The sequence below is a fragment of the Anoplopoma fimbria genome, chromosome 2, assembly GCF_027596085.1.
Source record: "Anoplopoma fimbria isolate UVic2021 breed Golden Eagle Sablefish chromosome 2, Afim_UVic_2022, whole genome shotgun sequence".
NCBI lineage: Eukaryota > Metazoa > Chordata > Actinopteri > Perciformes > Anoplopomatidae > Anoplopoma > Anoplopoma fimbria.
The window spans coordinates 21,097,039-21,159,866 of NC_072450.1; the positions used below are offsets into that span (position 1 = coordinate 21,097,039).

At 38.2% G+C, this 62,828-nt stretch overlaps 5 protein-coding genes across 7 annotated transcripts in view; 2 read left to right on the forward strand and 3 right to left on the reverse strand.

The window, feature by feature from the left end:
• Nucleotides 1-88, reverse strand: part of LOC129109104 (beta-2 adrenergic receptor-like) — a 1,652-nt gene extending 1,564 nt beyond the window's left edge. The window contains exon 1 of the mRNA XM_054621061.1: nt 1-88. This exon is cut by the window's left edge and continues 195 nt beyond it. Coding sequence (XP_054477036.1) covers nt 1-88 — 88 coding nt within the window.
• An 11,700-nt stretch (nt 89-11,788) lies between these two features.
• Nucleotides 11,789-17,379, forward strand: hp (haptoglobin). The gene is made up of 4 exons (XM_054611846.1): nt 11,789-11,890; nt 12,282-12,361; nt 14,883-15,166; nt 16,737-17,379. The coding sequence occupies exons 1-4, from the start codon at nt 11,871-11,873 to the stop codon at nt 17,298-17,300; spliced, it is 948 nt and encodes a 315-aa protein (XP_054467821.1). The 5' UTR covers nt 11,789-11,870; the 3' UTR covers nt 17,301-17,379.
• Nucleotides 17,380-27,253: 9,874 nt separating this feature from the next.
• sult5a1 (sulfotransferase family 5A, member 1) lies at nt 27,254-31,406 on the reverse strand. 3 transcript variants are annotated; one of them, XM_054618122.1, is made up of 6 exons: nt 31,326-31,406; nt 30,215-30,426; nt 29,759-29,885; nt 29,570-29,667; nt 29,051-29,231; nt 27,254-28,240 (listed from the first exon to the last, which is right to left on the reverse strand). In XM_054618122.1, the coding sequence occupies exons 1-6, from the start codon at nt 31,339-31,341 to the stop codon at nt 28,092-28,094; spliced, it is 783 nt and encodes a 260-aa protein (XP_054474097.1). In that variant the 5' UTR covers nt 31,342-31,406; the 3' UTR covers nt 27,254-28,091. The 3 variants fall into 3 exon arrangements, with proteins under 3 accessions (XP_054474097.1, XP_054474089.1, XP_054474080.1); XM_054618114.1 differs by having other exon boundaries at nt 31,280-31,335; XM_054618105.1 differs by lacking the exon at nt 31,326-31,406 and adding an exon at nt 30,611-30,888.
• Nucleotides 31,407-35,662: 4,256 nt separating this feature from the next.
• Nucleotides 35,663-44,953, forward strand: dpep1 (dipeptidase 1). Its single transcript, XM_054609522.1, has 10 exons — nt 35,663-36,029; nt 36,245-36,371; nt 39,581-39,713; nt 39,818-39,968; nt 41,446-41,515; nt 42,060-42,236; nt 43,060-43,144; nt 43,270-43,345; nt 43,480-43,615; nt 44,664-44,953. Exons 1-10 carry the CDS (start codon nt 35,902-35,904, stop codon nt 44,841-44,843), a joined length of 1,263 nt encoding a protein of 420 aa, XP_054465497.1. The 5' UTR covers nt 35,663-35,901; the 3' UTR covers nt 44,844-44,953.
• A 1,866-nt stretch (nt 44,954-46,819) lies between these two features.
• On the reverse strand, nt 46,820-59,567 carry slc22a31 (solute carrier family 22 member 31). Its single transcript, XM_054609511.1, has 9 exons — nt 59,178-59,567; nt 55,705-55,808; nt 54,667-54,821; nt 51,825-51,993; nt 51,141-51,286; nt 48,770-48,878; nt 48,409-48,623; nt 47,675-47,786; nt 46,820-47,254 (listed from the first exon to the last, which is right to left on the reverse strand). The coding sequence occupies exons 1-9, from the start codon at nt 59,565-59,567 to the stop codon at nt 46,822-46,824; spliced, it is 1,833 nt and encodes a 610-aa protein (XP_054465486.1). The 3' UTR covers nt 46,820-46,821.
• Nucleotides 59,568-62,828: the final 3,261 nt, after the last annotated feature.

Below are 62,828 nucleotides of genomic sequence, written 5' to 3' on the forward strand. Positions count from 1 at the left end.
CTGCGGTGACGTTAAACGGACAGTCTGACATCGGCAGCAGAACTGCTGTACTCCCAGGAACACTTACGTTGGGAAGCAGAGCAGTCATGGCCCGGGATAGACTGGATTTACCCCTTGTGATTTGTAGGCAGAAAGGTCGCTCAGGAAACCATGTCCTGGACTGGGACACTACACTGATGAGAAATGAAAAATATATGAAGGCAGTTAAATGGTCTGTCCAAATAATGAACCAGTATTATAAGAAGCAGTATAAAGTTCTGTATGTCATTAATCTCCAAGTCAAGTTTTATGGCACAACTCTCTCTCCCTCTCTCACTTTAAAACAAATCAACACTCTCCCATCAACCATGCAGGTAAAACATCAGTATCTACTATTGGAACTAAAAGTCACTCCCTTTTTGACTCTTTTGTGAAAAACAAAACTTATCAACATATCAATGGCAGGTAGTTTTTCTTCCAAGATTTCAAAAAATAAAAAGTATGGGCAGTGGTTTTGTGGTTACATGCTGTTCTTGTGCCCTAACAGTGTTGGAGGAACCTCAAAGCTGTCAGTACCTATGCAGAGACTCAGTACCAACATTTTTATCCTCAGCTGACAACCAAATACACGGGTCCTTCAATCATTTTTGCTGTTCACTGGACTGGAGAACAGGAAGGTACACACATCCAAGAAAAAAAAAGGGTAACAGGAATGGACATATTCAGACCAGAACACAAAACCAAACCAAATCCCATGTTCTCCCTCTGGCGTTTGGTACAGGAAGCACCAACAAAACATCCCAGCTGTGAGACTTGAAATCCTTTAACGGTTATCAGCAGTGATTTAGCATCAGAATAATGAGAGGTTCTTGAGAAACTCTCATGAAACTGTGTAGTCTGTGACCAGCATATTGTTGAGGATTTAGTGAAAACTCAGACAATCTCAGTATGAAAGAAACGCAAGGCTCATCGGCCCCACAACTTGTTCACATATCCTTGATTACTTTAAATTTTAATATCAGTCTTCCTTCCACAAATTAGATTTAAAGAGTGATTGTGAAAACACATCGGAATTGTCATTATAGTGAGCCAAATAAATATACCGTAATCTAATAAAACATATCTGTTTGTAAAAGGGTAAGAGATAATAAAACTTTCTTGTTCTTCTTTTGTACTATTATTCTTGGAAATTGTTGATCAGACATTATTATACAGTGCCCATAACAAGTATTCACCCCAAGAAACTACAAATGTCCTTTTCAGACATGGAATATATATATAACATTGTGGGATTCATCTGTCTGTTCAAGTGGAGGCTTTTTGTCAATCAGACATCGGTGACTTTTATCTTGATGTTCTATTCAGAAATGAAAGCAGAATTCATTCATGTGATTAAATCAGATGTATTTGTGCCTCAGTTTAGTCGAACGACTACCTGATTGCATGATTGATAACATAGTTTATAGGCTCTATATTGTTATATAGTATTGGCCTGGTATTTACTTAGACATCATACAAGCATTCAGAGAGGACAGCATGGAGTGATGAATCTTTCTCAAAGACTCTGTGCGTTGTTATGCAATCGACAGTCACATCCGTGTAAAGTGTCTTTAATAAGCATGCTGCTTTTAAAGAATGGCTTTACTTCTTCATTTTTTGGGGTCCCATAGACTCCACAGCTGTTTGTGTAAAAATAATATCCCTAAATGTATCCCTTTGCTACAAGCTGTGCCTGGTGATGAAGGTGATGTTACCTCTTAATCACATATCAGGAAGGTCTATCTCCTCTTCTAATCCCAATAGACTAATTTAGGATCTAGAACGGAAATGCTGCATAATTAACGCTGTCAACACCAATCACATGTAGAGAACATGGAAATACACTGTATTTAACCATTATTTAAAGCTTGGGTCTCTGAAACAGACAAATGTAGTGGTCTTCTGCCACATGTCATCAGTTTAAAAATCATGTTTATAAGCAAATTTCAATGAATAATGAAACGTTATAAAGTATCAAGCTGATAAAACAATGTTAACAACCTCCCTGAAACAGACATGCACAGATTAATTTCCCATTTCAATATTCAGATATACGCTGTAACCGTATATGTAATCCTGGGTTTAACAGAAGCCTCCTCTATTGTTCTGTTTGGTGAAAGTCAGACTGGGAGAATATCCATCTACCTTTACGCTTTTTATATTCACTTCACACATTTAAAGTAATACTACAGCAGCAACAATTTATAACTTCAAGGACATAAGTTACAAGAGGCCAAGATATACAAGAGAGTTTTTTGAATGTTAACATTATACGAATCTTGAGAATATTGAAAAACTGAAGTGATAGTCTTTCCCTTTAAAATACTAAGAGGCTTGGGGAGGAGAGAGAAGATATTCTTGCACAAATCAGTGTTTCCTTTCCTCTACTTGAGCTTTTTATTGTATAATATGAGTCCATCAAATACATACATTATTAAATCAATTATTTAATGCAGTGTAAATTGAGATATTAAAAAGTAACTAATGACAAGATTGGCTGGTTTGTAAAATCGACAGCATTTTGAACAGCTTTGGGTAATTGTTTTCATGTCATAACAGAGCAATTCCTTTACTTTTACTTAAACTGGTGGTAAAACAAAGAAAACAATATTTTGGGGAGAATAGAGGATAAACCTCAATAAGGGGCTTTTTGCCTTTACCTTGAGTGAAGATGACAGGCGGAAGTCTTCCCTGTGGCAAGACCTCAGGCGTGGTGAGACAAGCAGCTGAGAGCAAAGACAGCACACACACATTCACACAAACACACGCAGCACGAATGTTTAGAGATATACAACCCCAACATCTTCATAATCAGTTCAGATTGAGAAATGTAGGCCTACCTGTGTTTGAGTAAGGGGGAAATTAAATACAAACACAGGAAAACATAGCCTAAAATGAGCCTTAATTTTTTGTGTCTTTTTGTAAAATAATAAATAAATAAAAACTCTTTCTCCAGCTAAAAAACTGACATTATTCGCCCCCACCCCCTCAGACAAAACAGAGACCAGTGCGTGACCCCAACACCACATGCTTTTGGAGATATAAACAGTACAAAGTTGCCATGTAACGAAGTCGTTCAACTGTCTGTCAGGCTTAAAGACCCTCTCAATGGTTTACATAATACATAATAATCTGATCGGTTCAGTCTTATTATCAAACCAGTGGTGGGTGATAATGGAAATGTTTGAATGCAAACCGCCTTTAAAACAACCGAAGAAGAAGAGGAAGTTTGTTGTCCGCCCGCAAGTTTATCCCCGTATTTTAGCCTTTTACCCGATATGTATTAACAGGTATGCAAATGATCACCATTTAAAGTGTGCCGAAATAGCTATTGAGTTATTAATTGCAATGCACGTATGAATGTACGGAAAACTATCACTGGATTATATTAATACTGAAGACAATTTAAAAACGTGATGATTCTCAGGCAAGTTGTGGAGACATGAAGGAGCGTCTTTTCCCTTATGATTATAAAAGTAGTTTTATGGACATTCATTTACCATGGACATCGAGGAGAACGATATCCTCGGAAAACGTAGGTTACATTTTATCTATATAATGTGTATTACCGTGAGCTAACAAACACTCACGCAAGGTGCCGTTAATTAGTAATTATTTGTGTGCAGTCCTCCTATATTCCCAGGAGCCACTGTCCTCGGTACGTTTTGTAGATTTTACAAATAAATGGGATTGGGAATAGCAGGTGTTCATTACTTCACGTAAATCTGACACAAACCTTTTTTCCAAACTAATTCCTAGGCTACCAAAATGAGCATTGACACCAATGTACTGATTGATTTTTGTATCCAAAGGCTGATAGTTTATTCTGTTGTCCAGACCCATCAAAAACTGATCAGTGACCCTCAACATCGCACTGTCGATGGATCTGCCCATGAAAATATAGGCCCAAACAAATGCACTACTTCTGTTTGAGTAAGGTGTGCAAAAAAAGCTACAGCCCATTTGCTGTAAGTAATACGCCTTTTATAATAATGAAAGTGTATTTGTGACTTGTTTACTAAGATTTGCATCTTTGGTAGGAACACATGTTTTGGGGCTGAGAGCCACAAACAGTGTAGGGTATTTACAAAGTATCACGACACAAACTGTTGGTCTTGGTCTGTCCATGAGCTTCTTCTTTTTGACAAAAAACATTGCAAGAATGCCAGCCTTATTGTTTACAACCGATCACGTCCTGTTTAGTCTTGCATTAATGCCCCTTTGTCGTTCATACTTTTTCTCATTCAGCATGAAAAATCCTAAAAAATGACAAATGGTCTAAAGAAATCTCAGTAGACTAAGACCAATTAAACCGATTAGTCAACCAATTGACTAAAAGGGGGCAGCCCTACCAAATTCCATGGTCATCCATCCAGTAGTCAAGATACTTCAGTAACATACACAAATGTCAATTGCATGGTGGCTCAAGTGGAAAGGTCAGTAAGGATCACTGAAGTCATTAGAATACTTTTCTGGGTGGGAACCATGAATGTTTGCACAAAAGTTTGTGCATTTGTGCAAATCCATCGACTAGATGTTGAGATATTTCCCTAAATTATTGGAAACATTTGAATATCTGAATTCATGGCAATCCACCCAATAGTTCTCAAGATATTTCAGTCTTAACCACAAATGTCATTCTCACGGGGGTGCTAGAGAAGATGTCGGGGATCTACAAAGTTGCTGGGATTCTATCCCTTAGGACCAGGTGTGTCTTTATAAAAATGTAATGGCAAAACATCCTATAGTTAACGAGATATTTCAGTCTGAAGTGTTGCATCGACTGTCAACTGACCAGCCGACTGACTTAACTAATCATTGACATCCCTACGTAAGTGTTTTTTAGCTATGGCTGGACAAAATCAGTTGTCAGCTCTAACTGATAACTGATTTTTCTGAAGCTAGCATTCATTAAACACATTTGATCACATGTGCACAAATAAAACTCAGATTGAACTGGACCCCTTTAATGATGTCACAGTTGTCATCCTCTGGGGACCATTGTGCTGCTATAGCTGCGTTGAGGTGTAGGTTGTTCATGCATGCAGTGAATTTCCTTTGACAGGGCTGTGTCCCTGAGTGACAGGTCAGGCATATGTAGGAACACTGTGGGGGCTTGATCGGGGCTCTCAGGCCGGGTCGCCCAATGCACAGAAGGGTCATTTGCAGGAATGATGGACAGGCTGGCTTAAAGCCGCCTCAGGCCGTCTGCCATAGCACATGAGCAGAAAGACGACTTTCTCTTCACATCTTGGTCTGTGTTTGTTTCCCTTGTGTTGGTCAGAGAAGTGACCAAACAACACATTCATACACACAAACAAATAACAAGTGCTACTTTATTGTTATTTTTGTATCTTTCCTGTGTGAGTCTCATTTACATATTTGGTAATAAGTTTTTCTCTGGCGACATTTATTCTTGTTATGTGTCTGTTTCCCAACAGTAGTTTTACTTTTCTCTGTATTAAAAAAAAAATACAAACATCACCTATTAATTAAACCATAACGTATTTTATAGTAAAAGCTAAAAAGCCACCCCTCTCTTCCCAGGCTAAGCTTAATATATTGTAAAACAAAAAAGTGAGATCATTACTAACAATTAATAAGAATTATGATATATTTACAAAACATTAAAACTATATTTATTATCATTAATATAGTTTTAATGTTTTGTAAATATATCATAATTCTAAATTCACTGACAACTTAAATTAGGGGTGTATGAAAAAATGTTAACACTTGAATGTCGCAATGTTATGTTTTTTGATAATGGAAGGATTCTCAAAAAGATTTTTAGTTAAAAGTTAAGCAAAGATTCATGGCCAGTGGTTCATTTGTGATGTGTTTAAACCCCCGAAGACAAGATGGCAGCGTTTTAATCTGGCAAATTAAAGTGCTTTGATGTTGGATGTTACAGAACTGTGAAATGCAAATGCAAGTCCCCCTAATGCATCAAAAATTGTATAAATCTGGCTGTGTGCTTTTTGTACTATGACTTTCCTACAATTGGATTTGAAAAATCGCCTTGCTTACAGTGTAGCAATATATTGGACCGTTACCTCTGTATCATGATAGCTTATCGTATCGCCCGTTCCTTGGCAATACACAGCCCTGATATAAATTATTTCATTTTAATATCAAGACTGTAAGACCATTGTTTGTTGTTCTTTCCCAAATGATATTACTATTGAACACAGACATGATAACATAACTGCTGAGTAAAAAAAATCTTGCAGTCCCTCTTAAACACTAAACTGTTAACCCATAATAACATTTTGTCTTCTTCTCTTGTTGATATCCAATAAGTACTTATTAATTCCCTGTATGTACTAAATAATTACACCGTCACTTGCAGGTTGTAATTTACCAAATTGAATAGATTACTGTTGTTTTGATTGCTGAAACTTCTCTTTCCATCCTGTCAATGAGTCCCATTCTAAATTAGATTCTGCTAATGAGAGTCACGCCCACCTCTATTTACTCCATCAACTGCTGCTGCAGTCCTGAACAAAGACAGAAATAAGTGTATGCATCTGTGAGCCAATTAATGCATGAGCACATCATAATACAACAATGGTGGCGTTTCCAATTATTTACATTGTGTCATCGTGAATAACATTTTCCTGTTACACCTGGAAGACAATAGTCAATAAACTTCAAGACATAATATAGAAACTTTTTACTCTATAAATATACAGTACTTGTCAGTTTTTAAAATGTAGCACATTGCTAATTAATATAATTCAAGAGCACTACAGTAAAGTAATCTAAGCAAATTAATTATTCATATGCAAACGCATATGTGAGTGCAGCGTGACACATCCCATTGTCAATCGATGCTCAAACAGAAGTTTCTTTAAAAAAACAAACAAATGTAGAAATGTTTTATTTACTTGTGTGGAAATAAATAAATAAAAAATCAGATGGGATAATCTTACCAGCATTTCCATTATTGTGGACCATAGAGCAGTTGTGCAGACAGAGGTTGATAAAAAGAAAACAATCCAGTATGAAAGCGCTGACTTAGTGGTGGTAAAATCCAGAGAAGAAGAAAGTGGAGATGTAGTCCTCTTATCATTCATTCTCCTGAGATGCACACATTCAGCACAAAGCCCCTCACACACTCCAGCTCTCTGTCCCTGTGATTCAGCCTCTCCTTCTCCGCCTCTCTCGCTCTGTGGACCGCTCAACCTATAGTCCCCCACTCTCTGGCTTCCCTCCTCCCCTCTCCTCCCCTCACCCTCTGAGCGGTTTATCACATGCACAGGCTCTCCCCTTGGAGCTTCAAGGTAAAGCCTACAGCAGCTCCTTTCTCACTCCTCCCACGTTCACCCTCTGACGTGCCTCCTCTACCTCCTCGCATCTTCTCCTGCTTGTTCCTCCAACATCTCTGATGCTCTGTTTGTGACATCCTCCGTCACTGTTGAAACTCTTGCTTTCAGGACCTCTTCATTTTATATTTATTTAACTCTTTACTTTGCCCCCTCAAATATCTGTTTCTTTGCTGTACACATTCACTCTTTGTATCTTTGTTGTGCCCAAACTAATGACAACATTCTCTAGTTCTACATTTATATGCCTTGGATCCTGTAAAGATAGACACAGAATGAATGTGAGAGACAGAAATGGAAATAGAGCCGCAGAGAGATACTACATTGCACTTGAGAGGTGACCCCTATAACATTATGAGACAGTGTAAAATGCATACATCCTCTCTTTGCCCCCGATGGCCTTGGCCCATGTCCGTGGCTTTGATTGAGTCTCGCACATGGGTCATGTCCCATCCTCTTTGTCGCCCCCTGGGAGCAGAAACTACAGCATTAAAGTGAGACCCCTGCCCTCAGATATGATTAGCGAACCAGGGCAGCATATTGGAGGACACATCAATGCCTTGTTACTACCTCTGCATACAAATATATCACTCTGAGACAAGTCATTCACCAGCTACGACTTTGAAACTGAATGTCAAAATGAAGCTCAGATTCCAAATAATAAAAGCTGAAGTAAAGTTGACAAAGCCAGAGCAAAGGAATAAACAGCGATTCACATGCCGAGCAGTGTTATGTAACTTAAACCTGAAGGGTTTTGTAAACCTGCCAAATAAATAACTATAAGGCACATGTTATAATGTCCTACAATATAAGGGTCATATTGTATATCGGATTCTGCTTTCCAACAAGATATAACCTGGCAGCTTCTTGATTACATATGGGGTCCCAGTAGTAATGCTACAGCACACAAATGGAAAAATGCATTTATAGCCTACTGTCAACTAGTATGAGATAAGCTGTGGTAAAAGTCATGCTATGAATGAAACACCACAAAGCATTTACATGTATGGATTCTCTCTGAGGTGATAGTGACTGTGGATGTTTCATATTTCATGTGGAAATTCAAGAATTTATTTTAATAATAAATAATTTCTGCACGACCGAGAATACTTTAGAGTAAAGCTAAATTGCCTTACTTTAGTGCTACTTTTAGGGGGCATCCTGTTGGCCTCCATGTATAAGATGCTAACCATGTAAAAGCATTGCTGAAGAGTCTGAAATGAAACTATGATGTTTCACGCTTCCTAATGAACAGCTTGTGTGTTTGATCCAGTTAAGGGTGCACTAGCCTCGGGTCACTGAATACTGAAAAGCTTTAGTAACCCTGCTACCATGAAATTACTTTATTTGAAATCAGTTTTTTGATTTTCATATCCAATTATATGTTTTAACAGATAACCTCCAGGAAACTTCAAGTCCAAGATATGAATCGGAATTCTAGTCAGCCTTGTTACATGTGGGAACATGTGTGTTGCTGACAACATGGAAGGGAAAGGGAGGCTTGCCTTCCATGTACTTTCTGTACATTTTCTGTCAGTATTCATATATATATATATATATATATATATATATATATATATATATATATATATATATAGGAACCGTTCTGGCTCCATTCCTCTTCTCCATGTACACATCAGACTTCAAATATAACTCTGCTACCTGGCACCTGCAAAAGTTCTCTGACGACTCTGCAATCGTCGGCCTCATCTCCGCCGGTGATGAGAGGGAATACAGAGAACTGAACCAGGACTTCATAGGATGGTGCCGGCGGAACCGCCTCCAGATCAACTCTGGTAAAACCAAAGAGCTGGTGTTGGACTTCCGCCGGGGTAAACACTGTCCTCCGGAACCAGTGAACATCCAGGGACAGGACATTGAGATTGTGAAATCTTATAAGTACCTGGGTGTTCACTTGAACAATAAACTGGACTGGACTAATCACACTAACGCACTTTACAAAAAGGGTCAGAGCAGACTGTATCTGCTGAGGAGACTAAGGTCCTTTGGAGTGCAGGGAGCACTCCTGAGGACCTTTTTCGACTCTGTGGTGGCATCAGCCATTTTTTATGCAGTGGTCTGCTGGAGCAGCAGCATCTCAGCAGCTGACAAGAAGAGGCTGAATAAACTTGTCAGGAAGGCCAGCAGTGTGCTGGGGTGTCCACTGGATACGGTGGAGGTGGTGGGAGACAGGATGATAACTGAAAATATTATATTTACAGACAGAAAAAACTATTAAAGCTATAATTGCACAGTGTATTGTATTGCACGTGTCATGTGTCATGTGGTCTACTGGGAGCAGAGTTGGCTGTGCAACCTGACAGCAGCTGGAAGGAAGGACCTGCGGTGCCTCTCCTTCACACACCGTGGGTGAAGCAGCCAGTGGCTGAAGGAGCTGCACAGAGCTCCCAGTGTCCTGCATGGGGTGGGAGGTGTTGTTCATCAGGGATGATAGCTTTGCCATCATCCTCCTGTCTCCCACCACCTCCACCGTATCCAGTGGACACCCCAGCACACTGCTGGCCTTCCTGACAAGTTTATTCAGCCTCTTCTTGTCAGCTGCTGAGATGCGGCTGCTCCAGCAGACCACTGCATAAAAAATGGCTGATGCCACCACAGAGTCGAAAAAGGTCCTCAGGAGTGCTCCCTGCACTCCAAAGGACCTTAGTCTCCTCAGCAGATACAGTCTGCTCTGACCCTTTTTGTAAAGTGCGTTAGTGTGATTAGTCCAGTCCAGTTTATTGTTCAAGTGAACACCCAGGTACTTATAAGATTTCACAATCTCAATGACCATTCCCTGGATGTTCACTGGTTCCGGAGGACAGTGTTTACCCCGGCGGAAGTCCAACACCAGCTCTTTGGTTTTACCAGAGTTGATCTGGAGGCGGTTCCGCCGGCACCATCCTATGAAGTCCTGGTTCAGTTCTCTGTATTCCCTCTCATCACCGGCGGAGATGAGGCCGACGATTGCAGAGTCGTCAGAGAACTTTTGCAGGTGCCAGGTAGCAGAGTTATATTTGAAGTCCAATGTGTAGATGGAGAAGAGGAATGGAGCCAGAACGGTTCCTATATATATATATATATATGAATACTGACAGAAAATGTACAGAAAGTACATGGAAGGCAAGCCTCCCTTTCCCTTCCACGTTGTCAGCAACACACATGTTCCCACATGTAACAAGGCTGACTAGAATTCCGATTCATATCTTGGACTTGAAGTTTCCTGGAGGTTATCTGTTAAAACATATAATTGGATATGAAAATCAAAAAACTGATTTCAAATAAAGTAATTTCATGGTAGCAGGGTTACTAAAGCTTTTCAGTATTCAGTGACCCGAGGCTAGTGCACCCTTAACTGGATCAAACACACAAGCTGTTCATTAGGAAGCGTGAAACATCATAGTTTCATTTCAGACTCTTCAGCAATGCATCTTATGTTTACTTACTTTCTTTGTACTGGTATGATATGAAAACTGGAAACCAGTATAGAAAAATTGTAAAGCTATAAATAAAAGGAAATGCAAAATAAGATGATGAGCAAAAAATACTTTTATGATTGTTATTCCAAACACTGTTACCTGTGCATACCTTAAAGGAACACATTTTCGTTGATGACAGTTGATTTTAAACTATTTGATAACTGCTTGATTTAAAAAAGAAAGAATGAACTTAAAGATGCCAAATTAATCAAGGCAGCAAACTCTGAAATATAATATAATTTAATTATAACATTTGAACTAATTATAAACGTCTGTGACTTTGTAAATACCCAATGCAGTAATACTGGACTTCCCTCCCTTCAGCACACATCTGACTTTCTGCTGTCACACTTAACTATTTACTGCCAAGTATTTGATGCAATATTGTTTGTATTTGTTCCCTGCAGTAAAGGCAAATGAGGCAATACATGCTTTTTTTTTCTGTAATAACAAATTAAACAGCCCACTGTGTTGCAATATCATTATCCCCAAGAGATAGAAATGTTAGACTCAGCCAGCCTTGTTTACTTGTGGTAAACTGTTATCCAAAGTTATGATGCAAACAGTACAAGCTGTAAACCGTCTTGTTTTGCAAATTAAAAACTTACTTTTGAACTAGCTTTACTTTGAAAAAAAACCAATCCCATTACAATCAAAAACAGGATCCACCACAGATGAGATAAACAGGTTAATAATAGCTAAATCTACCATAACTCCACTCATATGAATTAAACATGATCAGGATGTTTTTCACCACACAATTAAAACAGTGAAAACATTCACAAGAAGTGTTGTGCTGTGGTATTTTTTCAAGATTACCGTTAAAGGTTACAGACTGAGCTGAATTCCCTTTATCATAAAATAAACATGTGCTGTTGGAACAGAGATTTCGCAAACCTTTATTTCAGATTCCGGGAATCAATGTTTTTCTGCCAAGCACAAATTTCCCTGGCAGATGCTCAATACCTCATCAGATATAAATACTCCCTGCTCCAAAATGTACAACACACTCAAGAAGGAGAGATTGTAACCATCACTGCAGAAGATGAATATTATCAACAAAATGTAAGTTATTGTATTCTTTTGTAATCTATCTCTTTGAACACACCTGACTATAAATCTCTCTTCCTCAGTACCAAATATTATATACCTAGGATGAAAAACATTCTAGCTGAGCCTTGACAATACTTACAGCAAAAGGGTAACAATTTGTAAGTGTAATATTTATTTTACAATGAAAGGTCTGATCTAATATATTTTAAAATGCTTTTAAACTTTGTTGAATTTTCTAATAATGATCCAGAAATTATTTGTCAGCTCTAGTAAATCAAATGCTTAGTTATCTAACCCTGTAATTGAATATCTGATTTGTGTACAATTTGTCATTCTTGATCCTTAAATGGCAAATGAAACATTAAGTGTTTTGTTAATTGTGTAAATCTGTTGTTGTTTGAAGGATTTCTCTGACTCTGCTCCTCTTGGCTGCATCGGCCTGTCTGGCTCAAACTGATGAAAGGATGAAACGCTCTGTGTCAGGTAGCATGCGCTAACAAACACAAACATGCCATACACAGATAAACATGGTGTCTTAATTCAAAACCAAGTTCTAGTTTTTACATCATGATTCAATATTTGATGATTAATATCTTAAGTCTACAGCTGTACAGTACCAGCAGCTGAGGCTGTACTTTAGCACAGTGTTGCCTCGGGGTAAATGCTAATGTCAACTACTTACAATGATAACATGCTGAAGTTTAGCAGTTATATCGTTTCCCTAGTTCACCACATTATTTTAACATACGCTTACCTTTGCTGATTAGCATCATTTATTAATTAATCTTGATATAAAATATTTATTTAGCAACTTTTCAAAAACAATGTTACAAAATGCATGCAAATAAGGAATAAAAGAAGAAAATTAAATAAAAAGTAAAAGATTAAATTAGATAAAATTATTTAAAACTTCTAAACATTCCATCGGTTAAGAGGAACCCATAATATGAATAACAGATTTTGAGAGAAAAAGTGGATATTGAGTTTGCCTGCATTAGATTGTCAGGCAGGGAATTCCACTTCTATAAACCAAAGTAATATACAAATAAAAAAATGTACCTGATAATGTCGCTGGATGAATTTCACTCCAACCCATAACATAGGTGTGGAAACATTTCACTCAATACCATCTTCCTCATGGTGCTGCTAGAGGAATAGTTAGGGGATCATCAGAGTCCCTTAGACAAATTGTCTGGGAACAATGAATGTCTGTCCAAAATGTTTGAGCCAATCAAACCAGTAGCAGTCAAGAATTGTCACTGGAAGTGAACTTAAAGTGAACACTTTGACCAGTTGGTTGCGCTAGAGGAAAAGTCTGGAGAAAACTAAAGTCAGTCAGATTCATCCATTGTTACCTGTACCTGATTTCAAGGAAATCCATTCTATAATTGTTGAGATATTTCAGTCTGGCCAAAGTGGCAAACCAACGAACTATTTGATCTTTACCTCGTAACTCAATTAATAATGTTAAACTGGTTATTGTGGCTTTTTACCAAAACACATCCTACAGAGTGAAATACTTTTAAGCTGGAATCATATATAGATATAAAGTCAGAATGTATAACCCCATCTGTGTCTATAGTGACTAAACAGCAGCATTTTTCTTCAGAACATATTCAAGTGGGTCCAATGGACCAAAGGCTCCAGTTCTCTGAAGCTACTGTTTTAAACTAATGGCTTCTCGACAGCTGCTGTTCAGATGGATAACTACCGCATGAAGTGACACAGGCTTTCCTGCAGGCTCTGAGGGCTGGGCTATTACTTTTCATTTCAGATAGTGTCCTTCATCTGGCTACAAAGCTACAGTATCTGACAGGGAAATCGCCTGCTTCCCTGCTTCTCTTCAAACATCCCTTAAAAATAAGAGACGTCTAAGAGATGGTGCTTAACTGACTGGAGGCATGTTGATAAATAATTTGTTGATGGCACATTTTCAGTAAAAAGACGAAAATAATGAGAGAAAACATTTAATATTCATGAAGTCTCTCTAATGCATCAAACTAATTAGTCATTAATTAATTTAATTGCGCTTGTAAGCCATTGTTTCTTGTGTTGATCACATCGATCAAACAAGACACCAGAAATAATTATTGGTCATGATGTAGAATAACCACATCTGTGTACTAATCATGTTGCATTACTCTAAAAAGAAGATCACTTGAACCAGTTTTCTTGATTATATCAGCCACATATAAAAGACTTGTGGATCAAAGCACAGCAAGTGGATGGAAAATACAGGCCACTGTTTCTGGAGGAAACCCTTAGAGCATGAATGCATCACGCTCACCAGCAGATCTGAAGAAGTGATAACAATATGATTTTTAATGCAGTGCATGTGCTACAACGTGATAACCTAAGTGCCAAGGAGAACATATTTTATTAAATATTTTTAGGTTCTATGAGAGGGAACAAATATGCTGTCAACAGTGTTTAACACAGATTAATAACTCAAAACTGGCGAAGCGTTCTTAATATCTCAGCTCTAAACAGCCATCTTGGATTTAATTTAAGTAATTAGTTGGTTAGCTAAGCTTAATATATTCAGGAGGACTCTTTGAGATTTGAAAAGAAAATGAATATCAAAGGTTGTTTTTGTGAAATGCATAAAAGTTGAAAAAAGATAGAATGAGCTTTTAGTTTGATAATCAACATAATCAAAGAGTGTAGACTGTAACCAGGAGGAAGTCTGGTTTTTGGTAGAGTCATTGTCCTGCAAAGATGATGATATTTAATTTAAGGAGCCTAATTTAAGTCCTTTTGGATCCGCCTTATTGACCATTTGGGGACTTGATTTTTAAACCACCTACAACAAGCCCATTTGGGAAGCATCATTTTTAACAAAATGTTGTGTTTACCTAATTCACATTGTAGGTCATAAGGGGAAAATATCTGTGATTATGAAACAAATTAAGAAAAAATCCTTCAAATGCAAAAACAAAACAATACATAGATACAGATACCGTATATAAAATATGAGTTAACCTGTGCTTTGTTTATTACCCAGCATCCAGGTTGGCATCACCCCGATCCAAAAGAATGGTTGGGGGGACCCTGGCTCCTCCTGTCCCCTGGCAGGCCATGGTCTACATCAGTGACAGCATGCTGGACGGAGGCTATGCAGGCGGTGCTCTCATCTCTGAGCGCTGGGTTTTGACAGCTGGCAGGAACCTTTTTGTCAGGAAGAGTCGACCACACACTCAGGGCAAAGATCCAGTTGTTCCTAAAGTGTACTTGGGAATCACTGGGCGGGTAGAAGCTGATGCTTCCAGAGAGGTTGCTGTAGAGAAGGTGAGCAGGAAAGACATTTGATCTGAAATACAAATCTTTACCTCTGCGGCCGCAATTCAAACGCATGTTGTTTGTGATTAGTGTGTGGATTTCCATAGGTCCCTATAATGCAGTCCTGAATTGCAGGAAATATGTAAAATTGAATGCACGGACAAGTAAATTTTCTTATTTGTCTATCATGAGTTTGTTCTATTTCTTAAAACATACCATATTTTTATGGCAGCACCATTATAGCAAATAGAGAGAAAAATGTATGTCTTTTGCATCTTATGCTCATGACTCATTTCCATTTTCCACATAGGATTTTTTCCATATCCTGTAATCAAGCAATCATGAGAAGATGGCTCATCTGAATTGTCTTTCATGTTTTGCCAGTGTGACACAGCTACAGTGTCAAGGCAAGATTGTCTGTTTTTCAGGATTCTTGATAAAAGCCTTTAGGAAGTTTGAGACTTGCGTAAGGAGGATTTTCTCAACCATAAAGGAGCATGTAATCCTAAAAAATACAGATAAGGCTGGCAATATTTTAACTATCGACAAATCCCATGCAAAGACCAAAAACCAGAATGAATCGATCCCAGTTGCAACAGGAGCATGTTCTTTGCCTCGTTACTATGAACATGGCCACTTTAGTTTATTTTGAGTTGAGCCAACATACTTTACACCAGGGGTTCTCAACTTTTCGGAACTTAAGGCCCATTTTTGATTGATGAAAAAATTCAGAGGATCACCTTCCCAAATAGATGAGAGAAAAAATGACAAAAAAGGAGAAATTAACTAATAAACTGGGCAGTTAAATTTGGTATGCCCTTTGTCATAATTTCTCACCACATGCTTTGTAGCGTTTACTGCTGTCTCGCCCGTCACTTTTTCATATGAAAACCCGAACCATTTTGTGTCACTGCCGGGTAAAGTTAGCTAGCTAACAGTGGCATGACACGTTTGTCTCTTCCTGATGATTTGTCGTGATTGGCGTTGTGATTTTCAAACATAACCGAACTTTTGAACTCATTATGCATTTTAATTATTATTATTATTATTATTTTTATTCTGGAGGTCATTTAGATATGAAATTACCTATATAATTATTTTTTTTGAATCTTAACATTTGGCAGTACCCCAGCGGCCAACTAGATGTTGCTCTGAGGCCTCCTAGTGGGTTGGGAATAGTAGCTTTACACTCTCCTGATATCAGCGGTACTCATTAGTGCACCGAATGTGTATTAATCTCCGGGTGAAAATAATCCCAGTCAAATACACTATTTACCCCTGTATGAGTTACTTTGAGTGACTATGAATTTTTTTTTTCTAAATTTTTTTTGCCACTCGACTGTGCTATACTTTATTCTAGACCAGTTTTTAAAGGTTTTTGACTTCAGTACAAACAGATGGGCTTTGAACTGAGAGGCTGGGGTATTTCGAAAAGTATGAATAACTAAATCATTGTTGGTTTTGGTCTTTTCATGGGATTTGTTGACTGGAACAAAAATATAGAATATCACCAGACAGTGACAAGAAATGGTCACCAAAACATGCAGTCATCTCTTGTATTTTACTTCCCCTCGGGCAGGTTGTTCTCCATCCTGGCTTCCAGAACCGATCTGATTGGGACAACGACCTGGCTCTGATCCAGCTGAAGGAGCCTGTGGTTATGACCGATAAAGTGACCCCCATCCCCCTGCCAGAGAGAGGACATAGCCTGGCAGACACCGTGAGGGGGTCAGGGGTCATCCCCGGCTGGGGCTGGGGGATCCTCCTCACCCCTGCTACATCACTCAAATACCTCGTACTTCCCCTGGCCAATCACTCTGATTGTAAGGCAGAATATGAACGTATCGAGTTCACACCAGCTGTAGACGACAACATGTTCTGCACCGGACCCACCGAGTATGAGGAAAATGTTTGTTTTGGCGATGCAGGAAGCGCTCTGGCTGTCACAGATGCTAACACTGGGGACATCTACGCTGCAGGGATCCTTTCCTTTGACAAGTCCTGCAAGAGGCACAAGTACGGAGTCTACATGAAGATTTCCTCGTATTTGCCCTGGATCCACAGCGTCATCAGAGGAGATACAGAGAAATCACCTGCTCTGCGCTCTGATGCAATGTCTAAGATGTATTCACGGCAGCCATAGAGCTTCAGCCTTTTGATTTTGTAGAGAAATCATTGTAAGGTCCTGAATCAGTGAATTTTATTAAACACTTGAAATATTACCACTAATGTGTTCTGTAAGTTAATGTTGTGATCGGTAAGGAAAAAATGAATAAAATCCAGTATTTTAAATTCTTCTTGTTTGCCATTATACAAACTACTTGCCCTCCAAAGAACAAAATCATCATATCCGTCAGCAAATGGCCAGAAACATGTTTAGATTATAGCAGCAGTAGTAATTATAAAGGAGGAAGTAGTGTGCCCTTGTAATTAACTCAGCTTCCTTTTCCATTATTTCCACAACTACTACTATCACTTGTCATTTTTACAAATGACTCGATTGTAACTTTATGAAAGCCTTCCAAGAAAGACTGCAAGTGTGTGCTGTTATCCGCACGTATTACTGTGTCTCGCCCCTCTATGATGGGATGTGTGTGATTGTTTAGAACAGCTTAAAACATTTACAAGTGGGATGTTTGGTTCTGTGGTTGGATAGGTGAACAAAATATTGGACTTTGACACAGGAGACTGCTGTTTGCTTCCTGTTCTCAACTGACATGACTGTGATCTTTCGATAACCTTAAGCAAATATTGTGTCATTTCATTTGGAGGCCTTTTTGATTAAAAAAATCAACTAGTGTGCCCACATGACGCATTTCACTGGTAGACAGTTAACTTTTAAAAATAACTTGAGGGCTTCAAAGGTTGGAGCGACATTTCATCATGTGCAGTCATCAGCGTGAAAGCAAAAGTTGACGATGGAATAGAAATAAATGACACAACTCAGAATCTGATTTTTCCAAGTGTTGCTCACACATGTTATTTTTCCCCCACCAGTAGCAGTAGGACTTGAAAGATATTTTTGTCTGACAAATGTGTCCACTCTGCCACAGATCATGAACTGCCGAAACAACAAATGCTTTTCTCCAGGCCAAAAAAGTGGGGTGTTGACAGCTGCCCGTCCAGCCAGTACAATACTGCAGAGAAAGATAAGAGGGGAGGAAAAAATCTAAAGTGAAAGGCAGAGATAACTGGTTAAATTCCTCTGGGTCTTTTTCAGTGTAGAATAAGAATATACAAGCTCAGGTTCAGGGGATGGGAGTGAAGAGGATGACATTACTATCATTATATTTTAATTATAGCTATAAAGATTCAACCGACAGCTTCGACAAAGGAAACCACCACTGTATTAAACCAATAAACCTATTGCAGAAATGTTGCATCTTGATTTCCTGCGAGACATCAGATTACTGTCTCTTCTCTCCCGACCAGCTGCTGTTGACTTCACATGGTGATCAACAGTGACTCTCAATATGCTTTATTTCTATTAACACATGATCTTTCCGAGGAGGTTTGCACATATATTATAAATTATATATGCACCGCTGATTTTTTTTCACAGAAAACAGATGTGTAATGTTACTATGAGGCCCTTCATAATTAAAGCACAAACACTTGTTAAACTGACCTGTTGTAGACATTTTGATGGGGAAACATGAAAGGTACATGCAGAGCAAATATTAGAGTTATAATGATTGCCATAAAGCAAAGTCAGCAAGTGTGTGTAACATATCAAAAGAAAATGTATTTTGTATCTATGATTATTTGTCCCAACTCTATTAGCATGGATGTGTTGGATTGTGAAAATCTGTTCAAATGAAAAACATAGTCGTGATTAAACTCTCTTAATCTTTAGGCAGGCATGAAGTTGAAAAAGGTTTTGTTTTGGTTCAGAGATGGTTCAGGTTAAGGATAAGAATTTGGGCAGGTCGTCTCAGAACCACAGTGAGATCCATAAGAAGTCTTCAAGGGGTCTTGAATGGATGTCTTTTGAAAGAATAGTGTTCAAGTCAAGTCAGTTTTATCTACGTAGCCCAAAATCATAAATCACAAATTTGCCCTTGACTCAGATAGGGAAACAGTCCCAGTAGAGTTCAGATACCTTGTAGGATCTTTGATAAGGTTCATAGAGGATTTTAGCTTTTGACAACCTGATTTGTGGACGTTTTTACTTTTTATTGGCTATACTCTGATTTGGGTCTCACAGCCAATCTTTCACCAGCGGTTGGAAAATTATAACCACGCCCCAAACCTGTAAATTATAGCATCTGATTGGAGGAATTTGTTGGCCCGTTTCAAATTCTCACTTGAGGCACTAACTGGGAGGTTCAGTTTACTCATCACATCATCAGTCCGTCATGGGCCGGCCGTGCATACATGAGTGTGTCTTGGTTCACAGTTAGTGATACAATATTGGCAGTAGAAAGAGATTTTGAGACAAGCTCTCTCTTCAGCTGTTATGTCAAGATTTGGAGCATTTTTTAGGTTAAACAAAAGTGGAGCTGTTGAAGGAAGTACTTTTAGCAGGTCTGCAGCAGGGTACATGAAGTTCTCCTCTATGGCTTCTAAAATATTAATGTCCCTGTCAAGGAACATTACTCTAAACCAGTCTCAGAATGTACTCTCTCTGGCTCCATCACTGCGGCAGAGCCCCGGCTGAGGTCACAACACGAACAGTCTCTCACTGCATTTTAATCCAGAATTAGCTTGGATGATGAATATTATGTTAGCATGTACTTTATGTAAGACTATATGCGTTTGTTCTAAAACCTTAATTGAGACCGCGTTTCTCAGTTGCTAAGTGTGACAAAAGTGTCAAAAATCTGTGACTAACAGTTCACAGGCCCAACCCCTAAGATGGTAACAACATTTACATGTAACCTGTTCCGTCAGTTAGTTTTTTTAATCATTAAATCAATTATAAGTCAAGTGATTAATATATATGAGCAAATCTAAGTATAATAAATACTGACCAATGACATTGTTAAATGATGTGTTCCTCACCTCTGAAATAGATACTGTTTTAATAAACATCTCACCTGTACATGCACCTCAACTGCATTGTTTTATGCAGTAGCAGTTTTTCCAACACTTACCTTGGCGAGAGAAGCAGTGAGGCATCAACAGTAGATAAGAGTCTAAATCATCTGAAAGCTATCAGTCTGAGGATTAATTTCAGATGCAGGGTAGCATTGTGTGTCAAGATTTTCCAGTCATAAATATATAATAAACATTAATTTGTTTAGGCACCTATTCAAATGTTGAAGGTTGAAATATTGCAGCAGAGATTTGGTGCAAGACTCTTTACTGGTTCTGTAAAGCTGTATAATCAATTTATGATCATGATTATCAGTGTTATAGTATTATTGTACCCATTATTAGATATGCAAAGAAAACATGGAGAAGGTCCTCTGTTAAGATTCACTGAATGTGGCAGTCTCTGATCATTCATCCTGACACGTATAGTGATTGTCGATAGCGTCTCACATTAAACAGAGGGTAAGCATGGAGCAGAATGTTCTGCTGATACCGGCCATCTGTAGATTAAATCATTAAACATAACAAATTAATGGTATTTTTCTGCTGTTTGAAGCGTGATGTGTACTCAGCTGCCAGGTTATGTACTCTGTCCTCATGTGTAACTGGGAAACGGAAGCTTTCTGAGCTTCATCACCCACCTTCGTATTGACTGTACTTACCACACACACAAACACACCAAGCTTTTCACAAGGCAATATTACAACAGATATGTCGTACTGTGTCACTCACCTGTTCCTCTCTGCCTTCCCCTAAGGTCTTGGTAATTTAGATTTCTTGTGTTTGGGTGGTTGTTCAGTTTTAATATATATTCTTAGATTTCATTATGATTAAATTAATTAATTTATTTAAATTCTTATTTTATTTTTTGTTTGTTTTTAGTGTTTTATTATTATATTTGATTATTGTGATTGTTCTACCCTGTGCAGCACCTTGAGATTTCTTTGTATTTTAAAGTGTGCTATATAAATAAAATCCATTATTATTATTATTATTACCTGATGGGCCACTTTCCACTGCTTGCCAAAACAGGATTTACTCCGTCTTTTATTAGTCAAAGATAAGCACATTCACGTTTGCTTGCTTGGTCATGAATGATACTTCCCTTCAAATATTAAACTGATATCATCAGGAAACAGACAAAATAATGAAGTGCCATAACACTCATAAAATCTAATTATTAGGAAGTCCTGTCTGAGCTACTGTAGTGCTGATCTCTCTCTGCTCCTGGCAGTTATTCACAATAATCCACCCTTTTATCTGGATCCTTAAAGGCAATTGAAAAGGCATTTTAGTTGTTCGTTTTTTCCATTATCATAAGAGTGTCCTGTTTAGGCTCAGCTCTGTAACTTTTGTCACCAGTTTAAGCACTTAAATTAGACTGAGAGATTTTTTGATTTTATGATACTTCTCTCATCTACGCCTCTCGGGGATATATTGCAATTTATACTTTACTACATTTGCTATTAATTGTGTAACTCCAACTTTACCGACTACAGCATTATAATGCTACTTTAAATGTCAAATTTAAATAAATGCATTGAATAATATGTTTACACCACCGACCCAGCAGCGGTCCTTGTACAATTAGTATAAATTAAGAAAGTTAACTGCGGATGACAACCAGTGTTTAGAATACCTGTTGTTAAATACAATGTGCTGATTAAATAATCAATAATACGCAATAAGGAGCCGTGATAGTTCAAGTCCAAGAACAATCAAGTCCATTGTTCCATTGTTGAGGGCACTAACAATAACATGCACTTACAATAACATGTACCTATGATAAACTTGAACATGTTTAAGTTGTGTTTAAGTGTTGCATGCACTTTTTAATATTGTTATGTATCACAGTGATTAAGCTGTTGACCCTACCTATCGTTAGATATCCCAATTATTCACTCTCAGGGCCCCCCATCAAGACTGGTTGGCTCAGTTGTGTCTTCAGCAAAAAAACAAAGCCGCACTAAAAGCAACACCTCACCCTTTTGAGTTGTTTCACAAAATTTGTAATCTTGCATAGCCAGACCTATCTCCACAGCGCCGTGTCAGCACTAAAGAATTGGTCTGGCTCCACATGTTATCATTCTGCTATAGGGGGTAAAATTCTCTGGCTTGTTTGTATTTCTTTAAACCAATCACAATAATATCGAGCAGCGCTAGGCACAGGATGCAGCTACAGTGCCCTTGCAAAATATATAGCGCAGATAATGGAAGGGGAAGAGAATGCTGGCTGAAATACGCAGTAGATGTTAGATTTATAGCCACAGACTACAGCCGATGTGTCGGACTACAGAGTTAGAGATGCTGGCTGCAGTTCAGAGTTCTGGAAGCAGTGGATACTTAAATTCTAACATCAGTTATCGTAGATAGTTTGCACAACTTCCCCTATAAAAAAAATAAAGTCACAAGTTTGAAGGAAGGAAGTCCATATGAGTGTGAATTTTTTTGTGTGTTTTACTGCAGAGGCACAGGCTTTTAAAGCTGTAATAGAAAAGAGAAATAAGTACAAGTGGTTCAAGGTTGTGTTTTTGTACCTTGAAAACAACAAAAACATCTGCGTTTAAAGAAAAAAAAAAAGGAGAAAAGTGTTGGTACTTGTCAGTGAGATATGAACAAACCAGATCAGGTAGTTCAGACATTTTAATGCCAATGATTGAAGCTCATGTTCTTCTTTATCCTCTCACACCTCCATCATCCAGGCATACAGTCAGTCACATATGTGGTTACCTGCAGTCCTCTCTAAGTGTGGAGCAGCATTTTCTTCTCATACCAAACCTTGACTGTCGCACCCTCTCATTTTCAGCACAAAACCAACTGTGGAGACTCAATATTTAGCTTTAACAAAAAAAAAAAACCTCAGGGTTTTCTTATACAGACAGTTGCCAGCAACCATTTCAATAATGAATAAGGCAATAAATAAATTGAATGATTGATTATTTTTGATTGATTATTTGATAAGATAAAAATCATCTATGATTCATATATACGTTTAAAAAGCAACACAAGCTGCCTTATTATTTTTTCTGGTTTATTTACCTAGTTTTTAAGAAGACATTTGCAGGATGAGTACAGTCAGTATATCATTTATTTGCTGTCGTGGCCATTCTGGTATCATGATATAATGGATGTTTACAGTGTGCACAAACCTCTCCAATAGCATCTTCTCATGGGTTGTCATGTTACCATTCCACAGCAAAAAAGAAAAAGGTCAGCGCACTTTCAGCTGCAGCTCTGTAAATATGCACCCCTCCTCTAACAACAACAACTAAAGGACTGATGCAGCTTAAAAGAGCTCCCTTTTTAACATTAAACCGAAATGTATTAGTTTCAGACAGGTGGAAGCATCACTCTGAATTAGTAAAATCATTTGGATTCCACAGTATGTGTCAGGTTTCACCCAAAATAATATAATATGGTCAACCAAATCTAAAGGTGATGGTGCATTTGCCCTACCTTAGCACAACTTTACTGGCTATCACTAATAGGTCATTCTGCTTAGGTCATTTTGAAATTGTGTTAAAGGTGTTTTGCAGTGATTAATTACTGCATTTACATACAGTTATGGAACCAGAAAGAGACTTATAAAAAGATTAAAAAAAATTGGTGCAGATGAGGCTGAGATACCCTGATTTGAGTACCTTTCATTTAGGATCGGGCGATATTTAAATTACCCAACTAACAAATTGCTTTAAGAAAACAATGCACAAAATTACCTTCCAAAAACGAGAGATATGCCCATAGATATAAATATCCTTGGACTGGAGACACATCTGTTGCCATATCCATGGCATTTGCATTGATTTTGCTAATGAGAGCGGAAATCTTTCCTGCCGCAGTCAGGGCTACAATTACTAGGGCTAGCTCCAAAAGTCAAAACTCATTGAAAAAAGAAAGATGTAATCATTTCCATAATTCACAACATGTTTTTTTTTTAATCTATCTAAATATTCAGATTCAATCCATATTTGTTGATGTTTCGCCTTTAAATAAAACAACATTTTCACTGCGGTCCACAACGATTTATCCTCCCACACATACATGTATTAACGGGGCAGTCTAGCAGCATACTTTCTGTAGAGAAACAATAGTCTTCTAGTCTCGTTCGACCTGTGAGAGAGATAAACAAGCCCACCTAGTGGCAAGAGGAGTGACATCATGTAATTTCTCTATACATTATCAGACCTCCTGGTACTTTCCCATTCATAACAATCATCAACTGATAATCTGTAGCTAAACTACAAACAATAAATATGATATGATGCTTAAGCGGTAGAGCAGAAGGAGAGAGATGGTCCAGTGTTGGCAAGATGAGCTATGATTTCTAAACATTGTCTTGAAAGTCTGTTGAAAATATATCTATTAACAAGTTGTAAAGAGCTTATTGATTGTAGTTTCTCCCACATATAATACCAGCAGATAATACCATTCATTTTGGAGGACTTGTTAGTGAGTCAGTGTACTGCAGTGTATATGGTTTAAACAGTTTAAATAATAGGGTTATGAAGAAAAATATATGCCTAATAGCAATGCTGCATCTGTTAGGTTAGGAGTTCTTATGTATATTTTTATTATTCCTGTTGGTTTATGATGCTTCCAGCAGAGTTCAGCACTACTTCAATCTGAGCAGAGGTGTTATTAGCAAGAAAAAAAAGCCTGTGTGGAATGTACACAACATTAAACTAATGAATATGGTGTCTTTCCCCTTAATGATGAAGGTGATAATTCAATAATTTGATCGGTGAACATTAACAAAGCTTCTGTGTGGGTTTAATAACAGTAGATAAGTATTTTAACTGCTCAAAATGTAAATGTCAAAACAGGCTAGCAACAATATAATATATATTTATTTATTTTTATTTATTTGAGCAGTCTGTGGTTTTGAACTGTCATGAACCGAGTGACATCAGATTTACCCTTCAACCTCCTTCCCCTTAGCAGAGAGGAAGTATAAAGAAGTGTGAAGTAACTTATCACTTGGCTGAAATGTGTGAGTGTGTGCGCAAAAGCCACAGTCATGTGTATGTGTGAACGTACATGGACTTTATTAGCAGCTGATACACAGTACATCGGAGCCCTTGTCACCTCGATTACTTTGTGCAAGTTTAACAAAGGTCAAACAGATCAATGTCAGAAGGGGAAGGAAGACACAGAGACAAATAAATAAGGAACTCTGGCTTTTGCAACACGTTTTGAAAAGAGCAGACAATATTCTTCATTTTTGCATAAGCTTGAGTTTGAATGTTGTTACTTTTCAATTAGGCCGGCTGACATCAGTAATAAATGTGCACATGTATACGTGTGTGTACATATACAATACACACATGCAATACACAAATGCATTAAGCTGTCACACAGGTCCTTACACACCAACATGAAGTACTCACTGTTAGTAACCTTGCTGTTTGAGTTCTTGTGCTTTTTGTTTACATTTTGATCATGTGGTGTGGTCATGTGTTTTCTGTTTTTGTTTTGAAAAGCCATGTGGCCCTGACTCCACCCTGTCTTTGTTTGTTTTCTCGCCATTTTGTGTGCACACCTTATTTCTGTTTGTGGTGATTGGTTTGTGGGTATTTAAGCCCGGTGTGCCTTGTAGTCTCTGCCAGATCGTGCCAGTTAATACCTTAGCCTTTCCAGCGTTTAGTAAGTCTTGTTATACTCTGTCTGCCTATGATTTTTGTCCTTTGCCTGATTTTTGACCTGCCCTGTTTGGATTCTGTGTTTTGGGTACCTTTGCCTTGGACTCTGTTCTGACTTTTGGATGTTTGACCTCTGCCTGCCTATTGACTACGAGACTGTTTTTGCCCTTTGGATTGTTGCTTGAGAACTTTATTAAATCTACTCTGAACCAAGAGCTGTGTGTCTGCTAGTGGGTCCTTTTCTACTGAATCCCTGACACTCACAGACAGACACACCACCGTAACATTCAGAATAAGCTTGGTATGCATAAGCAGCACACTATTGAGGCATTGAAAGCAAACTAATGTACCAGGCTATGCTGCTATTTATTCAAATCATCTCTACACAGCTGAACAACCATCTATGTTAAAAATGTATGACAGCTGGTCTTGACAGCTGTAGCCTTGTTTTGAAAAAAAAAGTGTGAAGTTTGAATGCACTTCAAGCATCTTTAAAACAATCTTCACTTCTCAAATAAAATCGTGTTCGAATAATGAAGTCGTTTTTCTTTCCTATTTGGCGGCACCAAGTTTTCTGTTGTGTACAAAACAACTTAAGTATGACCAGAAATGTTCTTATTTACATCTGGGGTCTGAACATCCAGGTTTTGATATCCAGGTTTGCTGCTACTCCGATACAGTGGAGGTGAATGGAATCTAATATGTGACGCTTAAAGTGTCAGGCTGGACAATCCACACAACACTCTCCAATCAACAATCAACATTTTGCATATGGACTAGTTATGTTTCCACTGTAATAGGCTTGCAGCAGATCTCTTCTGGACATAAAGCTTACGTGGACAGATTAAACCAAATGTCTTTTCTGCATGATGAGAATGCAAAAGAGGTAAATGTGAGAATTATTTTATTATTCAAGTGACTTTAAAGTTGGTCTTTAAAGTTAAACACCAACAGTTAAAGGGATATTTCACCAATTTAGCATTGCACTCCTATAACATTATGGAATCACAATGGAATCTTACATTTTTTTTAAATAAAAGCTGATCTAAATTGATGGTAGGTAAAGGATATTTTACACCTTCTGTGTTATAGTACGCATTCTTCTCCCTTGTCAAAGCCGGGCATCTACATTACCCAAAATGCATCTTGACTGCCAACAGTTCAGTCGGAGGTTCATGTGTGTTTAGCTAGTAGCAGCTAATTTATCCTTGAGGTTCTAGCTTCAGGCAGAGACGATAAGCCGACTATAGAGATCTGGTAAGCTCGCTTCTTTCTATCTCCACATCACCAGGGTTTTCATTTTCAAACTTGCACTTGAAGCAGTTCTGAAGCCACAAAAGGCTTTATACAACTTGTTTACATTTGCAGACATACTATCCAACACCTGCAAATTCACACACATCAAACGGTGTCAGCCAGGGTGTTTCTTTTCTTTTATATGGTTTAGTTAAGTTAACCTTTTATCAAAGGTCAACTTAGATACAACATGTATCTAAGTTGACCTCAGTCACAAACTACATTTGAGATCATTTCCTGTTTCATTTCCCTTTTACAGTGATAAATATTTCAACACATTTTCAACCAGACAGTGATGTAGTAATTTTTCCAGTCTTTCCTAAAGCAAATTTATTTATAACGCAGAATTCTGCAACAGACAAAAACACATTGCTTCATACTGTATATGCTAAACATTGGTGCTCTCAACTCTGTATTCTTAAGAAACTCAAATTTCAGCAGATATACAGAGGATATGTGCTGTTAGATTATTAGAATTACATTGACGTTGCATTATAATAATATATTGGTTTTATTTTCTGGGATTTTAATTAGAAGGGAGATGCAACTCTTTTGACCTCTAAATAACAGAGATATCTACAACAATTTGAGCTTGTGTGGCTTACATTTGCTTGTACTGCACATTAGCAACCTTAAGCACCACTTGTTCTGCACCAAAAACACATAATTGGGACCATGGTTGTGATCCACTGTAAGAGGATTCAGTTGATCTGAGATTTATTCATGCATAATATGAATCAAAAGATTGAATACATCATCACAAGTGTACCATCAAGCACAGGTGTATTAATAGAAGCAAGTGTGCAGTATACATAAGAAGGGTACAGAGCATTACATGTCACAAAGTGGCCCTTTATTCATTTAAAATACAACCTGGAGAAAACCATCCACTTGGGATCCATCTCACAGGAAGCAACATGATATCTAGCTTCATTTCGCTTTTTTTCACAGTATTTTGTTCTTCAGTGGGATTCATTAGCATTTGTCTCGTCTTTATCCTGCTCATCCCACACAAACTCTAGAATGCAGTCCTCCATCTTTGAATCAAAGACGCTTTTGAAATATTGATTGAGCTCCTCTGTGAACATGTTCTTCCAGTCTCCAATCTTACCTGAATTGTAGAGAGTGAATAGGGAGGGATAAGATTTAATTAAATTCCAAATAGGTTATTTTAAAACCTTATAGATCACAGGTAAATGTACATGTATGATAAAAAAAAAATTCCTCCTCAACTGATCATAATTTTAAATATAGACCTGCTGACTCACGTGTTTTCAGATATTACGGCTGTAAACTAACCTTTTAAAGAAATAGTTTGACATCCTGGAAAATGTGCTGATTCACATGCCTTCTCATCTAATCTTTGTTGTTTAAAGCAAGGGTTGGTAATCCTGAGTCCTTGCAAGAGTAAACTAGATAAAAAAAATTGTCCAACCTGAAAAAAACAGCCCAGTGGTGCCGATGAGAGTAGCTGTCAGCACCAGCTCCAAAAGTTGTTATAGCTAGCAAGAAAGTCGCCAAGTCAGCAACACTGATAGCCCGTCACTTTAGATCTCCCCAAAAATTATAATTATAAACGTAAACATATAATGAAAGTAAACATGGCTATTGTTAGTACTTACAACTGTAAAGCTAGCAGCATGTGGATGACTCCAGGGGCGAGCAATGAGTGCAAAGGCAGAGAAGGATTGGACAGCTTATTACAGTCCTGCGACAGCCACAGATACTGACTTTTGTTCTCTTTTTATTTTTGTCAGAGCAATTGATTGCTGTGCAGAATATTGATCATTTTTTAATTGATAGCAATTTTGGTAACCACTGCTTTTTTTTCTCTTAATTTGGATCACATATTGTCAGACATAGGATACAGTCAATCAACCAAGTTTGATTTATCAGCATGTGATAGAAAAAAAAGCCCCACCTTTTCTCATGAAGGAGCCCTTGTTATGATCCATTATGTCCTCAGTGACCAGAGTGTAGTTGGCCATCTTGTTGTCTAGCATGCTGCTGAAGCTGCAGTTTTTCACACAGTTGTTGACTTCGTCCTCCAGCAAGGGGCTCTGAAGATGAGAGCTCACCCTCTTTATGGCGCCTTGTATGTCCTGACAGCAGGAAGAAGAGAGTACGGTAATAATATTAAAATCATTCAAATAAGAAGTAATCATAAAGTAACATTTGGATTGCAGTTTGCGCTAGCTTCCTTGAAATGCTTAATACATAATTACAACCTCTGAAGTAATATTTTAAGGTTACAGTTGTGTTTTGAAGGCGAGCTTTGAAGAAGTGAAACAGTAACAACATGTTTGCATCGTGAACTTCCACTTCTAGGCCTGCCCTAGCTCTTGTGATTTGGGAACAAGGTTAATAATTATCTTATACAAATTGTATTGGGAGGTTATGAACATTAAGTACGATGAGTGATAAATCAATTCTCCTTTACCATCGACATCTCTTCATAGGTGATGTGAAGCAGATTGTTCATAGTTGCTGTCTGACTGGTCCAGCCTTTAATGTGGTCAAACCAGGAGCCATAGTGCACTGAAGCAAAGAAAAGCAAATTTATTCTCAAAGTAAAACTGAAATAATAAAGGAATTAAATAGATGTCTTTTTGTCCTGATGTCAACTCACGTGTTCCCTCCAGGAATCGTTTTAAAAACTCTGAAAATGAGCCTGGCTCAGGTAGGAAGTTGGCCATTTTGTGGAAGTGATAAAAGGACACCACCACATCTTTAGGGTTTCTGCTCACATAGATGATCTGTGAAAGGACACAGAGCTGCAGTGTCAGAATGTTTGTACTGCACTTAGTATAGCTCCACCAATTTTCTAAAAGATCTTATAACGATACATCTTTTTTTTACATAAACAAATAACATGAACATTTAATTCTTATACAGATGTCTTGGATTTCTTTTTCATATATCATTTTAACCAAGATACCTCATAATCGGGAAATCAATGTGCCAGTTGATACTTATCTGAAAATGCATCCAGCATATACACTAATACTGATGTCTGCAATAAATACATATTGGCATATCTCTATTCTCTGTGCTCCAAACAGGCAAGTAAACATGTACATTTGACCTTTGCTTTGGAGCCCTGGAGGGCGGGGCCCAGCAGGTGATGGGGCAGGTGTGTGGTGATGACTCGAGTCTTGGTGGGTGAAGCCTCCAGTATCACAGAAAAATAATAATGCTCCAGCCAAGGAGCCCGAGTCCAGTTTGGGACAGTTTGGGACATGTGTGGGTCCCCTCTGTTTGATATGAGAGTCACAATTTCCTGAATCCATGTGGTGCCTGTTCAAACAAAAGAGAGGAGAATACTGTGTAGTAATGCATTGTGTAAATTAGTATTACATACTTAAATGGATTTCGACAGTATGTTTACAAGGAGTTACTCAACATATTCTTGTGGTTAGTTGCATTACATGAAGAGACTGCAAGTGCAATGTATCCTGATCAGTTGGTCGACTCTTCTTACCTGACTTTGGATAGGAGGCAATGATGATATCTGTGTCCTGAAATGGAAATTTGAGCGCAAGTTCTAAGGAGTTCTGGGTGTGCAGGTGTCCAGAAAACATTAAACCATGAAAGGTCTCTACGACATCCAACCTGGCCATATCCAACCTTGATATAGATACGCTTGCTGGTCTGTCTCTCTTTTTCAGCTGCCTCTAGAATAGTTTTCTTTTGTGTTTACCTTTCTGTAGCTCTACCGGTGCCTGTCTCTCTACTCTAAGTCTTTGTGCATCCGCTCTGTGAGAGAGACCGAGTGCCGAGTGACCAAACAGACTTCACATGAGCTTAAAAGAGGAAATGCAAATGACACTCCTCAACGGGGTGTATGGCGATGGGTGTATCTTACAACAGTTAGTTCAGGTCAGGTCTGTACATTATTTTTTCAGATTTACAGTAGTTGCTGGAACTTAATAAGAATTTTGAATGCCAGTCTTGTCAATAGTTAATCACGTATTTCTAACAGCATAAACCCTGATTTTAATGTCATATTGCTCCTCAAATGTGTGAGACATGGCCAGAATTCTAGTCTAAAACAGTGAAAGAATGAAATAATATTTTCAACAGAGTATAATAATCAATCCTTTATTAGTCCCACAGCGGGGAAATTTACAATTCTCTGCATTTAACCCACCTTTGTATTGTGTTGCAAAGATATCCACTGAAAATAGCATGCTTACCAACTAGCCGTGGCATGTACTGTCATGTTTTCCACTTGTTTCTTAAGCTCTGGCTGCTCTCCTCCCATCAGGGTGGCTTTCTGGCTGCGGGGAGGACGAGACGAAGGTTCATAGCAATTTTGTTTCTGCCTCTTTGGATTTAATCCAATAAATGAACTATCTAAAGATACACAGACCATACAGTCCTTGATTAGTGTGTGTGAATTTGAGGTTTTCTTGGAAATAATTAATTAATTAATTTTTTAATTACTGTAATTTAGATTGTATGGACCCAGAAGTTAGAGGGAAAATGCTCAGCCTTGTTTGTTTGGAGTACACATTGAACCTTAAAATTACTTTTAAATTCCAGATAAAAACACTGACAGTATCTCATGTTTATTTTGTATCAACTTGTTATAGTTCTTATTGATGTTAGGCTATATGATGTTAATACTTAATAAATTATAATCCATGTTTTGTGGCTATATCATTCCATCAAATTTAAATATTCATATTGTTCTCTGCATCATTTCAGACATACTTCCCCAAAATGTAGCCCACTTTAATTTTCTTTACTTGTTTCGGGTTATTAAAAAGGTATATAGAATACAAATGTGCATGCACCAACCAAACATGATGTGAACAGATTTTTTACTTCAAATGAAGTGTTTAGTCTGTGGCTAAGGAGGATTCTGAGGGGAGGTTGATGTAAGCCATACCACATCAGAATTTTATCTCCAGCTATGTGGGTGTGTTCTTTCATATGTGCACATATTCCCCTGCTGTTGCCAAACTGAAGACAAACTACACACAACTAGGGTGGAACCTGGGGTGTTAGAGAAAGATTGACTAACTGACTCAACCCTCCAGCCTCCAGCACAGTACTACTTGCTTTAATCTGGTGAACAGGATCTTTTTTAGAGCCATAAGCCACATGATCAATAATATCATGTACAATTTGAAGACTGGGACAGCACTTGAATACATTTTTTTTTTTTTAAAGTAGCTTTCTGGTGTTAAATCATGATAACTGTGTTTAAAGAAATGGTCTGCTCAGATAGATGTGTAATTGGTGTGGTTGTATTTCTTCTCTTTGTGAGTGGATGCTTGTCCAAAATATGTAACCAACTTTAACTCCTGGTCCAGAACTTTGTACGAAACTTTGTACGAATACGAGGTGACAAATCTAACCGTGGGCGTTATTTTTCAGGATGCAGCTGTAGAATGAGATCAGTCAGTGTTTGATGAGTGAAGACTGTCGACTACACCATCACCTCTTCATGTCAGTGATGCTCGGACACCTAAGGTATATGTCAACCTGTTAATGGTCTTCTCTGCTGCTTGGTGTTGTTGATATTTGATGCTTATATCTCCATGTATTTTGTTTTACTTTAGTGGAGAAGATTTATGGAGATAAATGCATTTTATTGTCCATCATTTTACTCATAAGTAAAATACTGTGTAGCCAGTTCAAAGAAAAAATGTTTTTGTTGGTAACACCCACCAGAACAAAACACTGTAAATAAATAAATAAATATATCATACCCTTTTTTTCTGAAATATTGGTAAGATGTAAGTGTAAATTGCTCAAGGTGAAACACTGGTTTTCAAAGCAAAGTGTTTTTTCTTAATTTGAAGACACGTCACATACAAATGGAACCTGCTTTGTTGTTTGTTGTGCTGGAAAATCAGAGTGCATCACTAGCTACACGATATCTAGTGATGCAGCTTGTTAATCTCATCAATTATTATCCATCAATATTAATCCTCCATAAACACTGAAATGAGGTATGAGATAAAAGAACACTGTACATGAAACACTGCAGCAAAAAAATATGAATTCTGAATAATTCTTATTTCACTCTTTGACCCACTGAAGTGGGCGTCACTTACTGGAGGTCATCATCTTTATTGACTCATTTGGAAAGCAGCCTTGAAGATAAGAAGGTGGAGATGATAGAAGCAATAAATCAATCATCTGTCGTTCTACATTTACATGTAGATTAAGCTTTTAGTGCATGTTCAGCATGAAGACAATCAGTCTCATTTTATTCATTACACAAGGCTCTCAATTATTATCCAATGAACTCACCGGTAACTGTTTTGTGTTGTGGAGATGTGTTCCCTAATTGAGTCAGAATCACAGGTGCATTTTGTCATATCAGGGGTAGTTTAGATCTGTACACTCAGAAAACATTAAAAAACACTGTTCAGTAGACCACCAGGTCATTTCTGTTCCTAATATTGGCTGAAACACGTCCTAACAGATCATCATGAAATGGATTATATATTTTCTACAGTCTGCTAAATTGAAGCCCTAAAAAAATAACATGCAATTTTAAAAAATATTTTTTTTTATCTTTAAATAATGATCATCATTCATATAAACATAACAAGAGCAACAACAATAACAGCAACAATAATTGTTACAGAAGTAAAAGTATTAAAGTATGGCATGGGGTTAAGGATATAGAGACCGGCTTTTGTATAAGCAATGCCTGAAAAAACAGAAACACGCTAAACATTGGGAATGTAACAATGAAGGTGTGTCGTGTGTATGAGCGCGATATATGTGTGTGTTCGTGTGTGTGTTAATATGTATATATACAGTCTTTAAAGTCCAAACTAATGACTGTTCGAACAGTGCCACAATATGTGGAATGGAATATATATTTATGCATAAGTTTGAGTCACTGAGTCCCATAATGTTTCATTTATGTGCAGTGAGGTGTGGTCTGTGTTGGCTTTTTGGTTTAATTCGGTTTAATTTTGGCATGACATGAATATGTTTAAATACTGTTTTTGTCAGGGAAGGTCATTGACAGCAGCAGAAACAAGCAAACCCACACTGTTATGCCGAACATGAAAACAGTTGCTTATTTGCACATGTAGCTATTACAGAGCAACATTATCATTTATTTAGAGTCAACCGACAACACCAGTCCAATAATCACTCTTCTAATATCTCTGTTTTGTCTCCATCAACCCCTGAGAAACATAGATGACTCTCTCTTTAGCTGTGAGTTTGTGTTTGTTATTTATCAGGTAGCATACAGTTGTGTTATTAGCTTTTTACTGAAAACAGCTGGAAACAAGGAAAATTAGAACATTGAGAGTCAACCGAGACAGCACTCCAAAAAAGAAAGATGCTAAAACACAGAGCTGAGGAAAACTGCAGAGTTCAGCAATAATTCTCTGTAGAACCATCACTTTGAATAACACCTTTCACATTGTTTTATCTAATTTCATCAATTGTTAGATATGATGATTAGTGCAGCCCTAAGGTCAACTGCCCATTTGTTGGTTTGATAAAGTGTTAATTAATTTCTTATTGCTAAGAGACTGGAGTTTTGTTAGTAATGCAAGTTGAATAGTTTGATTTCAAAACCACATTTAACTGAATGTATCAGAATTTACAGGTGTTTGGTGCAGAAATTGTTTTTGGAACTGGTCAAAGGTGCCCTTGACAAAGAGAGCTGTGATTGATATGGGATTCTAGAGAGGTAAATGTAGTGATACAGTGAGGTGAAGGAGAGCTTTAGTAAGAAAAAAACATATACCAATAATATTTAAAAAATTATCATGAAGATTTTAATTTCAATAAATGTCTGTTAAGTCAATATCTATCACTGTATGAGGTAACACAGTGGTGTTTGAGCCTATAGCTCTCTAATGAAAGCTTTTGCATTTGCAGCATTATGAACTGGGTGTCTTGGAGACATTTGTGGGGCCCACAGTAATGTTGGACATGATAGTGGTAAGAGGGTGGAAAAGAGAGCAACGTAACGCTTGCGTCAGACGACCAATGCCACCTGCAGGGTGCAGTCAGCGCTGAAGTGAATGTGTTTCTGTACTTTCAGTAAAACTATTATTTAAAAACTTATGCACGCCTGGAAGTCCCTTTTTGTCCGAGTGTTTTCATATAAACACTCACACCCTTATTGTACAGGGTCTCTTCATCATATCATTCAAGCTGGGTAACAAATTGTTTTTATATTTATTGAGTTTCAGTTTATGTGAGAATCTATAGTATAAATCACTTTTACACATGTGACTTTGTATGAAACTCACGATCACACATCTTCAATGTAAATATGCTTAATGTGCTCCAGACTGCTGTGCTGGTTCTGCTTAGCAGTTCTGGAACAACACATCTAAAACTCTGAGATATTCTCGTTCAAAACACGTTGTGAACTGTGGAAAAAGCAGTGAAAAGGTACATTATACATTAACCAGGATGCAGTGTTTAACAACTGTAGAGATTTTAAGAATTATTAAGCTACTGGGCTGCATTTATGACTGCAGACGCTGTAATAAGAAGCAGGCTCATGACAGAGGAGGAGCCATGAGCAGAGTTGATCTTCAAGTGCGTAATCGGACAGAAACAGACTGGAAGCTGGAGTGAGAATCTGAAAGAATCTACATAGCTGCAAAAAAAAAAAAAAAAGAAGAAAACTGGAAACAGCAGTTATAGAATCAGGATAGCTCAGAGGTTAAAGGAAAGTCACAAATTGTGAATTGGCTAACAGAGAGGAAAGTTTAAGGACACAAAGAGAAAGAAGAGCAGTGCGTTTAACTGTCTGTCAAAGTTTAAGAAATGCTTTCCAAGGTTATCGCAGCTGCATATTTGGCGCTATGGATCAGTTCTTGTGCCTTCACCTCAGCGGAGGATCCGTACATGACCAGAGCTCTGCAGCTGATGTCTGAAACCCCGCTCATCGATGGGTAAATGGAAAGGTCTTTTGTATAAAGTAAAGTGCGCTTTGCATTTGGTTCTAAAGATGTACTGTTTGCTGTATGAGCAACAAAAACAGCAGTAAACGATTATGTTTTATAGTAAAAGCCCACTTCTGGAAGCAATTTCTAGTGGTATTCTGGGTAAAGTTTTCCTCCCTGCTGTTAAATCCCTGTTGATGATGAGAAGTTTTCTGGTCTTTCAGCCATAACGACCTGCCATGGCAGTTCAGAAAGCTATTCAACAACGAGCTCAACAAAGTAGATCTTTACAATCTGGAAACGACACACACAAACATCCCTAAAATCAAGGAGGGACGTCTGGGTGCGCAGGTATGTACAGAACATTATGTATTGGAAACTGGGAAAATAAAGTAAACTTTCCTTTCAAGGTCAAATTATTCTTTATCTGCTTTTTCAAACGTATAATCTTCAAAACTGCTTCACATTTCACAAAGTTTCTTAAGATACTATTTAATTAATAATTTTGGGGATATCAATGAGAGGTGTAAGGCACATCGCTCCTTAGTGTAACCATCTAATCTAGTGATAGTTTTTATAAACTTCGGAAGCTCTTTTGCATTGCAAGTAGTTTACTCTAAGCCACAGAGCAGTGTAGTTTTACTGAACATCTCCAAGGTGTCAAATAAAATTGTGATGGTGTGCCAAAAAGCTCTATGTTAGATCAAACAAAATTTGGAGAAACTTTTATGGCACCTACACACTATAGGACTTTCATAGGCGTAACATTCCTGTACTGGTCACATTACACAACGTAAATCTTATAATGGGGTATTTTGAATTTGTTGTGGTTTGCATATTAAATAAGTGATCCACAACAGGAGGTTGCATTTCAATACATTTCCAGATACTTGAACTGCTGGAGATCCCTCATTGGTTTGCAACGTATCGGTGCATCTCTCGGATTGCGTCTCTGAAAATTCACAATCAATTTTTGTTCACGTGAGCGAGTGCAGATTTGTCTGTGATCTGGGACATTTGTTACCTTGCACAGCAGCAAGATTCTCGCGATATCAAAAGATCACACAAGAATTTCTGCATTACATATAACACAAAAGTTCACCTAGTCTGGCTTCAGCTAATTGTTTGTGTCCGGCAAGCCAGTGCACGGCCCAATCAGCATCCTGTAAGGAGCTACTGGGAGCTGTGATGTTGGGGGGCAGTAGCTCCTGGTAGGGTATGCCACGGAAAGTGGTCTCAGGGGAGGGCCCAAACCAAGAGCAATTCACTGATCCCATATTAATTGGCCAGGAAAGATATGTCACACTTGGGCCCCCCGTTTTTGGAGCCAGAACTGGGAGTGGAACTTGCAGGCAAGCGTCTTTTGGCCGGGCCTTGACACATGGGGCATGGCCAGGCGTAGTCCGAAAAATGTACAATGGTACGCCACTGCCCCTTGGGCCCACCACTTGCAGGGGTGATGGGTGCATTGTGAATTGGCCGGCAGGCAAAGCCAGGAACCAAACTCCTGGAGAGAGACTGTGTGAGTCTTTTTCTGGAGTTTCCCATGCTTATGCATCAAAAAGCAGCTTGAAGTACCCAGCCCTCTTGGAGTCACTAGGTGATGTCCTGGAAGGCCGAATAGGGACTCTTTAGCTCTGCTGGGGGACTTCAATGCTCATTTGAGCAATGATTGAGAAACCTGGAGAGGGGTGATTGGGAGGAACAGTCTGCTGGATCTGAACCCAAGTGGTGCTTTGTTGTTGGAATTCTGTGCCAGTCATGGCTTCGCTGTAATAAACAACATGTGTGAGAATATGGCAGTTCATAAGTGTATTTGAAACTAGAACACCATAGGCCAAAGATTCGATGATCGACTTTGTGGTTGTTTCATCAGAAATGCGGCCATATGTCTCGGACACTCAAGACAGGAGCAGAGCTGTGAACTGATTACCACATGACAGGAACCTGTTGGTAGACACGTGATGAAAGAGGCCATCAAGCTGAAGAAGGAGGCCTTTCGGGCTTGGCTGGCCCATTGATCTCCAGAAACAGCAGACAGGTACCAGTTGGCCAGAAGGGCTGCAGCTGCTGGTGTTGCCAAAGCAAACCCCCGGGTGAGGGAAAAGTTCGGGGAGACTATGGACAACCACTTGGCCTTGGAACAGTGAATTAGCTCTTTACCCTTGCAGGGCTGTTGGAGTGGTCATGGGAGTTTGCCCATCCAGTCTATTGGTCACCAATTCTGTGAGTGATCTTCATGGACAGGATCTCAAGGCATACCCGAATGGAGCATGAGATGGACAGGTGATTTGGTGCATCATCTGCAGTGATTCAGGCTTTGTACCAGACCATTTTGGTTAACAGGGATATGAGATGGAAAGCTCTCGATTTACCAGCCCATCTACTTTCCAACCCATACCAATGGTCATGAGCTTTGGGATGTGACCGAAAACAGATTGCAGATACAAGCGGCCGAAATGGGCTTCCTTCATAGGGTGGCTGGGTCCAGCCCTGGAGATAGGGTGAGGAGCTCAGACATCCGCTGGGAGCATGGAGTAAAGTTGCCGCTTACTTGAGTCAAAAAGGGCCAGCTGAGGTGGTTTAGGCATCTGATCAGAATGCCCCCTTGATGTCTTCTTTCAGAGGTTTTCTGCGCACGTCCAACTGGTAAAAGTGATTTTATATCTCACCTGGCTTGGAAATACCTTAGGGTTCCCCAGGAAGAGCTGTTGAAAGCTTTGTGCCGCTTCTACTACTTCTAATTTTAATAAGGGAAAGAAGAGCACGGATCTCATCTCAGTATTGACTTGTTCTCTGTGTTGAGGTGTTGGGATAAGGTGAGAAAAGTCGGATCAGTGCATCCCTTAAAGTGCTACCCTGCTCATCTATTCATCAGATTCAACATTCTTCTCTGGTTTATTTTGATGTTGAATTGCACACTAATCATTATAAATTATACATGATAATCGAATGGACCTTGCTAAGAATGCAGAAAGAGATTAATTCAATGCCAGTCTTGATGAAATCCTTGCCTACCTGAGTAAAATTTTCTCTCCAGTTTTTAAAAGCTACCACACTATTATCATTCAGGTGGAAAATCTTTAATGACACCAGAATGGATTCTGGGACCTTGACCTTGACAAAACTACCTTTTCATTTTATGCAAACTGAAGCAAAGAAAATCTTAATTTTAAAGCCCCACATTCCAAAGACTAAAGACTAAAATAAGCCCAGTCTATGAATTATCTGTATCTCTCGGGCCTTATTTGCATGTGTTATGTGAAATTCTCGAGAATTAACTCTGTGTATTTCCATTTCCATTATTTGCATGTGTTATGTGAAATTCTCGAGAATTAACTCTGTGTATTTCCATTTCCATTATTTTCACGCAGCCATTTTCCAGCTAAGCTCATCTAAAAGAGATACTCTACCCACTCCCCATGTTGTATAAACAAAGCATCAACAGTCAAGGAATACAGAGGATGTGGTTCTGATAAGGAACATAGTAGCTCCATAAACCATCCTCTGATACACAGCGGTTCTCATAATTCATACATAATGTTTTGTTCCTCTTTCAGTTCTGGTCAGCCTATGTTCCCTGTGAGACTCAGTACAAAGATGCTGTCAGACAAACATTGGAGCAGATAGATGTGGTTCACAGGATGTGTCAAAAATACCCAGAAGTCTTTATGTTTGCCACCAGTAGCCAAGGTGAGACAAGGTGTACTAGTAATTACAGAGACATTTGCCACCTCTACTCTGTTCATACCTGTCTCTGATTCACCCATCTCATCTCTCATGTCTGCACGGCACAGACATCATGGAGGCCTTCAACATGAACAAGACAGCCAGTCTGATCGGGGTGGAGGGGGGTCACTCCCTGGACAGCAGTCTGGGCACTCTGCGCACCATGTACCAGCTGGGGGTCCGCTACCTCACACTCACACATTCCTGCAACACACCCTGGTAAGAGCCAGCCGCACACAGCAGACTTACCCCCTCAAACATGTGAAAAAAAATTAACACGTCACATTACAACAGTCACACAAACCCATGTACCTGTGCATCTGAAGACCGGCTAATTAAATCTATATTATATAGGGCTGCAACAAATGAATGATGAGCTAAATCAGTTTATCACCTGATTATTTTTGTGATTGATTGATTGATTTGTAAAACTTCACAAAGTAATGAGAAAGGCCCAAAACACTTAACAAGAGGCAAACGTGACACTTTCAACTTTTTGCTTGTCAGACCTTAAAATGATTCAGTTTACTGTTACTTAAGTCAAGGAAAAGCAGCAAATCCTCACTTTTTAGAAGCTGAAACCATGACATGTTTGGCCCTGGTAAAAAACTTAAAACAAGTAAACTGTTATCAAAACAGTTGTAAGTTCCTGTAAATCAACGAAACAATTAATCATTTCAGCACTATTTTTATTTTTTGATTGTTTAATCTATAAAAATACATTATATTCTGGCAGCTCTTCATATATGTTGTACATAGTCTTAATTTGTAAACTGCCATCAACCTGTCAGGGACTGTAAATGAAAATTAGCCTGTATGACTAAATCTGGCAAATTGACATCATGGGTAATGTCAATTAATTTGCTTTTTCATTTTTTAAATACATTAAAAATAAGTTATTACTGTCAAATAAATGTAGTAGAGTCAAAAGTACAAATTAGCATGGAATGAAAACACCCAAGTAAAAGTACAAATAGCTAAGATAAATGTACTTAGTTACATTCAATCACCCTATGCACATACACATGTCAATGTCATACTTAAACAACAACATAAATGAATACATAAGGCCAAGAGCTGCCTTACATATAAAACACATTAGGATCACATTCATACTGTTATTCAGTCGCAACAATTGATGAAATGTTTTTCTTTTCACACTGCTAAAATGTCTAATATAGTGATATTTTACTGGGGTGTAACAACAAAAAGGGTAGCTACAGCACACTGAAGACAGTCTTTCTCTATTTATAACCTCAGCTTTCAGTTACGCTCGGTCAAACAGTATATGCATGGTTTATTACCATCAGACTTCATGGTCAGTTTAGATTGTGCTGTGGGGAATTTGGGGGATTCCTGCCGGCCTGTTGAGCTCTCCAGGCAGAAGTATCAGATTCCCTGATAACTTTCGGTGGCTAAATGTAGTGTAACTGTAGAAGAAAACCTTATAAATTATTCATGAAGAAATGGAAAAAACTAATTCTCCCTGACACCTCCTAAACTGTATCTGTATTTTTTCACCTGACTATTATTAAACTATTTGGTCTGTATGAGAATATGTACTTGATGTATATTCGTAATATACTTTTAATATTATCACATTGCAAAGTGGTGTGGCATTTGAATCAACAAATTTACTTAAATAATAAAGTATTTCAATATGGTGACTCATTTTTTTTTTTTTTTTTCTCGTCAGGGCGGATAACTGGCTTGTCGACACTGGATCAGAGCCATCTCAACATAATGGCTTGTCTCCATTTGGCAAGGTCAGTGAACAAGCATGCTTGGGCAAATTATGCTTTAAAAGTGTAATAAGTTACACATTCGTGTCTTCCATCTTGAGTTTATTACAAGCATGACTAAACATTACTTCAAAGATGTGTAAAAACAAAATGTCAGCACACACTATTGAAATGATTCCTTTTTGTACCACAACTGTGTTATGGCAACCATACATATTTCGTAAAATATAATTGTAAGAAACTAATCTACTAATATCTATATGTACATATATTTTTACAAAGTATTTTCTATTTTATAGCGTGTTCATTCAACTAGGTGGATAGGAGATCTATAAACAGTCCTACAGCATTGAACTAAATCAGATTTCATGTGGGGGTTTTTATGCTGGTTAACAGACATGCCGAAACACAGAGTGAAAACAGATCTCTTAAACAAAACTTACTGTTATTTCATAATGAAGGGTAAATTAAAAACATTAGAATCAAAAGAAATACAGATGTTAGCAAGTTTTATATTTTTGGTACCATAAATACATTTTAATCGAAATAATCATTGTTCTTACAAAAGCAACTAATAGTGGAAATGAACCGTCTGGGGATGCTGATCGACCTGGCTCATGTGACTGAAGCAGTGATGAAGCAGGTGCTGGACATGTCTGTAGCTCCGGTCATCTTCAGCCACTCCTCCGCCTACAGCGTCTGTCCACACAAGAGGAATGTCCCCGATGATGTTCTCATTAGAGTGGTGAGTGGAACTCGCAAGGGGTCCAAACTAGACACTTTCTTTGTAAGGGGTCACAAGCCAAAGGGGTTGAGAACAATTGGTTTAATTAACAACAATATTCTGTATATTATAAGCTTATGATATGTTTATGAAAAACTTTAATCTCAAACCTAACTGCTAACTACAGTTGTCAAATAAATGTAGTGGAGTACAAAAATACAATAATTCCTTCTGAGATGTAGTGGAATATGAAGTAGCAGAAAGTAAATAACATAAAGCATGTGATAAAATTTTACTGAGCTACTTTCAACCAATGATATTGAAGGTGACTATGAAAAAGCAGAAAGTACCATTAGACAATAAACAGCCTACTAAAGCTGTCCAGCACTTTTATCTCAGATAACACTATTGTAAATGCTCTTTATAGAACCAAAGGGCTGAAAGTGGTTGTAAATTGACGCCTTGTGTCCAGTTCAACTGATACATGGATGATGTTTCCAAAGTTTCCTAATGTTTCATAAGTTTCCTTGTTAAAGGCAATAAACCAGGAAACTGTAATATAACAAAACAGATAATAAGAAACTCAGTTATCACCAAGAGACATTCACTTCAATAGATAATAAAGCAGAGGTCAATAACCCGTGTACTTGGATTGTTGTGAGTTTGAATGCATCTCTTGGCCAATCTCCAGTCTCTCCCTGTTCTCTTTCTTCACATTCAGACACTATAGCGGGCTTCCTGCCTAACAGAGCAGAAATGACACTGTGTCCTGCTCCATCCTATAGATGAGTTTCTAGGTCAGTAAGCGTTTCACTGTCATGTTAAATCCTGTCTGTCTCTACAGAATCAGACAGGAGGGATCGTCATGGTGAACTTCTATAATGACTATGTGACCTGCAGCAAGACCGCTAACATCTCACATGTTGCTGGTAAACTACTGTTATGATCATGACAGCTGCTGTAAACCTGGTTAAATATTAACATTTATAATACTTTCTATAAAAAAAAACCTGGGCCCATCCCATTTATCTTCTATTTACTGCTTTCAACATAGATCACTTTGACCATATAAAGAAAGTAGCCGGGGCGGGCATCGTTGGTTTTGGTGGAGATTACGACGGGGTTACAAGGTGAGTTCAAAACATTCAAATTTGAACAAAAACATCATATTCTGGTCACAACACTCGGTAAGATAAGTTGAAACTGTAAAAAACAACAAACACTGAATTGTGAAACTATATTTCTCTGCATGTCATCCTCTCAGACTACCAGAGGGTCTGGAAGATGTGTCCAAGGTGCCCAAAGTGGTCGCTGAACTGCTGAGGAGAGGATGGACTGATGAGGAGGTCAAAGCTGCTCTGGGAAACAACCTGCTCAGAGTCCTAAGCAATGCTGAGAAGGTGAGACACACATAAACAAACATCAGGGTTATCTGGATTTGGGCTTGGAGCCCACAAATGTATAGACAGTTACAAACTACAAAATTTGACGGGTTTGATTACTTTTAACGTATGCTTTTGGCCAATAATGATGTTGTTGTGTACGGCCACAACCTGGAGTACACTTTCACTCTTCAAGATCTTAGTAATCATGATATTCCAGAATTTTCTTCCGTGTCAAAAGTAAACCGGTGATGGTTGTCCGTTCACCAATGGAAAAAGTGCAAACAGGAACCACTAGCAGCCAGTGGTGGAATGTAACAAGTACTGTAATTGGGTATTTTCATTCTATGCTACTTTCTACTTTTACCCCATCACATTTCAGAGAGAAATATTGTAAATTCTTACTGCACCAAATTTATTTGACAACAATAGTTATTGGACAGATTAGGATTTAACATATATGATTTTATATAATATGAGGGTCTACTGTAGAATAAACTACACAATATACAATTGTTGAAATTAGCTCCACTTTGACCAACTTTTACAGTAAAATGCCACATACACATTAATGCATGAATTATAATAATAATCCAATATGATAGTTTAACTCTCACACGCACCGTTTTTCTGCATTATGAGTGCTGCTTATTTTCTAATTGTGCAAAGCTTTTTTTCCTCTTAAAAACTGTCCTAGAACATGTATGATACCAGTGACATGCCTAACTTATCATGGAAATAACGACACATAGCACAATTCTCACTTTTCAGTTAACAATCCATTATAATCATCTTATACTTTCTGTACCTGGTGGCCACAACAATGAAAAGCTGATCAGTCAAAAGCAGTAAAACAATTATACGTATATGTTGGTGCATTTAAGAAATCTGCAGCTTAAATACAGTTATGAGTCATAAAAGTAAATAGAATTGGCTCTTTTTATCATGAAGGACTTACATACTGAAGTTGCCTTGGTACTAGGTGGACCCTGGGAGTAAACGTAAACACACCTATCATACTCCCTCTTTGCCTGCTGTCTGACAGTCTTATCTTTATGTGTGTTAGGTCCGTGACAGTCTCAAACGCAAGAGTCCAGATGATGTTCCTATTCCATATAAGGAGGTGGAGAACTCGTGCAGGACGAGCTATGGTTATCCCAGCGCTGGAGCCATCCAATCACTGAGCACACTGGCCCTTGTGCTCACACTGGCTCTCCAGGCTCTTATCTCAGTAACAGTTTCATAAGATGCTTATCAAACTAACAGATGGTATGTTCATCAAGAATTTGTCCGTGAATACTAATAAAGTCTGATTTAAATGTTGGGATGTGTTCAACATATCCACTCTTGACAGAATCACCAAAAAGTTTCACTTTACTGTTTAAATGTTTTTTTAAACAGCTTGTTGTTGTCTGATTTTAAAGTTTTGCAGGTTAGCTTTACTATAATTGATCAAAAAAAACTGACCAACAGTGTTACAGTTATCAGGTAAACAAAGACAGCAGCACAGTGACTATCATGTTGGACCAAGTTAAGTTTATTGATCTGAGGTAGTACAGTGCATAGCTCTATCTAGTGGTCTGAGAGGGTAACAACTAAGGAGACATAAGACATCTCTGTGGTTTCTCAACCTAAAGTTTTGCTGATGGTGGTTTGCATGTTCTAAATTAAATTTACACATTACATTGGTCGGAGCATTTCACTTGATTTAGTTTAGCGATTGATGATTAAGATTAAAGAGGCAATATTTCGTAGTCACTAGGGTTTTCACTTGGTAAGGACATTGATAGGCTAAGTGTATGAAAAGAGTTTTCAAATAAATAAAGAAACGGTACACAATTTTCTCTGACCAACTTGAGGAGCTTCAGTCAATACAAAAGTATCTTTAGCACATTTAGTTTACTATTACACAATGAAATCTTTGAAGGCTGAACCAGTGGTGTGTTTTTCTCCTATTATTCACGGAAACCTTGACATTTTCATCGTCCTCTAAGTAACAGTGTTGAAACTAGTTGCTCTTCACAAGATGTTATTGGCTTAATAGGCAGAATGTCCTCACTGCTACATTATATCTTAAATACAGAAAAACATGTTTGAAAAAAAAAGGTTGTATCAGGCAGTTATTGTGAAAACATCTAATGCCCTGCAGTTAAGTTGGTACTGATGAATTCTGAAGCATTTAAACCACACTCATTACTTTTTTTTAATATAACAAAAGGACATGACTCATAATCATTACAAGACAGAGAGGCGATAAACTTTTTTGTCTGCCAGTTACAGTGGTTAGTACATTTGCAAATGTATTGGCTACTTTAAGTGTTTCAAGAAAAGAATATTACAAGTATAGCACCTTTAAATCATAGTTAGTAAAAAAAGTGGTTTATAGTGTAAACAAACCTGTCAGTCACAGACAGAATTCTCCAGCTGATATCTGGTGTATTTTTCCACACATAGACCATCCAAATTCTTCTAAGTGAAATATTTTGATTAACAAGGTTTGTTAGTGACACAAGGAAGCATTAAGACTGCCAGAAGAATGTCCTTCGACTCCGTCGTCATATTCAGTGATCAGTGCATCATTTAGCGCCCTCTTGTGTGCTTCACACGTATAACAAGAGTCCACAACAACAGCGTGAACTGGTCTTGTGTCCTCGGGATCCTCTCAGCACTGTCACACTGCTGGTGAATCAGACGGACTGACCTAATAGAAAGTGCATGAGTAACTAATAAATGGACAAAGGACTGCAGCTCACATGATCTACAGCATTCGCACGATTGAGTGAGCTTCTCTGGTGAAACTAGTGTCTGATTATTCGGTTTGAATGCCTCTACACAGACGCACAGTGTGACCTCAACTGCATTAGCCAAAGAGTGTGAGCATTTTCAAGGGAATTAACCACATACGAACAGGCATAACATGCAATGTTACAGTTCAAAAGGGGATTTTCCTCAGCCTCACCTGAGGTTTGGGTGACAAAAATCTTTAGCTAAAGAAGGCCACTGTTTTTTCAGCGCATTATGACGTGAGAAAATGACACAGCGCGGTATTGGCTTCAAGTGTAAAATGCATCGCCATCGCTCTAAAGTTCACCCCATCGGAGCCCAGGTCAGTTCTTCAGCTGAAATGAAGGATGATGGTAAACTGTCTTTTGAGGTACGTCTAGAAAGGAGGACGGATAATCCAAGTCTGTACAGAGGAGGATGAGGAGGCTCCGTCAACAGAGTTAGGATATGGCCTCTCTCAGTGTCTCATGTGTTTCACTGTCTGACAGCAGAGGGGAATGAGTCGGTACAGCGATCCTATAAGGCAAAGTATCTTTAGTCAACATCTTCCTGGTCGCAGAGACCAAACGGGAGTAGTTATCGGGATTGTACTCTGATAAAGGTGGCCGGGCGCAGAGTAACGGCAGGTTGTCCCTGTCAGGCCGGGACAGGAAGAGAGGAGGCCGCCGTTGGTTCTCGCCATCCTTCAGGGAGTCTGGGAGCGGCTTGCGTTTGCTTTCAGGAAGGAGCATTATGCAGAGGACAGAGAGGACAGCGAAGGAGGCGAAGACAACATGGTGGAGAAAGTAGCCACCGTTATTCTGGAGCTCCATCAAGGACGAGGCGGCCATGCCAACACAACCAGCTGCCAGCACCAGGCCAAGGCAACCACCTCTGGCAGGGAGATGAAAGAGAGGGAAGAAGAGCAGGAAGAGGAGAACAAAGATCAACAAGGGAGCAAACAAGGTGAAATAATCAAGCAATACTTATATGTTGTGCTGACATTTTTCTTTCCTACCCTGTTCAAAGCACTCAAACCCAAACCTCTGTGTTCCTACAACTGTTCATTAAACAGCTGGGCACTGTAGTTTTTAGCAAATTATACTTAAACAGGAATTATTGTGCATTTGAACGGGACTAATTTAAAAGTTGACTTCAAACACATTCAAAATAAGATCTATCAGGCTTCAGCAACACACACACACAATACTTTGAGGTAGTATTAATTCATTGTTCATTTCGGTCTTTTGTCATTTGTTTACTATAAGAATAATATATCAACAGCCTCATTACTTTAGTCAGATAAACACTTACCGAACCACAGTTGGCATCACTTCACAGGCAAAGAAGACACTGAGCATGGCGAGAGCTTGAGAGAACAGCAGACCAACTAAAGAGAGCACCAACACCAGGCCTCCGTGCAGATCTGACACATAAAAAAGGACAAGAGATTAATGTGCAAAAACTATAACTGCAGCACAATTTACAGCAGAGATAATCAACATTTTCTGGCCTGGTATACAGAACTGACATCACCCCAACCTTCAAACTTGTGTCATGTGATTAGCATGGCATACATTTTTCTTTTTCAAAAGCATGGGGGAAGTCAAGAAATGTGTTGAGTTGATTGTGATACTGGTTCCACTTCAAGCAAACAAAATAATAATGATTAATATTATTGTTTGTTTAAAATAATGTTTGTTCCAGTTATGCCTCGTTAACTTTAAAGTAGTCAGCTGTCCAACATGATATACATTCATTTGTCAAGTTAATCTATTAATTTATTAAATGTATGGCACCAATAGTTGAGTAGTTGGACATGTCAATAATGTAGTCGACCTGTCTAAGTAAATCTTAGTCTTTATTGTAATATCAAACTATGTTTATTTAACACAATTATTGCATTATCAAGCCCTTTAAAGATGTTTCAATTAACTTATCATTTCCAATAGCCACAACAAAAAAAATGGTGGCAGGATTAATTTTGAGGCACAAATGTTATTTAGAGTAAAATAAAGTTGTAAACAAGAGATGAGGATGTTATTTACACTGAGTGAGGGCCAGCAGCAGCAGCGATGACAGTCCAGTGATGATGGCAGAGAGCAGAAGCATACCACGCCGACCAAAGTGATTGACAGTCAAGCAGATGAAGATGCAGGCCAGAGCTCCGGTTACCACTCGCAGGAAGTAGCCAAAGTAGAAGTTGGAGGAATAAATGTGCAGGTTTCTGGTGAAACAGTACTGGATGCCTGTTCCAATGAACCTGAAGGAGAGATAAGAGAAATAGAACATACACTATGAAGCCCAACACTCAACATGCATGTCACTTTTATCATGAAATGGAAGGCCTGTATCTCATGGACAAGTCAGGTATACTTTACTTTTTCACATTTGAGCATAAAAACTCACAATGTGAAGCTCAAGATGAGGCAGTTTTTCCAGATTACACGAGTCCGACGCAGCTCCAGAAATGAAAAGTACTTTGCCCGGCAGTCTTCTCCGTATGCTGAATCTATCTCTATTACAGAAAACAGAGGGGGTGAAAATAATTTAACATTTCCATTTGTCTGAAAAAGTGATAATTAGCATAATTCTTGAGTCAAAGCCAAAACGTGTTTTGTGAGGTCAGAGTGACCTTTGACCACCAAAATCTAATCATTCTATTCTTGAGTACAAGTGAATGTTATGTCAGCTGTAATGAAATTCCCTCCAGTAGGGCTGCCCGGGGAAAGCGGATTCACAGCTGTAAGTGATTCCATACATGGTCAAGGTGTGTAGTGCTACTTTGGTTAGTCCAGAGAAAAACTCTGACACTGTCTGCCAGAAAGTAGAAGAGTCATTTGCTTTCCATGCTGTTAAGTCTCTCACACTCTATTATTCTGATGTTTTCTCCAGCGAACTGTCTATGTACTGTAAACAATCTACTTCACTGGCTCATTTAAGTGAAGATATTGCAGTAACTGGAATAGCCAAAAAAAGAACTTTTTAGATTATTTACTCTCAATAATTTATCATAGATTGGTCCCAATTCATAGAGTAGTATGCCATAAAATGTTATTTAAAAAATCATAATATATTATATTATAAAAATGTCAACAAGTCAGAGTATAGTATGGTAAAAAGAAACTTATTCCATGAAAAAGTCATCGTCGTAAACCTTCAAAATGTCAGAAAAAAACGTCATAGTACAGTGTTTAATAAAAATAAAATAAAAAGGTGTGTAAAAGGACATCCCTTGAAAATGTTGTAAAATAGTAATCGTGACTTTATGTTTATGATATTTATTATGGCATACTATACGCATGTCACAAAAAAAAAAAATGGCAGAGTATGTCATACATTAAATCAGAAAATCAGAATATATGCCATAAAACAAGCCCTATTTTTTTTATTTTAAATCACGTCATGATATAATCCCCCAAAAATACACGTCATGGCATATCTTAAAAAGTTGTAAAAAACTCAGTCATAAAATATTATTTTTAGTCCATACTATACTATAGTATTTTTATGACATCTATATACTAAATAGTACTAAATGTAAAAAGGGTCATAGCTTAGTATGCCATAAAAAAGTTGCAGTATAGTATGTCGTAAAAAATTATAGGATAATATACCATAAAATATGACATATTTTTAATGACATTATTATTATTATAATTATTATATTATTATTATTATTATAATAACATTACAATCTAACTTACTTATCTATTCAACATCAACTTTTTCTCTTGCATCACTGTACAATACAGACTTCAAGAGCACCGATTCCTCGCTGTTAAACTTGAAAGACACATGAATTCAGCAGAACGTTTGTTCATTGTAATTTAATGCTGGTTATATTACTTCTGCATCCAAGTCAATCAGATAAGCAGACACTTATAATCTCCACAGCAGATGGATTTGTCAAAGTACTAAACATGACGTGGTAAATCATGATCAGTCAAGTTTAGAGGTTATACCAGGTACAACCTAGAGCAGGAAAAGCAAAAAATGTTGGGCGAACTTAAAGTTGAAGATTGATTCATTGTTTATGTGTTTTTTCTAGCACAAATGCCTTGAAAAAATTGGTTCTAGCTTTTATGTTGTGAGGATTTTCTGCTTTTGTCAATGTCATTGACATTGTTTACTGGATGGCTTTGGGTTTTGGACTATTGGCGGGACAAATCATAACAGCCTAAAATGTTTTTGTGAGTTTGTAAGTCTTTGTGACTAAAATAGATCAAGTAGTAAAGGAAACGTTCAGCCTTTTCCTGTTCGAAAATTACATCCCATTCATGCTGCTAATGTTATATCAAGATAATGATAAATATTTAGATGTACGTTCCCCCAATATTTAAATGTTTTTTTTACATGTGTGAGCGACTGTGGCTCAGTGGAGAGCAGGGTCGTCCTCCAATCAGAGGATCGGCGGTTCGATCCCTGGCTCCAGTCCATGTCGATGTGTCCTTGGGCAAGACACTTAACCCTGAGTTGCTCCCGAAGGCTGTGCCATCGGTGTATGAATGGGTGTGAATGATTAGATAGATCCTGATGTGCTGGTGGCACCTTGCATGGTAGCCCCTGTCATCAGTGTATGAATGGGTATGAATGGGTGAATGATTAGTAATGTAAAAGCTCTTTGAGTGGTCGGAAGACTAGAAAAGCGCTATACAAGTACAGTCCATTTACATTAGTTGTATTTAACTTTTCTCATGCAAAACGTTCAGACCAATTTGTGTCTGTGTTCATTCACAGGCTTCTTTTTGTGTGTGTGTGTGTGTGTGTGTGTTTGTACCTGACAGCAGGGTTTCACCAGGGTAGATTTCATCGTGAAGGCAAACACCATTCCTGGTGGAGAATTCCTGGAGGCTCCTCTTCACCTGGAGGATCTGAGCTGTGGCTAGCAGCCAGCGAGGAGACTCAGGAAACACTGACGCACAGCTGAGGAAAACCACTCTGTTATCATACAGAGCTCAGACATTCTCTGTAACACTGACACAAATGGGTGAGAAGATGTTTTTCCCCCCTGGTACTGGTTTTGGCAACAAATGAGAAAAAGTTGCCATTGCACCATTATATGATATCACTGACATCTACAAGGCATCAGCATACCGTGCTCTCCAAGCTGCCGAGATATTTAACATCCTTAGTTGAGGTCAGACATTAGAGCACTGCTTGGTGTGACTGAACTGTCTTGTTATGATGTTTGTTTTCACACTCTTATGTAAAAGAAATCTTTGTCTCAATGTAACTTCCTGAATAAATAACTAAACTAGTAGTAAACTAAGTAGGATTGTAATTATTCAAAGATGTGGATAATTGGTATTAGGTATTAAACGGTGTGGGCTTGACATAGGAACAATTCCGAGACAGGCCCAAAATCAACTGTGAGACTGGTACGCTGGGCACCACTGTAGAATAAACTTCCCTTAATACTTAACCAAATACACACATGGTGTGTCCAAATGCCCTGACTCACCACCAATAGGAAAGCAGCAGGAGCAGAGGCAAAGTTGCCACAGCCTGGAGAACAGGCCAGTCCCGGCACAGAACAGCGATGCCCGGCAACAGCAGCTCTGCGAAGATGGCAAAGAAGCCGCTGATCATGGCAACCATGAGACGATGGGGAGGATCACAGAGCTCCAACCCTGAGACAGCGATGGGAACAGAGAGTGAGGAAAGACAGATTATATCAAAACACAGCTGAAGCAAAACTAATACATCTATTCAATTCAGTTTATTTTGTATAGCCCAAAATCACAAATTTGCCTCAGAGGGCTTTACAATCTGTACACATGCGACATCCTCTGTCCCGGAACCCTCACATCAGCACAGGAAAAACTCCCCTAAAAATAAACTTTAATGGGGAGAAAAAAGGAAGGAACCTATGGGAGAGCGACAGAGGAGGGATCCTTCTCCCAGGATGGACAGAATGCAATAGATGTCATGTGTACAGAATGAACAACATAACAGAGTAACAACACATCTGACCAAATCAAATTAATTTCCTGTCAGGACAGAAACCCTTTTCAAAAATAAAGCTACTTTATTGCCCCGATGTAAAACTGCTTCAATACAGAGAACAGCAGATTGTAAAAATGGAAAGTAGTAAAACATAAGTAAAATAAAAGTAGTAGCCAAACAAGTTCCAAACAAGTAGCCAAACAAGTTCCTTTTTTTTCTTCTCCTGAAGATCCCAAAAAGCAATCCAACTTTATTTATTTGTAAATAGATGTGTTTTCCTTATTGGTTTCTTTAGATCATTAACAGTTAATAAAATTATCTGAAATTATGTAGAGCTATTCAATTCAATTCTATTATTTTGTATAGCCCAAAATCACAAATCACAATTAGCCTCAGAGAGCTATCTGTTGTACTAGATACAAAAACACTCACATTGACGTATTGTACATACATTATGTGGACCCACGGAAGTGTAGCTTCTGTTGTTGTTACAGCAGCTAATGGGGATCTTAATAAATTAAACTAAACCTAAACATGGAATCTACCTTTCTTTCCTGTGTTTGCTAGTTCATAGCAAAGCAACATTCTGTGTACCACCTTAAAAAACAACAACAGGCAAGATAAAGCAACTAGTTAATAAAGTACTTTTTAACTTTGAGTAATGATGTAAACTTGTTTGGAAAGTTGTCAATCTGTGCGAGTGTCTGTTGAACTTTAACCTCCTTCCCCCGCAGCCCTCTGATTCTCTTTCCACATATCCTCCCTGTGAGGGGGGGATGTGTAGTTCCTGCTCACTTCCTGGCCTTCGGTTCTGTCCTGCTATTGTTTACTCCTCTCTGCGGAGGAGCGGCACTGGCAGGACATCACTATGAAACTTTTCTCTCAGGCCCTCATCCCGCCCATCCCAACATCAGCATTACATTACATTACATTACAGTCATTTAGCAGACGCTTTTATCCAAAGCGACTTACAGGAAGTGTATTCAACATAGGTATTCAAGAGAACTACTAGTCACCAGAAGTCATAAGTGCATCTCCTTTCTTAAACAAGCATCTCAAAGCATAAGCCAGAGCAAAAGTATAGTGCAGAGGCAAATTACTACGAAAACAATAATTGCAACAGACTAATCCGAATATAGTAAGTGCTACAAACTACTACGAATAGGATAAGTGCAGTAAACAAATACAAATTCAATAAGTGCAGCGAACTGATACGAATACAGTAAGTGCAACAACTAATACGAGTGCAATAAGTGCTACGAGGAAGGCTCAGGGTAGTACTTCTTGAAGAGGTGAGTTTTCAGCCTGCGCCTAAAGATGGGCAGCGATAACCTACAAAAACTAAATCTGGACTCAATCTTGCCCTGACCTCGCAGGAATGTGTGGCAAACACAGAAAAAACAGTGTGTGTTTGTGTGTGTCGGTGTGTATTTCAGATGAGGCCATTACCTAGTACCACCAACTCCCACGCAGGAATGTGCACAGTTTCTACAAATGTAATTACATGTATTTGCCGCTTCACTCTTGTTTTAGACAGTTCCAGAAAGGAAACATGCTGTATTTGAGACACTTTGTATCCCTACCAGGCAGAGATATCCCATCATAGAAAAAGTCCCGCTATAGAAGGAGAGCTAAAGCTTCACCCACAGTGGGGTTTTAAACCCCTTAAAGGAGCACAGCTGAGAGGTAGAAGTGAAGAAAAGACAACCAGCTGCCTACTGTCAGTCAACAAGCAAGACCTCAGTTTGTCATCAGCTGAATTTCCCCCACAGCTCTGCTAGTCTGTCATACACATACCCACTCTAGAGCAGTAATGTAAGACCACATCTTTAATTATAGGAGAACAATTCAACACGTAGCTTACAGCAACGGTCATGACTTAAACTAAAGAACTACTGTGTGTCCTAATTCTGTAAAATATACAATTTCTATACAGTAAATATATATCAGTTAACACACGACAACTTTTTTCTTCTACCAGGAACTTATATAATATGTGCAGCCATAATTGCCATAGCCAATTAAAGTCATAATGTGTAACTTTATCATGAAATCAAACCCATTTTTTACCATGCACAAAAAAAAAAAACTGTAACAGTAACAAATGACAACAGTGAAATGTGATTCTACAAAAACATGACATTTGGATAAGCACAGTGCCAGCAAAGGACCCAGAATGAAACCCGGGAATCCAAAAGTGCACTCTAAAATAAACAAAGAAGTGAGTGGCTATGTCTGAGGAAGCTGATATTTTTTCCCCCCAATCCCCTGGAGAAGTCGATTACAGAATGAGGTTAACGGAATTGTAATTGCAGGATAAGTTCAACAACATTTAAATGTGCTTGCAGGATACTCACTGGCAATGTACGAGGATAAGAACACCCCAGCGAGCATGGCGCCCTGAGAGAGACGCAGCAGCAGAAATACCACCACACTGTTGGATAAACATACGGCCACCCCTAACAGACTGGACAGACTGATGGACAGGAGGAAACATCTCCGACGACCCAGCCTGAAAACGCATATTAGTGTTACATTACTCTTAACTTTCATGCACATATGTAAAAAAAGATAATTGTAGAGCATGTCAAAAAACATCATAGTACAATCTGTCTATAAAGGCTTCGTATACTATGATGTAAAGAGCCATAGTATAGCATGTAGATAAAATTAATTAGAAGTCTTTATATTATGTCATTAAAGTAATAATAAAGAAATAGTATAGTGACAAAAAGGTCATATTGTACGTTATAAAAAGTCAGGGAAAGTCATAGAGTAATAATGGTGCATAGTATAGTATAGTGTGGTGAAAACTTTTTTGTACAATGTCAAAAAAAGTCATAAAAAAGTAATATTAAAGTCGGTTGAAAAAGGTTATACCAGTGCATATCTAAAAAAGGTCATAAAAAGTCATGGTATAGCATGTCAATAAAATGTCATTAAAAAAGTCAAAGTTGAGTATGTCATAGTATAGTATGTCAAACAAAGTCAAAAGAAAGTATAAAATGGCAAAAAAAAATAACGAAACAAGTAATAGTATAGTATGTTGATAAATCGTCATTAAAAAAAAGTCATAAAATATTTTGTCCAAAAAAAATCATAGAAAAGTAAAAGTATAACATGGAAAAAAGTGATTAAAAAGTCCTAGTATAGCATGACAAAAAAAGTTATTAAAAAGTCAGAGTATAACATGTCTGATGGTAAAATCTGTCAAAAAATGTAATAATATAGATTGTCATGAAAGATTCTTGTATAGTGTGACACAAAATTCTTAGTGCATGTCGAACAACTATTCAGTGAAAAAGCCATGAGAAAAAGTACTAGTATAGTATGTGGCATAAAAGTAGTAATATTTCCATATTGCAGGTTCCATATAAAATGTATGTACTACTTACCAGTCGCATAGTGTACCAAGAAGGATGTATCCCAAAATCCATCCAGTCATGAAGCAGATATGCTGCAAAGGGATTTTCCAGAAGTCACTGCAAACCAGGTTCCACTGCAAAGGAAGACAAAGAAGAACATTGACACATACTCAGACCAAAACAAAACTCAACATTAACTTTGACCAAAAAAGAACATAAAGAGCACGGTTATTTGATAAGGTTAAAACAGAGTCTTGTACAAAATTTCCTGAGTTTTAAGTAAAAATGTTTTAAGCGTTAGCATATTCTACCAACTGGTAAAAAGTTGGTTGCTTCATTTTCTCTTTTAGGTTGAAGAATTATACTAGTATGTTTTTTTTTTTTACATTTCATTAATTGATAAAGCTGACTTCTCTTCCCTGTCTGTGGCAGTCCCAACCCCATTGGTTCCCACTGATGACTTAAATCCTTAAAAACAGGTCACAATAGATATAGTTTAATTCTAAAAAAAAGGCTAAGCAATTAGCAAACGTTACTCAAACAGAAGTGAAACAAAGTGCATTTGTTGGGGAATATTTGAAGCTGTGGGTTAATCAATTATGCTCTGGATAGTATTTGCGGCAGCAAGATGGCGTTTGCGAGATCTAAAATAAACCACCATGACCAGGTTCACTGCAATGAAGGAAAATTAAACTTTGTTTGAGTCAATAAAGGGCTTTAAATAGCTTTTTCTAACTACAATGGAGGTCTGTGCATTGAGAAATAATGTTTATCAAGGTAAAACTTGTTAGAACGATGTATTCCGTGTTGGTTTTTGTGGTACTTGTTTACAAAAAATATATGGAATACATTCCTGTAACTAATATTACGTACACAAAATAATCTTGTAAAGCCAAACCCAAATCAACTTTTACTGAAGTGTATAAATGATAAATATGTAGTTAACTCAATTTCTCTCCAAAATATGATTTGTATGTTCAAAGACCTAAAAAGGTACAAGAGTAAAATGCCGCCAATGTGCCGGATTAAATGTTATTCAACACAAACAGAGAGATTTCTGTGAGGAAGCAGGAATGTAGATCATGTTGTTCCTAATTGAGTTAAGATGTCTGCTGACAGTGTTATTACATTAGAACAAAATATTGCTCAAAGTACAGCCTGCACGCAGCTCTACGCATGATTGGTCCCAGTCACTGCCTTTGAGAGAATTCTTCTCCACTCCAGTGTCTCTTTACCCTCCGTCTCCTCCACTACGTACTGTCCTCTGTGCATTCAAGATGTTTAATTAATAAAAAAGAAACACCCAATAATAACAACAGGAGATCTCTGCAGAGAATAGAACTATGGTAATACTCATTAAAATACTTGGTAATCCTTTGGCCATCCGTTCAACTCTGAGGCTTTAGTTTGTAGATGTTATGGGATGCTACTTGCAAAATATATTATTAGCCCAAATCCACAAAGAAAACTCAAAGTATCAAAAGCATTCAGTGTCCAAAGCCGGTATTAAATACTAAATTGCTTTTGCCATTTTTAAAAACATATTCTATGAACAGATGGTTTGGGATTTAAATCTTACCAATTTTAGAGGTAAACTTTTATAAATTGTACGGCAGGTGTTTATATAATATTTATCATAGAAAGAAGTTGACTTGTATTGTTAAATGAAAAAAGTTTTGGTAAAAAATACAGCTTTAATATAAAAAAACCCTCAGGTATCTATCTATATTGGCACTATAGTAGCCTATCAATCATTTTAAACAATACCTAACTCTAAGTAGGATATGTTCTCAAAGGATACAATTATACAAGAATATAATTGAAAGGTACCTTCTGATCAGAATGAGATACATAATACAGTTATTTTATAGCATGTGCAACACCAGAAACACCAACTACTGACATCAGAAACTGAAAAATAAAAACCCTATGACCAGAAACCGGTTGGTTAGTCTTCCCGAACTTTCCTATGACCAGTCCGCCCCTTGCCAGAAGTTCAGGTAGTTTTTTTTCACCTTTTACCAGTTGATTGTGCAAGATTATAGTACTTTAAGGTGCTTCTGCTGTTTGGTCCAGCCCCTGTATTTGAAGTTGATGAGCATTATTGTATTTTTTCATTTTTTTCCCTTTCATAAAGTTTTCCTTTGTCACAGCCAATTACATCATGTCCAGAGGAAGCTGCTGTTGGTAAATGAGGCGTTCAGGGCCTCAGGAAGGAACTTGGAGGCCTAAGAATTCCCAGCGCCAGAGTTCAGTAAGGAAAACTCTCCTTACTGCCAGGATCCATTTCCTAGAGTCCAAGTTACACAGACAATACTCTGAAGAGGAAATTACCCATAATGACTTTGTCCTGCTTGTCAGCCCGCACTCTAACTACTGTTGTTTAAAGACTACGCCATATACTCTGACGTTGTCTTAACGTGTTACAAAATGCTGCTCAAAGACACATGTGAGGTGTTTGTACCGGGGTCACATTGACAAATATTTTTGTAAGAACTCCCTATCAATATTTGCAGACTGGGATGGATCCTTGAATAGCTGAAGTCCAGGAAAACAGAGCGAGGAGGAGATAACATGTTTCTGCTACTTATTTACACATCTAGTTACACAACAAGACGCCATCACATTGAAACCCATTGTCTGCCTCCAGACACTGGTTATAGCTAAAGTATGTAAGAGACAATCAAACAGGATCCATATTCAGCTTGGGAATCCCTCAAACTAAAAGTCAAAAGAGATGTGGAAAGCAAACCCCACTACACACACACTCTTCCTCAGAGTCAACACTTCAGTTTATAATCCTAAATCCCAGATCGTTATGTATATAGTCTTAGTATACTTTTCATCCATTGCCTGGTTGATCCCTTGTAGCGTGACCCTGGGAAACAGAGTGTCAGACAGCAGATGAATGAGAAGCAAATATTGACTTAAAACTGCTTACAGCCGTCTTCATGACCAGCAGAGATAAACTGCTTTAACTGAGCAAAAACTGAAATAAATCCAGTTCTGTAAGGACATACAACCATGAAATAGTTGTGAAAGTGACACTGTTTTTCTATAGAAATATCGTGGCGTGTGTAAGTAGTAAACTCTAGTTGTGGGGTAAATTACATGGGGATGAAAACAACACCACCATTTGCATCAAAAACGCTTTTTGTAATGCAATGCGGTGCGTACTCAGCATTACTCCAGCCTTTACAATGTGGATGAACTAACTTTATTTAAGATAAGATAAGATAAGATAATCCTTTATTAGTCCCGCAGCGGGGAAATTTGCAGGCTTACAGCAGCATAGAGTTAAAGTGCACACAAGAGACATAGTAAAGAAAGACAAGATAAAAATAAAAATGAAAATAAAAAATAAAAATAAAATAAAAAAACAAGTATTATAAATAAGCAATAAAAACAGTAGAAAAACACAATAACTGAAATATAATATTTACAGACAGACTTTGTCAGACTATTGACTTTGTCCTCCGCTCCGCCTCGCTTCAGCCTCTTACCTCGGTGACAAAGTTGCTCTGGAGCCCTGCTACATCGGCGTACTCCCACCCCAAGGTGCAGGACACCCTCTTCCTGGAGACCTTCTCGGAAAGCTCGGACGCATTGGTTGGGTACTTGAACAACTCACAGTGGCTGAGCCCGGAGCCGTTCACCCAGGGGATGGTGAGGTTGAGGTATCCCTGTCTGGAGAAGTTGCTCAGGAGGAAGGCGGAGGGCAGAAGCTGCGGGTCGGGTTTGCAGTGGTAGGAGTCCGGCACTACGGTGTAAAAAACGTCGCTAAATAGATTCAGCATCACCGCGAAGTTGGGGAACCAGCTGAAGGCGACCGCGACTCGGTTGTAGCGTCCATAGCCGCCGATGTGAGGGAAGATCTTCGTCTCATAATCCATTTGGAGGAGAGTGGGTTTTTTTTTTTTTTTTTTTTTTTGCGGTGACAGACGGTTCTGTGGATGAGCGCGCAGAAGTGAGCGCACGCTGGACGGGGCCACGCGACGAAGCTGCAGGTGCGCACTGGGAGGAGGAGCGAGGAGGAGGAGGAGGAGGAGGAGGAGGAATCTGGGGATCGACCTATGAGATACCTGCTCAGCTGCCTCAGTGACTCACTAATGGATGGCCCATGAGTCACACAAACGCCAAGTCAGCGCACACAGAGCGTGATGGGTATGACACAACTAAAGTAACCAAACATCTGTTGCTCATCAGCATATTTTGGGGTTTATTGTGACAGATGGAATAAATATACAAAAAAAGGTCATAAATCAAAGCAGCAGAGGCTGAGGTCTCCTGACATTTGGGGTGTTGGTCAAGCCCAAATATCCTACATTTCCATAATGCAATTCAACTTTATCTTCCTTTAACCTCTCTACCTACTCTATGGTGATTAGTTTGAAACCCAACACCTCCAGTTTTAGAATCAACAAAGCCTTTGACAATATCATACAAGTCATGCTCCATGTGCGTAAACTGAGCTTCATGTGTAAAATCTATGGAGTGTACCTTTTAAATACTATGACTGAAAATCCAGTCTTTGTTATAAAGGACTTCACATGTAAATGTTTACATACATTTGATTTCTGATGTGAGGAATAATTAATTAACATAAATTGTGATATCAAAGGAAAATGCTAATCAAGTCAGCTGTTTTTGTTTTATGACAGAACTCCTACTTAAAAAGACTCTCCGCTAAAATATAAAGGCAATACCTTTACCATTTGTCATTGATCACTGTATGTGATAATAATAAACCCTATATTTACTAAAGTCCATGAATCTGGGCTTTTTATAGAAATCTGATTTTGGTTTGACAACATTCTGTGTTGAATGTAAAACTCCTCCAAGCCATAAGATCAACATACAGTATGTAACAGACCTGGCAGCCGTGTCAGAGAAGGCATCTCAAATATTCAGGTTGTGAAACACTGAAGACATGATTACCTAAACCTGCTATCAATAGAAACGTGTCTCTTGGACCACTATAGTAACTTGGTTGGTCATTATGTTGAGGTAGATGTTATTCTATATGAATTGTATATAAATGATTTAAAAGGTATGTTTTCAGATGAAGCCAACTTTGTTCTTGTGAGTGGATATATTTTGTGTTCATCAGAAAAAAACATTTATGATGTGGTTGCATAACATGCAGCTTTAACATCATGGCTCACACAACATAAACACAAAATCACGACCAGAGGACAGCTGGTAATATTTCAAAGTTTTATTAACGAACATAATCTCTGAGGAACAACAGCAGTTCTCGCGCTCTCTGTACATGCAACTGTAGAAAATAACAATTTAGAATTTTTACTTTTCAGTTTTAGTCTTTTTTTTCCCATCCATCCTCATTTTCGGTTTCTCGCGTTTTTCTTTATTTTTTTATGTCTTTTTTTTCTTTACTTTTTTTGCAGGAAATCAACAACAGCTAGAGGTGAAAGTACTGGATTTCTGTTACAGCACTGACGATAGCATCGACAACCCCCCCTCATAAACCCCCTCCCTCCCCTCCCCCCTCTTAGCTGCTCCAACAATATGTACACAAATAAACTACATTGTACAAATAAAAAAATGTTACATTGTTACATCATAATCACCTGCAGCAAGCGCACGCAGCTCGTTGCTGTTAGAACCCCACATTCTACGCAATTTTTCAGACTAGTACAAAGAGGAGGGTGCAAAACGTCCTGGGAGGTTTTATTTACAGAGCTATGTACAGTATGTCTCTTTCACGCATTACAAGGAGGAAAATTTACACAGCGGAGACCAACTTCAACTCAAAACATACCACAGGTGTCAGAAAAAACAAAACAAAAAAATAATAAATAGGTTATTTCTCACCATTTAAAGAGTAGTTCTCCATGCTTTTTATTAGTCATTTTCCACTCTAAAAAAGGAACTAAGAAATAGCTACAGTCTGGGTTTTAATTAAAAAATAAACAAACAAAAACTAGAAAAAAAAGGCTTGAAATCGTGATTCTATAGAATGAAAAAATAGCAGTTATGTATATTTATGTCCAGTAAGAAAAAAACAACAAATAACAAATCTAAAATAAACATTATGAGTGAATGTGAGGAGAGTAGAGGTAATATGTTGCTGACTGAGGTGGTGTCAGGCTAGCATCTGTATCACCATGGCCAAGTGCTCTACATGCTTCTGAGGACTGATGTTTGTTTGGGTCTGTAGTCAATTTATCTAGAAGTCACTCTTTTTGTTAGTTGAATATTCATACTGGATAATCAAAGTGGGTGGATGTGTTTAGTCTATTGCTCTGTGCATCGGTGTGCCGCGGACTGGGGGAGAAATTGCCTGTCAGTTGTGTCGACCATCACCATTTCAAGCCTTTGCGGTTCAAATAAATGACTAATTACAGAAGTAAAAACAAAGGCAGGGCTTAAACCGTTAAAAAAGGGTGACACATGAAACGGAAAACACTTGATGTCTTGTAAACAATAGTGAGAGGGCGTGGTCGGTCAGGGCATAGTAACGGTATACATTCTGTTGATAAGCAACGTGATTGACATGCCACTGGCGTTTATGCTTTATACAGGAACCAAAAAAAAACCCCGAAGATAAACACAACAACATTCAAAACTACATACACTGAGCTAGAAAACACACAAGGATTCTGTGAACAAACGACACCCTTAAATCTTTTCCCCCAAAATCTGTGTAGGAAAACCAACAACGAATTAAAAAAACCCAAAAAGAAACATGACAAATATGGGTTTAAAAATCAAATTTCTGTCTATTTGTATCCAAATATGTAAGTCTATACCAACCAGGATGTGTGTATCTCTCAAAAATATCCAGGACTATACATCTAGCCACCTTGTCTGCACAGCCTCCACAACCATTGCACTTGACTAGACATACCATACACAGCTATGCTGACTGACAGTGTGTAAATAACTTAAACCATTCAGATAATATTGCCATCAGGATACAGGAGCAGCTCTCACACACGGACGGGAAGCCTATGTGTTGAGGTTGGGAAAGCTTTTCAAAGCCAAGACCCACTAAAATATAGAGAATCAATACAAGTCATCACAAATCAAGATTTCAAATGGGATTTTTTAATTGAGGACAAAAAAAAAAAAACAGATGTATTCAGCAGTGAGCTATTTCTTTCCCCTCCACGGTTTGTGGTTCTGTCTGT

Bases quoted from the DNA above. Each gene is read 5' to 3' on its own strand.
- hp (XM_054611846.1), top strand. From the start codon at position 11,871: ATGAATATTATCAACAAAAT. The intron at 11,891-12,281 runs GTAAGTTATTGT...TGTTGTTTGAAG, and splicing joins ATGAATATTATCAACAAAAT to GATTTCTCTGACTCTGCTCC. The intron at 12,362-14,882 runs GTAGCATGCGCT...TTTATTACCCAG, and splicing joins GATGAAACGCTCTGTGTCAG to CATCCAGGTTGGCATCACCC.
- slc22a31 (XM_054609511.1), bottom strand. From the start codon at position 59,567: ATGGATTATGAGACGAAGATCTTCCCTCACATCGGCGGCTATGGACGC. The intron at 55,809-59,177 runs GTAAGAGGCTGA...CTTCCTTTGCAG, and splicing joins AGAGCAACTTTGTCACCGAG to TGGAACCTGGTTTGCAGTGA. The intron at 54,822-55,704 runs GTAAGTAGTACA...ATGCGTTTTCAG, and splicing joins CTTGGTACACTATGCGACTG to GCTGGGTCGTCGGAGATGTT.
- dpep1 (XM_054609522.1), top strand. From the start codon at position 35,902: ATGCTTTCCAAGGTTATCGCAGCTGCATATTTGGCGCTATGGATCAGT. The intron at 39,714-39,817 runs GTGAGACAAGGT...TGCACGGCACAG, and splicing joins GTTTGCCACCAGTAGCCAAG to ACATCATGGAGGCCTTCAAC. The intron at 39,969-41,445 runs GTAAGAGCCAGC...TTTTCTCGTCAG, and splicing joins CATTCCTGCAACACACCCTG to GGCGGATAACTGGCTTGTCG.
- sult5a1 (XM_054618105.1), bottom strand. From the start codon at position 30,749: ATGGCCAGGTTGGATGTCGTAGAGACCTTTCATGGTTTAATGTTTTCT. The intron at 30,427-30,610 runs GTAAGAAGAGTC...TTGTTTGAACAG, and splicing joins TGCCTCCTATCCAAAGTCAG to GCACCACATGGATTCAGGAA. The intron at 29,886-30,214 runs GTCAAATGTACA...GTCCTTTCACAG, and splicing joins TCCAGGGCTCCAAAGCAAAG to ATCATCTATGTGAGCAGAAA.